The sequence below is a fragment of the Pomacea canaliculata genome, linkage group LG8, assembly GCF_003073045.1.
Source record: "Pomacea canaliculata isolate SZHN2017 linkage group LG8, ASM307304v1, whole genome shotgun sequence".
Classification (NCBI taxonomy): domain Eukaryota; kingdom Metazoa; phylum Mollusca; class Gastropoda; order Architaenioglossa; family Ampullariidae; genus Pomacea; species Pomacea canaliculata.
This window is the reverse complement of record NC_037597.1, coordinates 10,901,868-10,959,804: the sequence shown is the minus strand read 5'-3', so window position 1 is coordinate 10,959,804 and position 57,937 is coordinate 10,901,868. Positions and strand designations below refer to the sequence as shown.

The 57,937-nt window shown below is 40.5% G+C and overlaps 1 protein-coding gene and 1 long non-coding RNA gene across 3 annotated transcripts; both read right to left on the bottom strand.

The window, feature by feature from the left end:
- Nucleotides 1-2,747: 2,747 nt before the first annotated feature.
- Nucleotides 2,748-21,120, bottom strand: LOC112570253. Its single transcript, XR_003100611.1, has 2 exons — nucleotides 19,693-21,120; nucleotides 2,748-3,567 (listed from the first exon to the last, which is right to left on the bottom strand). It is a non-coding gene; the product is annotated as an uncharacterized LOC112570253 (long non-coding RNA).
- Nucleotides 21,121-29,668: 8,548 nt separating this feature from the next.
- On the bottom strand, nucleotides 29,669-57,688 carry LOC112570250. 2 transcript variants are annotated; one of them, XM_025248620.1, is made up of 10 exons: nucleotides 57,347-57,688; nucleotides 47,499-47,633; nucleotides 45,564-45,622; nucleotides 40,845-40,960; nucleotides 40,298-40,392; nucleotides 40,001-40,034; nucleotides 37,768-39,533; nucleotides 33,865-33,969; nucleotides 33,418-33,598; nucleotides 29,669-30,919 (listed from the first exon to the last, which is right to left on the bottom strand). In XM_025248620.1, exons 1-9 carry the CDS (start codon nucleotides 57,588-57,590, stop codon nucleotides 33,426-33,428), a joined length of 2,727 nt encoding a protein of 908 aa, XP_025104405.1. In that variant the 5' UTR covers nucleotides 57,591-57,688; the 3' UTR covers nucleotides 29,669-30,919; nucleotides 33,418-33,425. The 2 variants fall into 2 exon arrangements, with proteins under 2 accessions (XP_025104405.1, XP_025104406.1); XM_025248621.1 differs by lacking the exon at nucleotides 29,669-30,919 and having other exon boundaries at nucleotides 33,076-33,598; nucleotides 40,845-40,957.
- Nucleotides 57,689-57,937: the final 249 nt, after the last annotated feature.

The following is a 57,937-nucleotide window of genomic DNA, read 5'->3' as shown; positions in this document are numbered from 1 at the left end:
TTTCCCCGTGATTTTCCAAGAATAGGTCAATTGCAGTGATTTCCAATGTCTCTGCCCTTTTTGGTCGATGCAGCTTCATACACCGTTTTATTGATGCAGTTTCATACACTATTGTAGACTTCCATACTTAAAACTAAGGTGATCGGGAGTAGAAAAAAAAAATAGTGAACAGATGTAGTCAAAAATTAAAAAATATATATAATAATTGGAATCGAACTTTTTAGAAAGTTCTTTCCTGAATGGCTACAATTTGGGATGTTTTTGATAAACCTTTTTCTTCTCAACGGATAGCTTTACTAAGGCCATGCACTCAGTCACAGAAAGTTGAAACTTTGTAACCATCAGGAGGAAATTCCAACAATCTTCAAAAGGTATATAGATCTACAATCGTTACGATTTTCCCCGCGTATTTTCAAGAATATGCAATTGCAGTTATTTCCAATGTCCTCTCCCTTTTGGTTGATGCAGTTTATACACCGTTGTTGATTGATCAGTTTCATATACAATTGTAGACTTCCATAGTAAAACGCAGTGACCAAAGAAGTAAAAGAAAAAAAAAAAAATAGGTGAACAGTATGCAAAATTAAAAAAATTAATATATAAAAAATTGAATCAAACTTTCTAGAAAGTTCTTTCCTGATGCGTACAATTGATGGTTTTGAAAACATTTTTCTCTGAAGCGCTTAGTTTTACTAAGGTAGGCATCAGTCGCACAGAAAGTTAGAGAACTTTGTAGCCATCGTGAAGGAAGTTTCCACTAGCTTCAAAGATAATATAGACCTACAATCGCTACGATTTTTCCCGTGATATTTCAATTGAATTAGTCAATTGCAGTGATTTCCAAATGTCTCCCTTTTGGTTAACGCGAGTTTTCATACACCGTTTGTTTATTGATGCAGTTTCATACATACTTATTGTAGAACTTGCCATAGCTTAAACCCTTCAAGTGCTCAGGAGTAAAAAAAAAATTTTTTTTTTTATTTTAAAAGAAAAAAAGTGAACAGTACTCAGAAATTTAAAAAAATTTCTTCTGAACGCTTAGTTTTAAAAAAGGCAGGCACTCAGTCAAAGAAAAGTTGAAACTTGTAGCTCATGTGGAAGGAAATTTATACAAGCTTCAAAGATATATAAGCCCTACACTCGCAACGATTTTCCCCGTGATTTTCCAAGAATTAGTCAATTGGCGAACAACAGTGTATGAAACTGCACCATCCACAGGAAAAGGGAGAGAGTGGGAAATCACTGCAGATGTCTAGTACTTGCGAAAAATCACGGGAAAATGGTCGATATTATCTTTGAAAACTTGTGGAAATTTCCTTCACGATGGCTACAAAGTTTCAGCTTTTCTGTGCTGAGTGCCTGCCCTTAGTAAAACTAAGCGTTCAAAGAAAAAGGTTTTTCAAAAACATCCAATTGGGCTTTTTGAAAATCTTTTTTTTGTCTCTTGATTACTGAGTTCTATCAAACTCGGTGTTCAGGGGGAAAAAGCTTCCTCAAAACCTTCAAATTGTGGCCATTAAGATGGAAATTTCTAGAAAATGTGCTTGAATTTTGTTGGGTTTTTTTTTTATTTTTTTTAAATTTTTTTTTAAAATTTGTCTTTATCACTCCTGATTACTGTTCACTATGCAAGTCTTTAATAGTCAACCGCGAACCATTAACAGGTGTAAAAAGAGTCTTCCCTTCGCCCTTGCACCAGACCCTTTTTTTCTACATTGGTGCATCAAGACAAGGAAGACATTGGAAATCGCAGTAATTGACTAGTTTTTGGCGAACCCTGTATTAGGTAGGAAAGGCCGTATTTCCGTAACTTGAAAACTTCAGTCACAAAGAAGATTCTTCAGGACAGAGACAAAGTAAGCGTATGTTATCAATCTTTGAAACTTGTGGAAATTTCCTTCCTGATTGCTACAATTTGATTGTTTCGAAAACCTTTTTTTGTCTCCTGATTAATGACTTATACTATGGAAGTCTGTAGTCTACAATAGTATATCTACATCATCTGGACCAAAAAGCTGTAAATCGATTTGTGTTACATGTCCTGTTGGAAGTTTCTGTGACTGAGTGCCTGACTTAGTAAGACTCGGTGTTCAGGAGAGAAAGGTTTCTCAAAACATCCGAATTGTAGCCATTAGGAAGGAAATTTCCGGATAATGCATTTGAAAATTTTTTTTTTAATTTTTTTTTTTTTCCCTCGTGATTACTGTTCTACTATGGAAGTCAACAATAGTCTATGAAACTGCATATATCAAAAACGGTGATGGCTACAATTGGTGTGTTTTGAAAACCTTTTTTTGTCTCCTAATTACTGAGTTATACTCTATGGCAGTCAGTAGTCTACGAAACTGCATAAGCCAAGGAAATTTCCCCAATTTCTGGAAATTTCCTTCCGAATGGTTACAATTTGGATTTTTTGAAAAACCTTCTCGTGAACACTGGGTTTTACTAAGGGAGACAGTATGACTACATCATCTGCACAGAAAACTGTAAATTGAATTGTATTACACGTCCTGTGGAAATGCCGTTGTACGTTTCAAATTTCTGTGTGTTTTTTACCCTTTTTTTTTATGGCGATTTGCTTACTTCATGAGGTAAGAAGGGTCAATGCAAGAAAGCACAGTGTGTATTGCTTGCTGTTATCGTTTCAACTCTTCTTACGCGGGCTGGAGAATTTCAACTAAATCCTAGACCTAGTAATGTCGACATAATTCATGCTTTCCATTCAACTGATCAGACGATGACTGTGGTTGAATTGACACCTTTATCCCGGATATACCTCTACACCTAGTTGCAAACACTAACGAACATTACACCCATGCAATCACCCACATGCACTGCGGGGTGACAGTTTAGAAGTCCGTTGAAGGTGTCCACAGACGGCAGCGCACCCTTTGGCCTTGCTTGCCGCTCTAACGATGTACCCCCACCCCTCTATCTTCTCGTCCAGATGCGATGGTATGGGCCGGCAACTGGCCACGAAAGCTCCTGCTCGAAGTTTCCTGCTCTGGGTATTCAGTCCAAGGCCTTTCCGCACACTGGTGCAGCAGGGTCGCGAGTTCAGGCGCCGACGAGATGATGATGATGGTGCAGGGTGGACGCTCGACACGATGACGGACACGCTGACACGAAGAAGAAACAACAACAGGTGGAAGAGTGAAGAACAAAAAATAAGCCTGATAAAAACAATTCTCACAATCAACAGGCGCGTCCCGAAACTGCTCAATTTCTACCACAATATTTTCACACCGACACATATATCTGACCATCGGACTAATCATAAGATTCGCTCAAATTCTAATGTTGATCTTATACAAATCCGTACAGCGGGAAACGACAAACGGTAATCACGAACGTTAACCTAACAAAGTATGTCTTGCAATCAAACCTCGGACTATAGCTTTGAACATAAAAGGATTCTTTTGCTTCCACTTCCTTCTCCACCCAAAGCCCCAGACAAGAGTGGTGTAGAACCCGAAAGAATGGGTCTCTACTCACCCAAAACGGCTTGTGGCAGATCGTTCGATACAAAATAAAAAACTCTGGCTTCTCATGGCCACGGTCCAGCACCTTCTGTTTCTTGATGACGACTGCCCATGACGTAAAAAAAGGAAAAAGTAAATTGACGCGTCGAAGAAGCTGTGCGCGCGCGCGCAAGACGGCAAAAGCGTGAAGAAAACACCTAACGATGGGCCTGCTTAGTATGGGAGGCATACAAGGATGAAGCACAATCGCTGACCGCGACAACTACATTAGTCCGGCCCTTCTAAAACCACCCCAATTTCTTATGCGGCCCCTTGCGAAAATGAATTGTAAAATCATGGTGTGCTGAGGACATTGAGCGGGCCATCGACGGGAAATAGTCAACCGCCCCAGACCCATGATTGTACAATTTCACCGATGCTACTAAACGATAAGAATGTTAGGGACAAATTCGAACGGCATGCTAAATACCTGACGAGACTTCAGGTAACTAACATATCAAAAGCCCGTGGGGAAGGTAAGTTGGTCTTTCACAAAAATATACATGCATATTGCCCATCGTTTGAGAAAAGACACTAGAACTACTACAGCAAGCGTTGCCCGTTAACAGCGAGTTAAATTTAAATTTTTTTATTTATTAATTAATATTCAACGTCGGCCTGTCACTAGGAAGTTATTTCCAATTGTTGTTTGTAGGTCAGTTTGGAAGAGTTTTTTTTTTAATTTCTGACGAAACTATATAACCATCATTTAAAAACATGCATGCAAAGACGTGTCTTCTTGCTTTTACAGAGACTTGGCTGAGTGAGGCTGACCACAAGCAATGATTTATTCATCAGCGGGTTTGGTTATCCAATCCGTATGGACAGATCTCCCAGTATCACCAAGAAATCACCGGTGTAGGCGTGTGTTTCTATGTGAACGAGCGGGTATTGTAACACCATTGTGGTCAGGGAGAGAAAATGTACCACTGATCTAGAGCTTTTATCATCTCCCACCGTCCTACCTCCGAGGGAATTTCCTCAGCTGTTCTTCACACGTGTACATCCATCCCCGCGCCAGTGCCAAGTCTGCCGCTCACTTGATTACAGAGGTGTCACTCAAGTTAGCAGCCATATGCCCGGACGCTCCCCATTTTATCCTCGGTGACTTCAATCACTGCCGGTTGAGTGGGGTACTCAGAAATTATGAGCAATATGTGTCATGCTCGACCACGCGAAGCAGTTCCATGATCGACGTGCTACGGCTCTGTCTGGCGCTTATAAATCTCTGTGTTTGCCATCTCTTGGAGCGTCGTATCATAACAGCATTTTTCTGACACCGGTTTATAAGGCAGTGTGTAGGAAATTTAAGCCAGTGGTGAAGACAGTAAAGTGCAGGACAGAGGAGAGCAAGTTATGCCTGCAGGGGTGCTTTGACTGCACTGACTGGCAGGTTTTCTACGACTCCAGCGACCATATTTTATACTGGTTCTGCTCAAGATAGGAAACTAGTGAATAGGGAGGTACGGGATGCCATTAGGGAAGCTCGAAGAAAGTACATGGACAAAGAGCCACGCCAGCCCCGGCTTCGCGCAATGACCGTCGCGAGACGGACCGTTCGCCCATACCTGAGATCCAACTGCGAGCTTTTTAATCACAACAACTTTAATATACGCTATTGGGGATGGACTTACCGCGGCTGCTGGCACCAGACTTGCCCTCCAATAGATCCTCGTTAAAGGTTTTTACAGTGTACTTATTCAATTACGGAGCCTCAAAAGAATTCGCATTTGTTATTTTTCGTCACTACCTCTCCGCGCTGAGAGTGGGTAAGCTGCGCGCCTTGGATGTTGTAGCCGTTTCTCATGCTCCCTCTCCGGAATCTGATTCCCCATTCGCCCGTAGTAAACATCGGCCTATAACCTACCATCGATATTTGATAGGGCAGACATTTGAAGATGCGTCGCCGGCGCGAGGCCATGCGATCGGCACAAAGTTATCCAGAGTCACCAAAGAGACGGGGCCGAAACCACGACTGACGAGACTTCAGGCAAATAACATATCAAAAGCCCGCCTTTTTACAAAAATATACGGCCAAACAAGGGAGGGAGGAGGGACCAGTCTTAAATTTTAAGACGGAGACCGCTCGCTTAAGGAAATTAAGACGGCCCATGCAACGCGCTTTGTAGGCGCCTTAGGCTAAGACAGCGTGCTTGAGTTAATGCAACACAGCCCACTTACTCACTTCTGCGAGAGCCTGTGATATCCTTCGCCCACCGAGGGCGCCTATTAAAATGGCAGCTGCCAGCGAAGTAGAGAATATAATTTTTGTTGATGGGTTAGGGTTAGCGACAATCTCAATGACCTGGCTGATGTTGTTTCCTCGAATATCACCTTCTGTGTTGACACTGTCATACCCATTAAGGACACTGTCATCTTTCCTAACAAAAACCCTGGGTGACAAAAGAACTGAAATCGGTGTTACTTAATAAAAAACACATATTTTATACTGGTTCTGCTCAAGATAGGAAACTAGTGAATAGGGAGGTACGGATGCCATTAGGGAAGCTCGAAGAAAGTACAAGGACAAAGTCGAGTTGCAGTTCAGTAGCGGTGATGTCAGGGCTGCTTGGGGTGGTATTAAGACCATGTCGTCTGTTCATTGCATGGCAAGCGCTCGTAAACAACCTGTGCAACTTGTGGGCTCTGCTGACAGTGATGTTCCAATGTCCTCAATTCCTTTTATGCCCGCTTTGAGAAGTATGATTCTCTCACAGTTTCCACACTCAAACAGTCTCTTGTCCTCTGAGCATGGGTTGGCGATGCCCAGTCCTCTGTCACAGATCTGCTGAGGAGTGTCAATATCAACAAGGCTACCGGTCCAGATGGTATCTGTGAATTTAGCCCTCTTCAATAAACAGCAAATCCTTAGGACGGCATCCCGTATCCTAACTATTCCTAGTCGTGTGTTGGCGAGTGAGTTCTCACTTCTGCGGTCTGGTCGCAGATACGCTGTAACCGGTAAGTCAAACCAACCGTTACCGTAACTTGTTCATTCCGCGAGCCATCCACTTCTTAAATTCCACTAGCTGTGATGATGTGTCGTCTGAGGTGACTTGTGCGGGGTGCCCACTGAACTCCTGTTGCTGTGTTACTATATGAGTGGGTGTGTGTGCACATGTGTGTGTGTATGTCGCCAGAATCTATTCCCTTTCATTCTCACATCATTCTTCCCTCTAGTGTGCTGGCGTGTCATCATACCTCTAATTGCCCTTGTGGATGAATAAAGTTGTATTGAATTGAATTGAATTGAAAGAATGGCATTCGAGAAGCATGTCACATAAAAGTAGGGACTCTGTAATCAGACGCAACATGCTCTTTACATGAAGATTGTTGGTGGCAATGCTTTTAAAGGTTGTGAAGTTCATCTTAGTATTATTATCTGAGGAACCGTGTCTTTATACAAAAGGAAAAATTAACACGAGAGAACAAAATGTTCAGTAATATTGCCTTCATATACTTAACTACTATAGAATACTGCCTAATGTACTGTCAATGACTATTTCAACATTTGGGCAAGTTAATATGAAATGGTGGGATTTTATGTAACTCTGGCAGCAGAAGTGTGGTGTGATGGTTTTTGGTTAAAGATTTTGCTAGCAAATTATGCAGATTTATATCAGCCTATTTGTTATTGAAAAGCCACATGGCTTGATTGAAGTTGAAGTGTTTATACATTTGAAAAAGGTCTAATATCTTTGACATTAATAATCTTTCATGTGTAAATTAGAAACACCCATGCTTGTTATATACTTTGTTTACTTAGTGCTTGTGTGTATGGAAAAGTTTTACCAAACCTAGATTTATGATTTTATCAACCTGCAATGAATTCTTAGAGCAGTTTTAAGAAGATAAACCATTCTTGTAATGATACATTTGAGACTGATCTACCTGTGGACATACCTGAAACTAGCAATAACTATCTGAACACTGAAGTATCTGAGAGTGAGGTTGCCAATTGCCTAAAAAAGCTTAAAGAAAGCAAAGCTCATGAAAACGATAATATCATAAATCTTCTTCTTCTTCTTCTCGATCACTCGTGCGAGTGTCAGTGCGTTGTGCTGCCGTTAAAGGTTATGGGACGACCTTTACCTTTACCTTCTCGTAGAGAGACTTGCCGACCAAGGCTAACGACCATCCTCTGGCCGGGTGCAACATTTAGTCTGGCCTCTACCCTGACAGACCTGTTCGGCTTGGTTGGACCTGCCAGGAGCACAAGGCTCCCGCCGACATAGCTCTGTGGGTCGACGAGGCACACAAGCCACCACACCACGACAAGGTAAGTTGCACCAATTGGTGGTGGATATCATAAATGAATTTTTAAAATTCTCACAACCAAAGACCCTGACAGGTTGATCATGCCCTCACAGAATGCTTAGTGGCGCGTTTGCCACCGGTGGGCTCACAAACGGCTCTTTAGGCTTGCGCGTAGCCCACCTGTGGTACACGCATTGTTGTATTTTTTAAAGACACGCACAACTCGTAAATGAACGAATACACAAGGGAGAAAACACGGGAACCTTTAGGACTTGTTCCTCCAACGATTGCTTCCCTTTAAAGGCTGAAAAATTCAACCAATCAGGTGTTACCTCGCAAATGTTCACCGGTGTTTTAAAAAAATTATATGTGTTAAACTACACAAACGACAAATATATGCGATACGCCGTTTAAAAGAGCTTCTTAAAAACATTTGCGTGGTGTTAAATTCAAGAATTATAGGTTCTGATTTCTTGTAGTAAGCTCACATCAAAGAAAGTAACTGTATTGGGCAGATTTTACCAAACGTATCGGAAGGTAACACAAGACAGAAATTAAGAAATTTCTTTTACATAATATATACAAGCATAAAGTACCAACCAAGATCATATTTTATTTGAATATACATTAGAATTTAAATATTACTTACTGTTTACTTCTCATTTTCTGTTGAGTACAAATCCACGTCCAATCGAGTGACCCCCCAACGAATGTAATATGGCGCCTAGTAAACGAAACATCAGAGTGGAATTTACACGAGGTAACACACGATTGGTTGACCTTTTCACCCTTTAAAGGGAAGTAATCCCTGGAGGAACAAGTCCTAAAGGTTCCGTGTTTTTCTCCTTATTTATTCGTTCATTTACGCGCATGGTTGCGAATTGTACTGTGACACCATAGCATCCATCCTATGCGATGGCCGCGTATTACCAGATAGAAGCCGTTTTGGCGACGCCGGTGATGGACACGTAAGCTATGTGAAGACCTCGGGACATTGGTCTTTTGCATGTGACGGTTGGGGTATTGAGTGATGACACATTGGAGCTGTAACTGTATCGGACCGAGAACTCACAAAATGGGGCCGTAGGTCAAAAGTTCGACAATCAGAAAAAAATATTTATAAAATATATACACACACAAAGCACAAAACAGGCATATATTTAATGAGAATATACCTTTGAATTTTAATATTACTTACTGTTTTTTCTTCTCATTTTCGGTTGTTTGAGTACAAATCACGTCGAATTGAGTACCTGCTACGAATGTCAAAATGGCGCTGAAGTAAACAAACCTTCGCGTGGTTTTAACATGGAGAAAATACCTGATTGGTTGATTTTTTCAGACTTTAAAGGGAAGTAATCGAAAGAACAATTCCTTACGGTTCCCGTATTTTCTCCCCTTATGTATTCGTTCATTTACGCACAGAACTAAACACTCGACAGACTCTACTGTGGTACAACAGTGCGTCGTAGAGATACAGGCGACGCTGTCTACGTACTACTATGAGTTAACCGTTGGTCGGTCTTTTTTGTATGAAAAAAGACGAAGAGTGCGGCGAGCGTGTTTCTACATGTAGATGCTATATACACGTTCGCATACATATGTAACGCACCCTCCACAAAACGTTACAGCCCACGACACGACATCTGGGGGTAAAGAAGATGCGGGACAGAATGTGGTGTGAGTTTTACTGGCCGGGCATTTGTAAAGACGTCCGACGTACAGTCTTGCGACACGTGCCAGCGCACAACGCCCAAGGGATGCGTAAGAAAAGTGCCAGTAGGCAGGATGCCATTCTCGATCAGCCGTTCAAGAAGGTGGGAGTCGACCTTCTAGGGCCGATCCACCCCGCTTCTGACAAGGGTAACCGATACGTCATGGTTGTAGTCGATTTTGCTACCCGCTACCTCGAAGCTGTTCCGCTGAAGAAGATCGACAGCGTTCATGTGGGCAACGCGCTATGGGAAGTGTGGACCAGAGTGGGAATTCCAGAGGAAATCCTCACAATGTAGCCCAATTCACCAGCGATGTCATGAAGCAGGTGCATGAACTGTTAGCCGTCAAGGGGGTTGAAAGATTTAACGGCACGCTGAAAGCAATGCTACGCCGTTTATGCCAAGATCAGCCCAAGGAATGGGATATGTACAACCCTGCGCTCATGTTCGCATATCGTGAAGTTCCACAAGAATCCACCAGGTTCTCTCCGTTTGAGCTGCTATACGGCTGCACGATCAGGGGGCCGATGTAGATCCTGAGACAAGTGTGGACGAAAGAATCTACCACCATGGAAACGCGAACGACGGCGGATTACGTGATGAACTTGCGCAACAAGATGGAGACTATGTGCAAGCTGGCACATCAGAACCTGGGAAAGGGGGCGCGGAGCTATGCCGACTATTTCAACACCAAAGCACATGATCGCCAATTCCAGCCAGGTGACAAGGTGTTGCTGCTGCTGCCGAACAAGGCCAACAAGAAAGAGGTGGCTTGGAAGGGCCCTTACGTAGTCCTGAAGAAGGTCGGGGCATGTGATTATAAAATTCAGATGGGCAGTAAAAAGATCCTCCATGCAAATCTGTTGAAACGCTATGTGGAGAGACAGACGGATGGCAACAGTTGTCGTGATCGTTGAAGAGGAGCGGGAGGCTGCTCAGGAAAAAATTGGAAGGTGCAAATTCGACGCTCCTTGGAGAAAAATGTTGCAGAATTTAACCACATCATCAAGGTGAAAAGGAAGGCTGAAGAAAAAGCCCTATATGAGAGGTCGGCTGCTGAACGGGATCAGATTGAAAGGAAAGTAGGGGAAAAAAAAACCAAAGATCTTAAACTTGACCTGTAACCCTGATGAGTTTCAAGAGCAGGTAGATCAGCTGGAGCGTGTTCGTCAGCATGTGCATCGGCGGGCTGAGCAGCAGGCATCGCACGTATGGTCTAATGTTGCAGTGCTCCATCCTGGGGGGTGGGGGGGATTAGTCGCGTGTTGCATGCTGGCTCAGCCCGAGTCGGGGTTCTAGAGGGGAGCAGGGGGTTGATACTTCACTGTTATCTGACGAGTGGACACCAGGGGGAAGAGCGGAGAAAGGAATGTTTTGAAAACATTTAAGTGACAGTATCCTTATTTGAGTCCATTGCAAGAAAGGAACGACGTTCATCTGGCAAGTATCTGTTTGAAAACATTTAAGTGACATTATCCGTATGAGAGTTGTTGTGAGAAGGAACAGCGCGTGGTTGATGTAGGTGTCCCCTTCTGTCCTCAACCCATTGTTTTTTCTTGTGTTTCCTCCCTTGTTCCTTCCATTTCATTAGTTTTTTGTTGTTTTTTATTAAACGTATACGTGTAGCGTTTTCACGTGTGCGTGTCGTTTGTTCTGCACTGGAGAGCAATTGGATTCGCTATTACACGCGACAATCACCTAGTCCTCGTTGGGGATATGGCTTCATAAGGTGTTCCTTCAATGGGAATGCCTCATCTCCCACAAGTACAAAAGGCATCTTATAATGTGAATGAGCAAGTTCCCTTGGTGCAAGAACTTGAAGGGTCTTTACTTTCAACTGCCTTGGAAAGTGTAGTGCAAGCAAATATTTCAGCATCATTGTTTCTTCCGTTTTCCCCTGCATCATACCAAATAAACTGACAAATGCACCTACCACGGCCAGCAAAACAACTGAATGAAAGTCTTTTTAATTAAAGTACATTTAACCACTTCTCAGTGGGGGCCTTTATAGTGAAACAGTATGAAAGTAAATTAATGCATTTAAGAACAGGAAAGAACCTATTACACAACCATTATAACAATTATTTGGTATTGCATTGTAGGAAACACAAGTGGTGAATCGCCAACAGCAAGGCTGAGACGATTATTTCTAGCAGTGCCAGACAGAAAAGGAATTCACTGAAACTCCAGTACTTGCGGGTCAAGAAGTCATTACTCAGATGCAGGCAAAAGGCAAGAAAAAAGATCAGTGGGATGATCTAAGTGCATCAAAGATCATTACAGAAATAAAAATAGACCAAAAGAGGGCCCTGAACTCATGTGGGCAAAATTTCTTGCTAACAAAATTTCAGAATTACCAGATATTACACAAAGGAAGCTTATAAAACTAGATATTGACGACCTAGCAAAGAACGACTAGAACTTCTACGCTTAAAGGAATTAATTTTTTTTTTCTAGGCGCCTATGCGTCTATGACCTTGACTTAAATAAAAACATTTGCAATGTATGCTGTTTGTAATGTTTCACAATTTTCTCATTGTGTCTGATTGAATGTATCACTGATGTGCAAGTGTAGTATACTGAGAATGGTTCAAAACAAAAATAGAACCCCCCCCCCCCCAAAAAAAAGCCATAGAAACTGACATCCTACAAACACACCTATCATAAGATTAAATAATATGCACACAAAAAACCAAACTTTCATAATGAAGTTATTCCTATATTTTATTTAGAATTAAGTACATATTAGTTCCATGGATGGAACTACTGGGAAACTAACTTTAAATTTAATAAAGAAGTTTCAACTTTTTAAACAAGCAAAACCATCACCTACCTTCAACTGCTGTTATTTCAGAGCAACAGTAATTGCTCTACGTGTGTCTGGAATGATTTCACCAATAGTACTTCTCCCCAGACAAAATCAAGGACTGGTCTCCTGAAACAAATTGTTTTGACATGTGATGTGATTCCTTTTCTTCCTTCCCAAAATATTTGTATATATTGTAGTACTTAGCTGTGCAATACAGCCATGAGCAATCTGATATTTGAAAAGATGCCATTGAAATTGCAAAAAAATACTGAATGTAATAGGACACTGACCCTTTAAATTCAAATATCAAGGACAAAGCATTCTGCACAAACAGGGTCATTATTCACAAATGTGAGAAACATCGAAAAGGCTCCGCAGGGTGACTTGCACATACTGCATACAGTATTGCAACAGCATCTTGGTTTCTTTGTAATAGAAAGACTTAATTTTAGCCCAAAGTAGTAGTGTTTGTAGTCCTTATAAAGACACTTTTTTTAAACTGACTGATAAAAGAAAAAATCTCACCTGTGGCTACAAATCTCAGCAACACAGCAAGCCTTTAGCCAGGTGAGATACACTCGTGCATATTTGCTGTCAGCTTTGCGATGTACGGCTCTGTGATGCGGGTCCATTCTCACAAAGTCTGAATCCTCAGCACTCAGCTCCCGCATCTGAGAATTGTGGGCGCCTTGCTGAGCTCTTCTTTTAAACCATGGTCTTATCCACCACCTTCACTTTGTCTTATTTTTTCTTTTAAAACATGAAGTGCTGCTGCAAGCATCAACATCTCGTCGTCTGCCCAGTCCGCCATTGCAGAAATCAAGGGACGCTACTGTCGCGCACTTTTTTAACGTTTTCGGAACAAGTGTGGCATCGCAAGCGGGGAAACAGTTTCCATGAACCATTTTCCTTGCGTTCGGGAAACTGATACTTCAAGAAAACCTACGCGTGGTTTTAAATCTTTTAAGACGAAAAAAATTACCTGATTGGTTGATTTTTTTTAAGCCTCTAAAGGGAAGCAATCGAAAGAGGAACGTATCCTAAAGGTTCCCGTGTTTTCTTCCTTATGTATTCGTTCATTTACGCACAGGGTTACAAATTAAGACACTACACTGGTTACAGAAGTTAACAGCAGCTAATGACTTATAAAAATTAGAGATCAAAATCAATCTTGGAAGTAAGTTTTTTTGAGTCTTCTTAAATGTGAAAAAAAAAAAATGCAGTCAAACATATTCATCAGAAATTTTATTTCAATATTTAGGTTACTCCACTCCATCAATCTTCCTTGAAATATGAAAATATGAGAAAACATGAAAAAACTTTCAAGCACCTACATTAGCTAACATGACTTACCATTATTTTCATATGAAAGCTTTGCACCATTTTATCATAGGCATTTCCTTATATTTGTGAAACATTTTAGGATCCCAACCCCAAAGAGAAAGCTAAGCAAGCTCATGTCAGATGATGGATTTTTTTTTTTAATGAAACAGATGTTGAAAAAAATCATCATATATAGAGTTTTTAGTAGATTATTTAGTCTCAAAATTATTCTTGAAACAAAGTCATTTCTTGGAAAAACATGCACTAGGGAAACATGCTATTCTTCAGTATTTTGCTTGAAAATTTATTGAAGAGCAATATACAATAAGGCCTTCAAAGCTTCTGTAAAATGTTTTCAACCAAACTGCATTGTACAAATATGAAAAAAAGAATGAATGTATTCTAACCTTAAAAAATTAGAAATTTGGCTATATAAATAATTTTCTCTGTGACATCATTAATAATTAATGCCTGAATTTCTTTATTTTAATATTCTCTATAAAGTATAAACCCATTTTTTTGGTGAATACAATTTTTTCTAAGAATTTATAAACAACTTAAAGCTTTCAGACATATTCTGATCAAGGACTGCAAAATAAGACTCACTGAAGGGTTTGCCACTCTGCTGTCCGCCCTCCACCCAAAGTCCAGAAAAGGGGGGGGCAACATTTTAAAATTTCAAACCACATAATGGATTAGCCTACTGTAAATTCATGTTTAAGCATTGGCCTTTACATTTAATTTTCTTCCTTTTGTATGTGCATATTAGTGTGTGTGTGCACGCATACATGCGTGGGGAGGTATGTATTAATACAACATTTATGCAAGCTCAACATAGTCATAGTTTGTCTCAATGTACAAAACAGCAAATACTCAACATTTTTAAATACAATTGATTTCATAATCCAGAGGCTGCTTAAATTCTGTAATTTTAGAAATATTTGCAAACATGATTTTCATGCTATTTGGCAATAAAAATGATATTATAAATAATTGAAATTATGTGCCATTAAGTTTTTTATGAAAAAAGGAAGGTGGTTTTATGAGTGAAAGTTCTTCATTTACTTACAAACAACAGACTGTAGTAATTAAGTAGCGTTAAGTGACAAACAGCAATAATAGAAGTTTGTTTTCATTTGTATGGTCTTTGCACATGTCAACTGAAAATATAAAGCAATTTTTTCATTAGAAAGAAAGCTTTTCATGATAACCTATTTCTAACCTCACATCTCTCCCATGTAACATTTCAAAGTATATCAGAATGACTTTTTTAATGTGTTTTTCATGCATTTTCTTGGCACATATACAAATCACAAATGTATATCTCAAACAATAGAGGGAGTGGAATAATACTGTCATTCACATCTTAATGTGTTTGTGCAATGTTAATGTAGTCAATGAACAATAATAATCAAATTTTTTAGAGTGCATTTTCCTTTTTGGAGCTGAGCTTAATCTGCATGAAGACTTAAAAAAAACACTGACAGTCAATTATACAATGAAGAAACACAGGCATCAACAAACAGATAATGGTTTAGCAAACACAAACCGCATGAACAAAGAACTGAGGAGTTCACTTAATTAAGAGATACTAATTAAAAGAGGAGGGTTTTGAGGCTGGAGCTTTGAATAGAGACACAGTTCAAAGAAAAAGGGGAAAATAAATCTAGGCAGTTGGGCCTGAGAAGAAGAAGTAGCATCAGCCAAATTTCTCTTATCTGATGTGTGGCGCAGACAGGAAGTAAGCACAAGTAGACTAAAGAGATGGACTCAGTAAAGTGTCAGTAGCTTATACATATATGCTGGTGTGAGGCTGTAAAGACAACAATAGCCCATTGTGGTGATCTTGTAAGCAATGCAAGCTCAAGTGGCAGCCAACACAAAAGCAGATACATTTTTGGCAAGGTTAAAATCCCAAGATTGGTAGATTGTTGTGTTAGTAATGACTTCAATTTAAATGCGCAAAAGCAAAGATACCAGGAATTTATTTTAGGTGACGGAAAGTTCCACTTCTGCCTCTTGTCATCAATGGCACATATGCTGAAAAGCTCACCTTCAAATTGTTTACAACAGCAACCCTAAATGACATGAGCTAGAATGTGAACACATTATTGTGAAGAAATGTCAGCAGTAACAGCACTTTGAGAAGTTTGGCATGCTTAAGAAGCTCATGGCGCAGTTCTATCATTGCTGTAATTGAAATCCTTTATTTCTCCCTAATTGTCTACTGCTGTTGTTAAGGAAAAAGTGTTTCTGCCTAAAGGTCAAAAGCAATATGAAAGGGCCTTTACGTGGAAGCACCTTTCCCTTCCAAAAACAGCAAAAAAAAAAATACCAGCTCAAACATACTGTTAAGTTAGCCTCCAGGATTGCTGGCTGATTTTGAGTTCTTTCTCATATGCATCAAACAGAAGGCTCATTAGATCATCCAAGATTCTTTTCACCCAACCATTTATCTTCTGCTTTCAGGAAAACTTTACAAGGCACCTATGAGGACACGATGGCTTTGCTCCAGCTCCTTACCCGAGGCAGTTCTGTCCGTAAACCACAGAACTTGACTCAGCACCAACTACTCCAGTCCATGTGTACAAGCATATTTTATGGGGTAATATGATGTATGTTTTTGTCACACCAAGACACAATCCTTGTTTCACTTGGATAGCAAATTATCTTATTTTTATCTTTTATTTTCAGTTTGTTGAACATCCAAGGTTTCATAGAATCTACTATTTGTGGTGCGGACCATTTGGAGCTGATAAGCAAGGCAAGATGCTTGCAGCTGTGTATAATCACCACTAACATTGTATAGTTTGCAGCAAGCCAGATAATATTTTTGCAGAATAATAATACTGTTTTATAAAGCACCCATTCCTGTTATGGCAATTCACAGCATACACATAAAAGAATTTATAAATACAAGTATATATATGCATGTATACACACACAATGGAAGGAGAAAAAAAGTTTTAAGAGATGTTCTACAGGGAAAGAAAGGTTTCTAGTGAATATGGAGTGGCAATTTATTCCAGTAAGACAATCAGAGACAAAATAGGCACACGCAATAAATGTAAGAAATCTGGTCCAAAGGGTAAGCCAATCAGAAGCAAAGGCAATGAGGTGATGTGTAGATATGAAGAGAGCTGGACAGGTAGGTGGGAGCAGAGCCATTAAGATATCTAACAGAGGATGTTGACTTTATAAGTTTAGCAACAATTTGAAACACTTATTAGAGGTGTGCAGGCAGAAAGTTTTTTTTTTTTACCTTAAGTTCAATTACTATTAGTATAAAGGACACAGCAATGAATGAGAGTAGTCCCTGGGTAAATGAGTGCAAGTGTTCATCTGAAAGGAAATTGTGTTGGAAAGGTTGAGTGAGACAATTAGTTTTGTTTCACTTGTTTTGTGGATGACAATTTTTTACAGCTTTAAAGGGTAACATCACAATTAAAAAACACAAAACAAAGCAGGAAATCAAAGTAGATTGTTACATGAAATCGCTGTTCCATATTTTCGAAAAACCAACCTAATTTTCAATGAGACACAAAATCTGATGTTTCAAGAAAAGGAGTTGTAAGAATGTCCACTTTTTTTTTAAAAAAGCATAGTAAGCTTGATGTTGCTTTTGGGTACCATGCTATATAAGCTCACTGATTATTATTACCATCAACATTACTGTTGGGCAGCAGGCCTTGCGTTAGACCATTTCTTTCTCATAAGAGCAGCCTGTCGTTTTTTCTCTATCTCCTCCTGTGAACACTTCCTGCTGGAGAAAGATGCCTGACCATTTTCTTGTGACTGACTTTGCAGGCTGCCCGGTAAACCATTTTGCTGGTTCGCTTGAGCTGTTGAACAACCATTTGTTATAAGAGTTAGTTTTATTTGAAATGGCTACTAAAAAAAGCTGCTTAAGCCATATTTAACAACAGGATTTCAAAGACATGATCACAGATAAGTTAAAATCCCCGAAGAAAAGTAACCCTCATGTAAAGGGTAAAAATTACAAATGCAATGACATTGTTCTCCCCCTGCACAGGAAATGCAGTGTTCTTTAACCTTTTCTGCAGTTTTTCCATTCACGTAGCTGAGTAAGAAAATTTAGTCCACTTACATTCCACTTCATCCAGTAGAGCCAGTATCTGTGATTCAAAGAGGGCTTCATCTGCAAACTCCATCATGTCATCATTACAGCTTGTGTATTCTCTTACAGGTGCCTCTATAATAAAAAAAAATTTTTTTAAATAAATAAAACCTATGCTAAACCAATTACTTTTTTGTTAGGGGAGGATGGGTTAACATTTAATGTTGCAAGAAAAACTGTCATTAACTGTCTACAGTTCACTAGAAAATACATAGCTGAAAAAACTTTTTCACTCTGTGGCCGAACAAGAAATCCTGCACTATCAAGAAATAAGAAATGCACATATCCAGACTCTTGTGCGCATGAACTTTCCTCCACAAAGTTTGAGAGGAAAATTTATCTGCCATCCATGTATACATTAAGCAGGGCTTCTGCTTACGCAAAAAATTGCGTACAGTACGCATTAAAAGTTTGGAGGACCCCTTCAATTTTCGTCAATGGGGTCCCATTCAAATTTGGGCGAAGAACAGGGACCCTTTAAAAATCTGAAGAAGGGGTCCCTGGGACCCCAAAGAATTTAGCCTTAGCAGAAGCCCTGCATTAAGTGCTGAATTTTCTATAAAATTCCTACACCTTTCCTTCATTTAAAGCCTTAAGAATGTTTGTGCTGCCTGCAAGTTGCCAAATGCAAAAACTGTTGTTGAATTTTTTTCTTTCCTTTTCCTTTTATTATAAGGTCATACAATTTATTTATTCCATTCATGGTTCTTTGGAGGATAGCATGAGTAGAACTGAAACCCTGGTGGCATAGCCACACTGGTTATGCTTCTTTTTGTCAGGCCCTTCCAAGATTCACTGAAATCTATTTGGGGTTTTTTCCCTGGTGGTTTTAATCAAAATGCCAACGAAGTTGTGAACTCCATCATATGGATTTTACCTTGCTTTAAAGATTGACCTTAAAAGCATTCACAGCAATATAAAAAGATTTAGACCTTGGACTAAGAACCAAGCCCTTCCCACCAGGTTACACTCTTTATTTCCAACTCCAAAAGTGTGAAATCACAACTAGATGGAAGAACTGTATTATATGACAGTTTCAGGAGCTCAGCACTTTTCAACTACCAAAAAAGCAAGCTGTTTCCCATGAACGTGGGTGCTCGCCAAAGAAACACTCTATCTCCAGTGCTGTTTAACATCTTCCTGGAGAAAATCATGCATGATACACTCATGGATCATCGCACCTCCATGTCCATCGGAGTCTGTTGGAGGGCTTGCAGAAATCATTTTAGACTGAATTGATGAACTGTTTTAATGGGATTCAAATTAGCTATAATGCCTCATACTTCAGCAGCAACAATTTTAAAAATGCATCTAAGAAGTGTTCACCTATGGATCAAAGCAACCTCAGTATTTCAACCAATCCCTTTTTTGCCATTTTGTTTAAAGTATGTGAGAAAGACAATCAGATACTAAGACACTGTAGCAGTAGTAGCTCAGGTCAGAGATAATTGAAATTGACATCACAGGGAGAATGACATCAGCAGGTACTGAGGTATGTGAAAAAAAGGTTGCTGAAAAAGCAAATGTTAAAAAGATGGAAGCCAGATCAGAATAAAGAGGCTTACTCTTACATGGAATCAGAAATGTGGATTTACTCAACCCACCAGAACCATTGCAACTACAAAGTAATGTTGCCGACAATGGGAATCGCTTTAAGCAAGCGTTTCAAATTTATCAAGCAACAAGTGGCCTAGACACTTAAAGCAGTAAGGTACAGAGCATGACATTGCTTCACATTGCTGGGGGGGGGGGGGAAAAATTGGTGTTTTACGCCGTGCCAGCAACTAAGGCTATATTACGGCAAGCAGCCAGCCCTGTAAACAGATGCCACGTGCAGAGAAAGAACAGCGTGCCCGAGACGAGAAATGAACTCTGGGCAGCCAACCTTCACTGTACTGGTGACAGGCGCTAACCGTTGCGCCACGGGACCTTCTGTTTCTTGATGACGACTGCCCATGACGTAAAAAAAGGAAAAAGTAAATTGACGCGTCGAAGAAGCTGTGCGCGCGCGCGCAAGACGGCAAAAGCGTGAAGAAAACACCTAACGATGGGCCTGCTTAGTATGGGAGGCATACAAGGATGACAGCACAATCGCTGACACGCGACAACTACATTAGTCCGGCCCTCTAAAACCACCCCAATTTCTTATGCGGCCCCTTGCGAAAATGAATTGTAAAATCATGGTGTGCTGAGGACATTGAGCGGGCCCATCGACTTGGGAAATAGTCAACCGCCCCAGACCCATGATTGTACAATTTCACCGATGCTACTAAACGATAAGAATGTTAAGGACAAATTCGAACGGCATGCTAAATACCTGACGAGACTTCAGGTAACTAACATATCAAAAGCCCGCGGGGAAGGTAAGTTGGTCTTTCACAAAAATATACATGCATATTGCCCATCGTTTGAGAAAAGACACTAGAACTACTACAGCAAGCGTTGCCCGTTAACAGCGAGTTAAATTTAAATTTTTTTATTTATTAATTAATATTCAACGTCGGCCTGTCACCTAGGAAAGTTTATTTCCAATTGTTGTTTGTAGGTCAGTTTGGAAGAGTTTTTTTTTAATTTCTGACGAACTATATAACCATCATTTAAAAACATGCATGCAAAGACGTGTCTCCTTGCTTTTACAGAGACTTGGCTGAGTGAGGCTGACCACAGCAATGATTTATTCATCAGCGGGTTTGGTTATCCAATCCGTATGGACAGATCTCCCAGTATCACCAAGAAATCCACCGGTGGAGGCGTGTGTTTCTATGTGAACGAGCGGTATTGTAACACCATTGTGGTCAGGGAGAGAAAATGTACCACTGATCTAGAGCTTTTATCCATCTCCCACCGTCCTACCTCCCGAGGGAATTTCCTCAGCTGTTCTTCACACGTGTACATCCATCCCCGCGCCAGTGCCAAGTCTGCCGCTCACTTGATTACAGAGGTGTCACTCAAGTTAGCAGCCATATGCCCGGACGCTCCCCATTTTATCCTCGGTGACTTCAATCACTGCCGGTTGAGTGGGGTACTCAGAAATTATGAGCAATATGTGTCATGCTCGACCACGCGAAGCAGTTCCATGATCGACTTGTGCTACGGCTCTGTCTGGCGCTTATAAATCTCTGTGTTTGCCATCTCTTGGAGCGTCGTATCATAACAGCATTTTTCTGACACCGGTTTATAAGGCAGTGTGTAGGAAATTTAAGCCAGTGGTGAAGACAGTAAAGTGGAGGACAGAGGAGAGCAAGTTATGCCTGCAGGGATGCTTTGACTGCACTGACTGGCAGGTTTTCTACGACTCCAGCGACCATATTTTATACTGGTTCTGCTCAAGATAGGAAACTAGTGAATAGGGAGGTACGGGATGCCATTAGGGAAGCTCGAAGAAAGTACATGGACAAAGAGCCACGCCAGCCCCGGCTTCACGCAGACCGTCGCGAGACGGACCGTTCGCCCATACCTGAGATCCAACTGCGAGCTTTTTAATCACAACAACTTTAATATACGCTATTGGGGATGGACTTACCGCGGCTGCTGGCACCAGACTTGCCCTCCAATAGATCCTCGTTAAAGGTTTTACAGTGTACTTATTCCAATTACGGAGCCTCAAAAGAATTCCGCATTTGTTATTTTTCGTCACTACCTCTCCGCGCTGAGAGTGGGTAAGCTGCGCGCCTTGGATGTTGTAGCCGTTTCTCATGCTCCCTCTCCGGAATCTGATTCCCCATTCCCCGTAGTAAACATCGGCCTATAACCTACCATCGATATTTGATAGGGCAGACATTTGAAAGATGCGTCGCCGGCGCGAGGCCATGCGATCGGCACAAAGTTATCCAGAGTCACCAAAGAGACGGGGCCGAAACCACGACTGACGAGACTTCAGGCAAATAACATATCAAAAGCCCGCCTTTTACAAAAATATACGGCCAAACAAGGGAGGGAGGAGGGACCAGTCTTAAATTTTAAGACGGAGACCGCTCGCTTAAGGAATTAAGACGGCCCATGCAACGCGCTTTGTAGGCGCCTTAGGCTAAGACAGCGTGCTTGAGTTAATGCAACACAGCCCACTTACTCACTTCTGCGAGAGCCTGTGATATCCTTCGCCCACCGAGGGCGCCTATTAAAATGGCAGCTGCCAGCGAAGTAGAGAATATAATTTTGTTGATGGGTTAGGGTTAGCGACAATCTCAATGACCTGGCTGATGTTGTTTCCTCGAATATCACCTTCTGTGTTGACACTGTCATACCCATTAAGGACACTGTCATCTTTCCTAACAACAAACCCTGGGTGACAAAAGAACTGAAATCGGTGTTACTTAATAAAAAACACATATTTTATACTGGTTCTGCTCAAGATAGGAAACTAGTGAATAGGGAGGTACGGGATGCCATTAGGGAAGCTCGAAGAAAGTACAAGGACAAAGTCGAGTTGCAGTTCAGTAGCGGTGATGTCAGGGCTGCTTGGGGTGGTATTAAGACCATGTCGTCTGTTCATTGCATGGCAAGCGCTCGTAAACAACCTGTGCAACTTGTGGGCTCTGCTGACAGTGATGTTCCCAATGTCCTCAATTCCTTTTATGCCCGCTTTGAGAAGTATGACTTCTCTCACAGTTTCCACACTCAAACAGTCTCTAGTCTCTGAGCATGGGTTGGCGATGCCCAGTCCTCTGTCACAGATCTGCTGAGGAGTGTCAATATCAACAAGGCTACCGGTCCAGATGGTATCTGTGAATTTAGCCCTCTTCAATAAACAGCAAATCCTTAGGACGGCATCCCGTATCCTAACTATTCCTAGTCGTGTGTTGGCGAGTGAGTTCTCACTTCTGCGGTCTGGTCGCAGATACGCTGTACCGGTAAGTCAAACCAACCGTTACCGTAACTTGTTCATTCCGCGAGCCATCCACTTCTTAAATTCCACTAGCTGTGATGATGTGTCCGTCTGAGGTGACCTTGTGCGGGGTGCCCACTGAACCTCCTGTTGCTGTGTTACTATATGAGTGGGTGTGTGTGCACATGTGTGTGTGTATGTCGCCAGAATCTATTCCCTTTCATCTCTCACATCATTCTTCCCTCTAGTGTGCTGGCGTGTCATCATACCTCTAATTGCCCTTGTGGATGAATAAAGTTGTATTGAATTGAATTGAATTGAAAGAATGGCATTCGAGAAGCATGTCACATAAAAGTAGGGACTCTGTAATCAGACGCAACATGCTCTTTACATGAAGATTGTTGGTGGCAATGCTTTTAAAGGTTGTGAAGTTCATCTTAGTATTATTATCTGAGGAACCGTGTCTCTTATACAAAAGGAAAAATTAACACGAGAGAACAAAATGTTCAGTAATATTGCCTTCATATACTTAACTACTATAGAATACTGCCTAATGTACTGTCAATGAACTATTTCAACATTTGGGCAAGTTAATATGAAATGGTGGGATTTTATGTACTCTGGCAGCAGAAGTGTGGTGTGATGGTTTTTGGTTAAAGATTTTGCTAGCAAATTATGCAGATATTATATCAGCCTATTTGTTATTGAAAAGCCACATGGCTTGATTGAAGTTGAAGTGTTATACATTTGAAAAGGTCTAATATCTTTGACATTAAATAATCTTTCATGTGTAAATTAGAAACACCCATGCTTGTTATATACTTTGTTTACTTAGTGCTTGTGTGTATGGAAAAGTTTTACCAAACCTAGATTTATGATTTTATCAACCTGCAATGAATTCTTAGAGCAGTTTAAGAAGATAAACCATTCTTGTAATGATACATTTGAGACTGATCTACCTGTGGACATACCTGAAACTAGCAATAACTATCTGAACACTGAAGTATCTGAGAGTGAGGTTGCCAATTGCCTAAAAAAGCTTAAAGAAAGCAAAGCTCATGAAAACGATAATATCATAAATCTTCTTCTTCTTCTTCTCGATCACTCGTGCGAGTGTCAGTGCGTTGTGCTGCCGTTAAAGGTTATGGGACGACCTTTACCTTTACCTTCTCGTAGAGAGACTTGCCGACCAAGGCTAACGACCATCCTCTGGCCGGGTGCAACATTTTAGTCTGGCCTCTACCCTGACAGACCTGTTCGGCTTGGTTGGACCTGCCAGGAGCACAAGGCTCCCGCCGACATAGCTCTGTGGGTCGACGAGGCACACAAGCCACCACACCACGACAAGGTAAGTTGCACCAATTGGTGGTGGATATCATAAATGAATTTTTAAAATTCTCACAACCAAAGACCCTGACAGGTTGATCATGCCCTCACAGAATGCTTAGTGCGCGTTTGCCACCGGTGGGCTCACAAACGGCTCTTTAGGCTTGCGCGTAGCCCACCTGTGGTACACGCATTGTTGTATTTTTTAAAGACACGCACAACTCGTAAATGAACGAATACACAAGGGAGAAAACACGGGAACCTTTAGGACTTGTTCCTCCAACGATTGCTTCCCTTTAAAGGCTGAAAAATTCAACCAATCAGGTGTTACCTCGCAAATGTTCACCGGTGTTTTAAAAAAATTATATGTGTTAAACTACACAAACGACAAATATATGCGATACGCCGTTTAAAAGAGCTTCTTAAAAACATTTGCGTGGTGTTAAATTCAAGAATTATAGGTTCTGATTTCTTGTAGTAAGCTCACATCAAAGAAAGTAACTGTATTGGGCAGATTTTACCAAACGTATCGGAAGGTAACACAAGACAGAAATTAAGAAAATTTCTTTTACATAATATATACAAGCATAAAGTACCAACCAAGATCATATTTTATTTGAATATACATTAGAATTTAAATATTACTTACTGTTTACTTCTCATTTTCTGTTGAGTACAAATCCACGTCCAATCGAGTGACCCCCCCAACGAATGTAATATGGCGCCCTAGTAAACGAAACATCAGAGTGGAATTTACACGAGGTAACACACGATTGGTTGACCTTTTCACCCTTTAAAGGGAAGTAATCCCTGGAGGAACAAGTCCTAAAGGTTCCCGTGTTTTCTCCCTTATTTATTCGTTCATTTACGCGCATGGTTGCGAATTGTACTGTGACACCATAGCATCCATCCTATGCGATGGCCGCGTATTACCAGATAGAAGCCGTTTTGGCGACGCCGGTGATGGACACGTAAGCTATGTGAAGACCTCGGGACATTGGTCTTTTGCATGTGACGGTTGGGGTATTGAGTGATGACACATTGGAGCTGTAACTGTATCGGACCGAGAACTCACAAAATGGGGCCGTAGGTCAAAAGTTCGACAATCAGAAAAAAATATTTATAAAATATATACACACACAAAAGCACAAAACAGGCATATATTTAATGAGAATATACCTTTGAATTTTAATATTACTTACTGTTTTCTTCTCATTTTCGGTTGTTTGAGTACAAATCCACGTCGAATTGAGTAACCTGCTACGAATGTCAAAATGGCGCTGAAGTAAACAAACCTTCGCGTGGTTTTAACATGGAGAAAATACCTGATTGGTTGATTTTTTCAGACTTTAAAGGGAAGTAATCGAAAGAACAATTCCTTACGGTTCCCGTATTTTCTCCCCTTATGTATTCGTTCATTTACGCACAGAACTAAACACTCGACAGACTCTACTGTGGTACAACAGTGCGTCGTAGAGATACAGGCGACGCTGTCTACGTACTACTATGAGTTAACCGTTGGTCGGTCTTTTTTGTATGAAAAAAGACGAAGAGTGCGGCGAGCGTGTTTCTACATGTAGATGCTATACACGTTCGCATACATATGTAACGCACCCTCCACAAAACGTTACAGCCCACGACACGACATCTGGGGGTAAAGAAGATGCGGGACAGAATGTGGTGTGAGTTTTACTGGCCGGGCATTTGTAAAGACGTCCGACGTACAGTCTTGCGACACGTGCCAGCGCACAACGCCCAAGGGATGCGTAAGAAAAGTGCCAGTAGGCAGGATGCCATTCTCGATCAGCCGTTCAAGAAGGTGGGAGTCGACCTTCTAGGGCCGATCCACCCCGCTTCTGACAAGGGTAACCGATACGTCATGGTTGTAGTCGATTTTGCTACCCGCTACCTCGAAGCTGTTCCGCTGAAGAAGATCGACAGCGTTCATGTGGGCAACGCGCTATGGGAAGTGTGGACCAGAGTGGGAATTCCAGAGGAAATCCTCACAATGTAGCCCAATTCACCAGCGATGTCATGAAGCAGGTGCATGAACTGTTAGCCGTCAAGGGGGTTGAAAGATTTAACGGCACGCTGAAAGCAATGCTACGCCGTTTATGCCAAGATCAGCCCAAGGAATGGGATATGTACAACCCTGCGCTCATGTTCGCATATCGTGAAGTTCCACAAGAATCCACCAGGTTCTCTCCGTTTGAGCTGCTATACGGCTGCACGATCAGGGGGCCGATGTAGATCCTGAGACAAGTGTGGACGAAAGAATCTACCACCATGGAAACGCGAACGACGGCGGATTACGTGATGAACTTGCGCAACAAGATGGAGACTATGTGCAAGCTGGCACATCAGAACCTGGGAAAGGGGGCGCGGAGCTATGCCGACTATTTCAACACCAAAGCACATGATCGCCAATTCCAGCCAGGTGACAAGGTGTTGCTGCTGCTGCCGAACAAGGCCAACAAGAAAGAGGTGGCTTGGAAGGGCCCTTACGTAGTCCTGAAGAAGGTCGGGGCATGTGATTATAAAATTCAGATGGGCAGTAAAAAGATCCTCCATGCAAATCTGTTGAAACGCTATGTGGAGAGACAGACGGATGGCACAGTTGTCGTGATCGTTGAAGAGGAGCGGGAGGCTGCTCAGGAAAAATTGGAAGGTGCAAATTCGACGCTCCTTGGAGAAAAATGTTGCAGAATTTAACCACATCATCAAGGTGAAAAGGAAGGCTGAAGAAAAAGCCCTATATGAGAGGTCGGCTGCTGAACGGGATCAGATTGAAAAGGAAAGTAGGGGAAAAAAAAAACCAAAGATCTTAAACTTGACCTGTAACCCTGATGAGTTTCAAGAGCAGGTAGATCAGCTGGAGCGTGTTCGTCAGCATGTGCATCGGCGGGCTGAGCAGCAGGCATCGCACGTATGGTCTAATGTTGCAGTGCTCCATCCTGGGGGTGGGGGGGATTAGTCGCGTGTTGCATGCTGGCTCAGCCCGAGTCGGGGTTCTAGAGGGGAGCAGGGGGTTGATACTTCACTGTTATCTGACGAGTGGACACCAGGGGGAAGAGCGGAGAAAGGAATGTTTTGAAAACATTTAAGTGACAGTATCCTTATTTGAGTCCATTGCAAGAAAGGAACGACGTTCATCTGGCAAGTATCTGTTTGAAAACATTTAAGTGACATTATCCGTATGAGAGTTGTTGTGAGAAGGAACAGCGCGTGGTTGATGTAGGTGTCCCCTTCTGTCCTCAACCCATTGTTTTTTCTTGTGTTTCCTCCCTTGTTCCTTCCATTTCATTAGTTTTTTGTTGTTTTTTATTAAACGTATACGTGTAGCGTTTTCACGTGTGCGTGTCGTTTGTTCTGCACTGGAGAGCAATTGGATTCGCTATTACACGCGACAATCACCTAGTCCTCGTTGGGGATATGGCTTCATAAGGTGTTCCTTCAATGGGAATGCCTCATCTCCCACAAGTACAAAAGGCATCTTATAATGTGAATGAGCAAGTTCCCTTGGTGCAAGAACTTGAAGGGTCTTACTTTCAACTGCCTTGGAAAGTGTAGTGCAAGCAAATATTTCAGCATCATTGTTTCTTCCGTTTTCCCCTGCATCATACCAAATAAACTGACAAAATGCACCTACCACGGCCAGCAAAACAACTGAATGAAAGTCTTTTTAATTAAAGTACATTTAACCACTTCTCAGTGGGGGCCTTTATAGTGAAACAGTATGAAGTAAATTAATGCATTTAAGAACAGGAAAGAACCTATTACACAACCATTATAACAAATTATTTGGTATTGCATTGTAGGAAACACAAGTGGTGAATCGCCAACAGCAAGGCTGAGACGATTATTTCTAGCAGTGCCAGACAGAAAAGGAATTCACTGAAACTCCAGTACTTGCGGGTCAAGAAGTCATTACTCAGATGCAGGCAAAAGGCAAGAAAAAAGATCAGTGGGATGATCTAAGTGCATCAAAGATCATTACAGAAATAAAAATAGACCAAAAGAGGGCCCTGAACTCATGTGGGCAAAATTTCTTGCTAACAAAATTTCAGAATTACCAGATATTACACAAAGGAAGCTTATAAAACTAGATATTGACGACCTAGCAAAGAACGACTAGAACTTCTACGCTTAAAGGAATTAATTTTTTTTTTCTAGGCGCCTATGCGTCTATGACCTTGACTTAAATAAAAACATTTGCAATGTATGCTGTTTGTAATGTTTCACAATTTTCTCATTGTGTCTGATTGAATGTATCACTGATGTGCAAGTGTAGTATACTGAGAATGGTTCAAAACAAAAATAGAACCCCCCCCCCCCCCAAAAAAAAAGCCATAGAAACTGACATCCTACAAACACACCTATCATAAGATTAAATAAATATGCACACAAAAAACCAAACTTTCATAATGAAGTTATTCCTATATTTTATTTAGAATTAAGTACATATTAGTTCCATGGATGGAACTACTGGGAAAACTAACTTTAAATTTAATAAAGAAGTTTCAACTTTTAAACAAGCAAAACCATCACCTACCTTCAACTGCTGTTATTTCAGAGCAACAGTAATTGCTCTACGTGTGTCTGGAATGATTTCACCAATAGTACTTCTCCCCAGACAAAATCAAGGACTGGTCTCCTGAAACAAATTGTTTTGACATGTGATGTGATTCCTTTTCTTCCTTCCCAAAAATATTTGTATATATTGTAGTACTTAGCTGTGCAATACAGCCATGAGCAATCTGATATTTGAAAAGATGCCATTGAAATTGCAAAAAAATACTGAATGTAATAGGACACTGACCCTTTAAATTCAAATATCAAGGACAAAGCATTCTGCACAAACAGGTCATTATTCACAAATGTGAGAAACATCGAAAAGGCTCCGCAGGGTGACTTGCACATACTGCATACAGTATTGCAACAGCATCTTGGTTTCTTTGTAATAGAAGACTTAATTTTAGCCCAAAGTAGTAGTGTTTGTAGTCCTTATAAAGACACTTTTTTAAACTGACTGATAAAAAGAAAAAATCTCACCTGTGGCTACAAATCTCAGCAACACAGCAAGCCTTTAGCCAGGTGAGATACACTCGTGCATATTTGCTGTCAGCTTTGCGATGTACGGCTCTGTGATGCGGGTCCATTCTCACAAAGTCTGAATCCTCAGCACTCAGCTCCCGCATCTGAGAATTGTGGGCGCCTTGCTGAGCTCTTCTTTTAAACCATGGTCTTATCCACCACCTTCACTTTGTCTTATTTTTCTTTTAAAACATGAAGTGCTGCTGCAAGCATCAACATCTCGTCGTCTGCCCAGTCCGCCATTGCAGAAATCAAGGGACGCTACTGTCGCGCACTTTTTAACGTTTTCGGAAACAAGTGTGGCATCGCAAGCGGGGAAACAGTTTCCATGAACCCATTTTCCTTGCGTTCGGGAAACTGATACTTCAAGAAAACCTACGCGTGGTTTTAAATCTTTTTAAGACGAAAAAATTACCTGATTGGTTGATTTTTTTAAGCCTCTAAAGGGAAGCAATCGAAAGAGGAACGTATCCTAAAGGTTCCCGTGTTTTCTTCCTTATGTATTCGTTCATTTACGCACAGGGTTACAAATTAAGACACTACACTGGTTACAGAAGTTAACAGCAGCTAATGACTTATAAAAATTAGAGATCAAAATCAATCTTGGAAGTAAGTTTTTTTGAGTCTTCTTAAATGTGAAAAAAAAAAAATGCAGTCAAACATATTCATCAGAAATTTTATTTCAATATTTAGGTACTCCACTCCATCAATCTTCCTTGAAATATGAAAATATGAGAAAACATGAAAAAACTTTCAAGCACCTACATTAGCTAACATGACTTACCATTATTTTCATATGAAAGCTTTGCACCATTTTATCATAGGCATTTCCTTATATTTGTGAAACATTTTAGGATCCCAACCCCAAAGAGAAAGCTAAGCAAGCTCATGTCAGATGATGGATTTTTTTTTTTAATGAAACAGATGTTGAAAAAATCATCATATATAGAGTTTTAGTAGATTATTTAGTCTCAAAATTATTCTTGAAACAAAGTCATTTCTTGGAAAAACATGCACTAGGGAAACATGCTATTCTTCAGTATTTTGCTTGAAAATTTATTGAAGAGCAATATACAATAAGGCCTTCAAAGCTTCTGTAAAATGTTTTCAACCAAACTGCATTGTACAAATATGAAAAAAAGAATGAATGTATTCTAACCTTAAAAAATTAGAAATTTGGCTATATAAATAATTTTCTCTGTGACATCATTAATAATTAATGCCTGAATTTCTTTATTTTAATATTCTCTATAAAGTATAAACCCATTTTTTTGGTGAATACAATTTTTTCTAAGAATTTATAAACAACTTAAAGCTTTCAGACATATTCTGATCAAGGACTGCAAAATAAGACTCACTGAAGGGTTTGCCACTCTGCTGTCCGCCCTCCACCCAAAGTCCAGAAAAGGGGGGGCAACATTTTAAAATTTCAAACCACATAATGGATTAGCCTACTGTAAATTCATGTTTAAGCATTGGCCTTTACATTTAATTTTCTTCCTTTTGTATGTGCATATTAGTGTGTGTGTGCACGCATACATGCGTGGGGAGGTATGTATTAATACAACATTTATGCAAGCTCAACATAGTCATAGTTTGTCTCAATGTACAAAACAGCAAATACTCAACATTTTTAAATACAATTGATTTCATAATCCAGAGGCTGCTTAAATTCTGTAATTTTAGAAATATTTGCAAACATGATTTTCATGCTATTTGGCAATAAAAATGATATTATAAATAATTGAAATTATGTGCCATTAAGTTTTTTATGAAAAAAGGAAGGTGGTTTTATGAGTGAAAGTTCTTCATTTACTTACAAACAACAGACTGTAGTAATTAAGTAGCGTTAAGTGACAAACAGCAATAATAGAAGTTTGTTTTCATTTGTATGGTCTTTGCACATGTCAACTGAAAATATAAAGCAATTTTTTCATTAGAAAGAAAGCTTTTCATGATAACCTATTTCTAACCTCACATCTCTCCCCATGTAACATTTCAAAGTATATCAGAATGACTTTTTTAATGTGTTTTTCATGCATTTCTTGGCACATATACAAATCACAAATGTATATCTCAAACAATAGAGGGAGTGGAATAATACTGTCATTCACATCTTAATGTGTTTGTGCAATGTTAATGTAGTCAATGAACAATAATAATCAAATTTTTAGAGTGCATTTTCCTTTTTGGAGCTGAGCTTAATCTGCATGAAGACTTAAAAAAACACTGACAGTCAATTATACAATGAAGAAACACAGGCATCAACAAACAGATAATGGTTTAGCAAACACAAACCGCATGAACAAAGAACTGAGGAGTTCACTTAATTAAGAGATACTAATTAAAAGAGGAGGGTTTTGAGGCTGGAGCTTTGAATAGAGACACAGTTCAAAGAAAAAGGGGAAAATAAATCTAGGCAGTTGGGCCTGAGAAGAAGAAGTAGCATCAGCCAAATTTCTCTTATCTGATGTGTGGCGCAGACAGGAAGTAAGCACAAGTAGACTAAAGAGATGGACTCAGTAAAGTGTCAGTAGCTTATACATATATGCTGGTGTGAGGCTGTAAAGACAACAATAGCCCATTGTGGTGATCTTGTAAGCAATGCAAGCTCAAGTGGCAGCCAACACAAAAGCAGATACATTTTTGGCAAGGTTAAAATCCCAAGATTGGTAGATTGTTGTGTTAGTAATGACTTCAATTTAAATGCGCAAAAGCAAAGATACCAGGAATTTATTTTAGGTGACGGAAAGTTCCACTTCTGCCTCTTGTCATCAATGGCACATATGCTGAAAAGCTCACCTTCAAATTGTTTACAACAGCAACCCTAAATGACATGAGCTAGAATGTGAACACATTATTGTGAAGAAATGTCAGCAGTAACAGCACTTTGAGAAGTTTGGCATGCTTAAGAAGCTCATGGCGCAGTTCTATCATTGCTGTAATTGAAATCCTTTATTTCTCCCTAATTGTCTACTGCTGTTGTTAAGGAAAAAGTGTTTCTGCCTAAAGGTCAAAAGCAATATGAAAGGGCCTTTACGTGGAAGCACCTTTCCCTTCCAAAAACAGCAAAAAAAAAATACCAGCTCAAACATACTGTTAAGTTAGCCTCCAGGATTGCTGGCTGATTTTTGAGTTCTTTCTCATATGCATCAAACAGAAGGCTCATTAGATCATCCAAGATTCTTTTCACCCAACCATTTATCTTCTGCTTTCAGGAAAACTTTACAAGGCACCTATGAGGACACGATGGCTTTGCTCCAGCTCCTTACCCGAGGCAGTTCTGTCCGTAAACCACAGAACTTGACTCAGCACCAACTACTCCAGTCCATGTGTACAAGCATATTTTATGGGGTAATATGATGTATGTTTTTGTCACACCAAGACACAATCCTTGTTTCACTTGGATAGCAAATTATCTTATTTTTATCTTTTATTTTCAGTTTGTTGAACATCCAAGGTTTCATAGAATCTACTATTTGTGGTGCGGACCATTTGGAGCTGATAAGCAAGGCAAGATGCTTGCAGCTGTGTATAATCACCACTAACATTGTATAGTTTGCAGCAAGCCAGATAATATTTTTGCAGAATAATAATACTGTATTTATAAAGCACCCATTCCTGTTATGGCAATTCACAGCATACACATAAAAGAATTTATAAATACAAGTATATATATGCATGTATACACACACAATGGAAGGAGAAAAAAAGTTTTAAGAGATGTTCTACAGGGAAAGAAAGGTTTCTAGTGAATATGGAGTGGCAATTTATTCCAGTAAGACAATCAGAGACAAAATAGGCACACGCAATAAATGTAAGAAATCTGGTCCAAAGGGTAAGCCAATCAGAAGCAAAGGCAATGAGGTGATGTGTAGATATGAAGAGAGCTGGACAGGTAGGTGGGAGCAGAGCCATTAAGATATCTAACAGAGGATGTTGACTTTATAAGTTTAGCAACAATTTGAAACACTTATTAGAGGTGTGCAGGCAGAAAGTTTTTTTTTTTTTACCTTAAGTTCAATTACTATTAGTATAAAGGACACAGCAATGAATGAGAGTAGTCCTGGTAAATGAGTGCAAGTGTTCATCTGAAAGGAAATTGTGTTGGAAAGGTTGAGTGAGACAATTAGTTTTGTTTCACTTGTTTTGTGGATGACAATTTTTTACAGCTTTAAAGGGTAACATCACAATTAAAAAACACAAAACAAAGCAGGAAATCAAAGTAGATTGTTACATGAAATCGCTGTTCCATATTTTCGAAAAACCAACCTAATTTTCAATGAGACACAAAATCTGATGTTTCAAGAAAAGGAGTTGTAAGAATGTCCACTTTTTTTTTAAAAAAGCATAGTAAGCTTGATGTTGCTTTGGGTACCATGCTATATAAGCTCACTGATTATTATTACCATCAACATTACTGTTGGGCAGCAGGCCTTGCGTTAGACCATTTCTTTCTCATAAGAGCAGCCTGTCGTTTTTTCTCTATCTCCTCCTGTGAACACTTCCTGCTGGAGAAAGATGCCTGACCATTTTCTTGTGACTGACTTTGCAGGCTGCCCGGTAAACCATTTTGCTGGTTCGCTTGAGCTGTTGAACAACCATTTGTTATAAGAGTTAGTTTTATTTGAAATGGCTACTAAAAAAAGCTGCTTAAGCCATATTTAACAACAGGATTTCAAAGACATGATCACAGATAAGTTAAAATCCCCGAAGAAAAGTAACCCTCATGTAAAGGGTAAAAATTACAAATGCAATGACATTGTTTCTCCCCTGCACAGGAAATGCAGTGTTCTTTAACCTTTTCTGCAGTTTTTCCATTCACGTAGCTGAGTAAGAAAATTTAGTCCACTTACATTCCACTTCATCCAGTAGAGCCAGTATCTGTGATTCAAAGAGGGCTTCATCTGCAAACTCCATCATGTCATCATTACAGCTTGTGTATTCTCTTACAGGTGCCTCTATAATAAAAAAAAATTTTTTTAAATAAATAAAACCTATGCTAAACCAATTACTTTTTTGTTAGGGGAGGATGGGTTAACATTTAATGTTGCAAGAAAAACTGTCATTAACTGTCTACAGTTCACTAGAAAATACATAGCTGAAAAAACTTTTTCACTCTGTGGCCGAACAAGAAATCCTGCACTATCAAGAAATAAGAAATGCACATATCCAGACTCTTGTGCGCATGAACTTTCCTCCACAAAGTTTGAGAGGAAAATTTATCTGCCATCCATGTATACATTAAGCAGGGCTTCTGCTTACGCAAAAAATTGCGTACAGTACGCATTAAAAGTTTGGAGGACCCTTCAATTTTCGTCAATGGGGTCCCATTCAAATTTGGGCGAAGAACAGGGACCCTTTAAAAATCTGAAGAAGGGGTCCCTGGGACCCAAAGAATTTAGCCTTAGCAGAAGCCCTGCATTAAGTGCTGAATTTTCTATAAAATTCCTACACCTTTCCTTCATTTAAAGCCTTAAGAATGTTTGTGCTGCCTGCAAGTTGCCAAATGCAAAAACTGTTGTTGAATTTTTTTCTTTCCTTTTCCTTTTATTATAAGGTCATACAATTTATTTATTCCATTCATGGTTCTTTGGAGGATAGCATGAGTAGAACTGAAACCCTGGTGGCATAGCCACACTGGTTATGCTTCTTTTTGTCAGGCCCTTCCAAGATTCACTGAAATCTATTTGGGGTTTTTCCCTGGTGGTTTTAATCAAAATGCCAACGAAGTTGTGAACTCCATCATATGGATTTTACCTTGCTTTAAAGATTGACCTTAAAAGCATTCACAGCAATATAAAAAGATTTAGACCTTGGACTAAGAACCAAGCCCTTCCCACCAGGTTACACTCTTTATTTCCAACTCCAAAAGTGTGAAATCACAACTAGATGGAAGAACTGTATTATATGACAGTTTCAGGAGCTCAGCACTTTTCAACTACCAAAAAAGCAAGCTGTTTCCCATGAACGTGGGTGCTCGCCAAAGAAACACTCTATCTCCAGTGCTGTTTAACATCTTCCTGGAGAAAATCATGCATGATACACTCATGGATCATCGCACCTCCATGTCCATCGGAGTCTGTTGGAGGGCTTGCAGAAATCATTTTAGACTGAATTGATGAACTGTTTTAATGGGATTCAAATTAGCTATAATGCCTCATACTTCAGCAGCAACAATTTTAAAAATGCATCTAAGAAGTGTTCACCTATGGATCAAAGCAACCTCAGTATTTCAACCAATCCCTTTTTTGCCATTTTGTTTAAAGTATGTGAGAAAGACAATCAGATACTAAGACACTGTAGCAGTAGTAGCTCAGGTCAGAGATAATTGAAATTGACATCACAGGGAGAATGACATCAGCAGGTACTGAGGTATGTGAAAAAAAGGTTGCTGAAAAAGCAAATGTTAAAAAGATGGAAGCCAGATCAGAATAAAGAGGCTTACTCTTACATGGAATCAGAAATGTGGATTTACTCAACCCACCAGAACCATTGCAACTACAAAGTAATGTTGCCGACAATGGGAATCGCTTTAAGCAAGCGTTTCAAATTTATCAAGCAACAAGTGGCCTAGACACTTAAAGCAGTAAGGTACAGAGCATGACATTGCTTCACATTGCTGGGGGGGGGGGGGGGGGAAAAATTGGTGTTTTACGCCGTGCCAGCAACTAAGGCTATATTACGGCAAGCAGCCAGCCCTGTAAACAGATGCCACGTGCAGAGAAAGAACAGCGTGCCCGAGACGAGAAATGAACTCTGGGCAGCCAACCTTCACTGTACTGGTGACAGGCGCTAACCGTTGCGCCACGGGACCGCTTTCACATTGCTGGGCCAGAAGCAATAGACATATATAATATGTTTCAATGGCTAGCAGATCAGTGCAAGGACCACTGCGATGCAGCAACTGACTTTCATATTGTTGACTGCATTCTCAGTAAATCTCAACAATACTTTGCCCCAAGAAAGAATGTCACCATCAAGAGACGTGTTTTCTTCTAAAAAAATCAAAATGAAGGTGAAATGTTTGATAGTTTTCTAACAGACTTGAAAATTAAAGCTAGAACATGTGAATTTAGAATGCTGAAAGACTCTCCGATTAATGACAGAGTTGTGGAAGGCATCAAGAGTGACCATGAGCAAGATTACTACGAGAAGCTGATCTCTTGCTCCAGAAAGCTGAGGACATATACCAAATATCAGAAGCGACAGAGATGCAAGTCAGACTCATGAAGGAAGATCCACAAACTGTTAGCACCATCAAGAAGAAAGAAATGGAGAAGAAAGAAAAGACAGACCATACAACAAGCACTGACAAAGTATGCATCTACTGTGGCAAACGAGACCAGCCCTGCAAGTGTCCAGCATATGGACAGACCTGCAAGAGTAGCGGGAAAATGAATATATGCAATAGCCATGTTATGTATGTGTGATAGTGTTAGGCCCTAGAAAATTGCATTACAATCCTCTCATTCTAAAAAATACACATGCTAGCGCCGAACCAACTGTAACTTCAGATGTAACCAGCGCTGAAGCAACATGTGACCCAGCACCTGACAGGCAGGAGGGGGGGGATTGGTGTTTTACGCCGTGTCAGCAACTAAGGCTATATTACGGCAAGCAGCCAGCCCTGTAAACAGATGCCACGTGCAGAGAAAGAACAGCGTGCCCGAGACGAGAAATGAACTCAGGGCAGCCAACCTTCACTGGATTGGTGACAGGCGCTAACCGTTGCGCCACCGGACCGCTCTAGCACCTGACAGGCAGGCTCAGCCTGTAGTAACCACACACTATGGCAGGCAAAGCTGACCTCCAGTGCGATCTCCAAATACATTGCAATCTTGACAGACCATCTTGCATTTAACATTGAATAGTTAATGATAATTATTTATTTTATTTTTTATGTCATAAGGTCATATTAATGTTGTTGTTGTTAAGAAGAAATATGTAGCAGTAATACCTCAGGTCAGAGTTAATTGAAATTGACTTGTGGAGGGGGGGGGGGGGAAATGATGTCAGCAGGTATAGGCGTATGGAAAAAAGGATGTTGAAAAATCAGACGCTAACAAGATGGAAGCTAGATCAGAATAAAGAAGCTTACTCTTACAACATTTGTACATATTAGAGGTGACCTGGTTGTCATACAACCATTTCCCATTTCTCTTGAGCAGATAAAAAAAAAAAAAAAATTCCGAAATACAGCTATATTAGATTTATCTAAGTTAACTCGTAAACCTAAATTATAATTATTAGATGCATGTGTTAAGACATTTAGTTGATTCTAAAGACCCCTGATGGTATCAGAGATGAACAAAAAGTTTAGGTGTGCATAGGTTTGCAACTAGTGAATGTGGACAATAATTTATATTGATCTATTGTTGTCAGTGTGTCAGTTTGAAATGCTAAACTGCACTTTAAAAAAAATGTTCTAGTAAATGCATGGCATTAAAATACACATATTAATTTCTTGTGTGACAACAAGCTGTATTGCATCATATGAAATGCTTATTCTGCCTGTGGTGAAAGCTTTCTTTCAATGACCTGGTGATGAAAAATTAGATGTTAACCCTCCATGTACTACTACGGGCACATACAAGTGTCATATCTTCTATTCCAAAACTTAGAGTCCAACCACTGACAGAAGTCTTTCAAATAACAAATTAAGGTGATGTGCAGATTGCAAATACATTTCCATAAGTCATTCGTAAGATATGACAAATAATTTCTATATTACGGTGGTTACATGATCCACATCTCACCTGTATGCAAAGCTAACCTATTTGTAATGGCCACAGGCTTTCCAGCCAGTAAACTAGTGCTTTGCACAATATTGACAGGTTTCAGAACAGTCATTCTTCCTGCCACTGCATCTACTTCTAGCATTGCATTGCCCTTCACCAAAGTGGTGAGAGGTCCTCCTCGTGGGCCACTTTCATGCCAGTTTTGCTGAAAATTACCAGTCTTTCTCAGAGCATTATCACTTTCTTCATCCCCATTAGTTATCTGTATGCAGTCTCTAAAGGGCTTAGAATTTTGCTTGTACAATGCACTATTATGGAGTTCACTCATGCTTCCTTTAAAGGCAATATCTCCTTTGAAAACCAAGGAGGATCTTTTGCTTCCATGCTTGACCTGAGATGCTGAACACACACCTTTATGAGTGTGTCCGAGACAAAGTTTTGGCTGCTTACAATCATTTTGACCACAAGGTCCACTGGGTAGTACAGCTGAATTCTCTATTTCTGTAAAATCATCCTCTATACTGTCTTCAGGAATATGTACAACATATTGTTTATTGTTTTCAACTCGTCTACCTTTCTGAGACAAACCTTCAAAGGACTCAAACTGACTGATGGATTCTAGACCCTCACAATAAGAATCATCAAACTCATCAACATCATAGTCAGCAGCTGGAGCTGTAGGTCTGGCCAAGGTTTCTGGCATCAGTGGCCAAGTGAGCAGTGGCGTAGGATATTCTTCAATGACTTGTGAATCAAGCACATCATCTATTTTTATGATCTGCTGCAGCACGTTTTCTGGGAGGTTTTGGTTGCTGCATTTTCTTACAGAATTTTTATCTGCATCTAAAGGGCATTTACTGCTGCTGTTATTCCATGGAGAATATCCACTTGTGGACTCTGCTTCCATCTGACAGCACTGGAGTTTATCATTGGAATTGTGTCCAGAAACCTGTTTCCCATGAAGAGTTGACCTGATGTTCTCTGCTGTATAAAATTTGTTTGTCATTCCAATTGGGTTCCTGAAGCCCTGTGTGGCACTTTCAGAGTGATTTGCCACACAAGGATATGCCTTTATGCAGTCTTGCTGCACAGAGGCAACATCTTTCCTACTATTAGCCTGCGGCACCTGTGTGCCAGGCCCAATACCGTGGCTGAAGAGTTGTGCAACACAAGAAACTGAAGGATCAAAGTCCAGCATCTGTGCATGAATATGTGTCCCCATCACCTGCTGGCTCAGGTCCAGCTTGTAGTCCACTCTTTGCCCAAGTTTTCCAAGACATTTAGTTTTTGCTGCAAACCTGGATTTGGGAGACTCAGCAAGATCCCCTGATGAGGCCCCACATAAAATCTGAAAATCACTATGACTGATTCTAGGTGCAGAGATGGTCTTTTCTGTTACAGTCTTCTCAGCACCAATGTTCACATTTTCTTCATAGCTGGTACCAGAAACAGTGAAGTGTTCTGTTTTTGTCTCAGTCAAGGAGGGAGAAGTTGTAATAATTTTGTCAGCATCACTTGTGCCACAATAAAGCTCAAGTGTCTGGCTCAAAAGTTGGGTTTCTTTGGCAATGATTGCAGTCTGTTTGCCATGTGCTGAAGTGGAATGAGCAAGTTTATTGATAAGGAGTTCAGAATTTTGTGTAGCTTGAATGATAAAAGAGTCTTCTTCAAAAAGTGAATCATCATCCCATGTATCTTCTACATCATTTTTTCCTTCACCATCTGTGGAATTAATGACTGAATGTAGTCCACATTCATTACTTGGCTCTACAGAAATACCAGCACTGAAAATTCAAGAAGCATTACATGAGTTTACATAAATTCAAGAAGCTCAATGAAAGATTTGTTTCTAGAGATAGAGGATCCAATGACAAAATAATCCAAACTACACTGTTGTTATGACCCAAGATTATCATTTAAGCATATGCTGTTAATACATAGGTTCCAGAAAATGAATCATTTAAAAATTAAATAAAATATAATATTATTATCAATAAATTTAATTATTACAAAATACTACTTACATTTAGAACTATAACAATGTGTGTGTCTAGAATTTTGCAAAATAACCATTTTCTCTCCCCCCCCCCACAACTTTTAAAAAAAAAAAAAAAAAAAAAAAAGCTGAAAATCATTAATAGTACAGACCCCTTTATGCATAAACATAAGTATGTATAATTTGAACTGTTTTGCATAAATTTCTATTTGTTAAATACAAGAGCATGTTAGCAAAATAAGTAAAAAAAAATACCATTTGTGAACTTGTTGAAGAACACCTTCAAAACCTGGAAAGATTTTTATTTTTAATTAAAATGGCATTTAAAGCTTTCACTAAATCTTACCAACTTCACACTTGAATTTAAAAAGTGTCTGATGGTAAACAAAATGTAAAATAGTGAAAAAAATGTCACAAAACCAGGATTTGACTAAGCTGCAGAGCTTCAGTTCAGGACCGGGCACCAAAATGGCTCAAACTGCTTGACATGTGACCCTTAGCAAGTAAAAACTATGACGTACTGAATAGGATCACAAAAGGAAACTTATTTACATTGTTTTTTCTCAACTGCTGATAAAATCTTTCCCAGAAGAACTGGTGCATCCTGTCGTACTTGCTCTGCTTTGCTCACACGCCTGCGCTCCATTCTGCAATTGAAAGCAAGGCAGCATTCACTGTTGATCCCATGTCAAACTGTCAAGCACTACTGAAAGATGTCCAATGTTTTCTATGTTTCAAAAACTAAATTAGAAAAGCGTCTAAATTAATCACAACATTCTTCTGATGTTTAGACTACATTTACATGACCTACTGTTAAAGTATAGAAGGGTCCATCTCTAACGTATGGACCCACGCACATCAGCAACTCTATCCCGGTCATCTTAACAATGTTGCAAACTCTTATCATTTTAAAATTAGATGCCACTTAAAAACTATGGATTGTCATTTCAACAAAACAGTAAAAGAATGCAAGCTAAAGATTGGATGAGAAACCATGAACTGTGTGTCTTCACATTTAAAAAAAAAAAAAAAGATTTAAGACTAGAATATTTTTCACAAGCATGAGCACATTATATGTTCGCAAAATATGCATCCCTACCTCTCTTGTCTTGAAATGTGGTTATGTTGTTGGGGTTGTTTCTGGATGTGCAGACTTCTTGACTCCAGTATCATGCTGAGAAGTGGTGGTGTGGGAGGTGCCTTTGCAGATTGCTGCTACATAGATTTTCATTTCATTAATTCATAATAACATTTTAAGAGCATTAAACAATAAAAGAAAGCTGACAAGAATTTAAGAAAAGAAATATAACAAGCCACAAAAATGAATAAGTCTGCCAGGAGCTAATTGCTAACGTGACACAGACTTGATTCTGTCACCGGATGTGCAAAAATTTATTCTGGGCGACTTAAATGACTGTGATCTGACAAAGATTTTAAAAATGGATGACCATCCTGTGACTTGCACAACAACCCAGAAACATACCGAAATGGATTTATGTCACAACACAATCCCTGTGGCACACAAAGCCAAGCCTATGTCATCTTTTGGGGCTTCTTCTTACCATCATAGCCTGTTTCGGGCACCCGTGTACAGGCCTGTGTGTTAATGTATGAAGCCTGTTGTTGAGTTAGTGAAGCTTTGGACAGATGAGAGTACTGAATGTTTGTGAGGTTATTTTGATTGTATGATGTGGGCTTTTTTCTATGACTCGTGTGATTGCCTAAATGAACTGACAGATATTGTTTTTTTCTTATATTTCTTTCTGTGTTGATTCTATGATACCTCGTAAAATTATTGTAATATTTCCAATAACAAACTGTGGGTAACCAGAAGCTTAAAGAATATACAGTGGAACCTCGGTTAACGAACTTAATCCGTTCTGGAAAGTTGTTCGTTATCCGAAATGTTCGCTATCCGAAACAATTTTTTCCATAAGAAATAAGGGAAATAGATTTAATTGGTTCCCAGCCCCTGTTGACTTGCTAAAATTTGAAAGTTACAGGCTATAAAGGTATGTTTTAGCGAGAACAGTTATAATGCAATATAAATGGAGTTCAATAAACATAAAAACATTAACGAAAGCATTTAAACATCAGAAAACTTGCGTTTTGACGGCGTGGGTGGATGGAGGTGTGGGGAGGAAGGGGTGGAATTACTGCTTGGATTCCCCCCCTCCATGAGCACACGTGACATTATAAAATCGGGGGTGACTTCCTTTTGAGGTTCAAGGAAAAAACTTGTCCAGTGTCTGTTCCTTCTGCCTTTCTTGTAAAACTCTTCGGTAATACGACATCACATATCCGACAGACGCATGCCACCTTCATACTTTGAAATCATTTCCTTTTTCCATTCATTTGTTGGCCGCTTCCATGTCATTACCTCACTACTATTAATTGGTCTTAATCTTCTTTGGAGCCATGATTGAGGATTATCTTACTAAAATAAAGCACAACAATCACTAAATAAGAAGGATGCGCACAGATAAGGAACGACCGATCGTAATTGTGTCTCGAGCGCGAATGATGACACGCTAGTCGGTCACGTGTGGTTCACGTGGCTGTTCGTTATCCGAAATTTTGTTCGCTATCCAAGACAAACTTTTAGCGAAATTTTTGTTCGTTAACCGAAATATTCGCTATCCGAGGCGTTCGCTAACCGAGGTTCCACTGTACAGTGGTACCTCGACATACGAGTTTAATTCGTTCCATAACCTTGCTCGTATGTCAAATTGCTCGTATCTCAAAGCAATTTTCCCCATTGAAATTCATTGAAATGCCATTAATCCGTTCCAGCTCCCAAAACACCACCTCAGTTGTTTTTCTTAAGTGTTTTTGAATAAGAAAAAGTGTATTTACAAGAAGAAACATTTTTTTATGAATAACAAATACATATTCTATAAAAACATATTAAATTCTTTGTTTGTGGAAGTGTGTGGGATCTGCTTCAGCAAATCACCGTAAATTGCTCGTGCCTTCTCACACATGATGCTTTGTGTTAAGGTTCCTCCTTGAAGCTGCTTCTCTGTCACCCACACAGTCAATAGTTTCTCCATCTTTTCATGGAGAGAAGTCCGGAGCTTAGAAATTATTGTAACGCCCCTAGCTGGCGTTGTACCCTTTATCAACTCCTGTTTAAGCTCAGAATATATCATTGATGTGCTACACCCGTACATCCTTGCCAAGTCAATTACTCGCACACCTTGCTCGTGTTTTTCTACGATTTTGCCCTTTAATTCAATAGACATCATCTTCTTCTTCGGACCCATGGTTACAAAAATAAATGGGATAATGTTTTGTAAATGTACAAAAAGCAAAACAACGCGAACCCAACTTATCAAAAATGCTTCGAAAACGAGGGAAACAAGCACACAGACTGAGGTCTAGTCTGAGGTGGGAGAAACTGTTAGACACTGCACACGACCCCAACATCCGCCCCGCATGTTGGGGTCGTGTGCAGCGGTGTAGTGTGCGATTCCTCGTATCTCAAATCTTGCTCTTATCTCGAAGCAAAATATCGCTCGCTCGGCGGCTCGTATCTCAAAACACTCGTATGTCAGGGCACTCGTATGTCGAGGTACCACTGTACTAAATAAGAAAAAAATTTTTGCAGTAGCCAAAAAGATCTGTGAATAGAGATGTAAGGGAAGCAAGAGAGCAAAAAAGAGTACAAAGACAAGATAGAGTTATGCTACTGTGCCGGCGGTTATGCCTGGCAAGGGATTAAAGGTCCAGTGACAGATCGCTTCACATGCAAAATCATCTTGTACTTGGTACTAACAGTGAACTACACACAATAGTCAATGTCATTATAAACCATTTACTTGCCATATACAGACCAGTTATTACATGATTGTCACTAGAAGTACGTTTTATGTGCTAAAACCAAGTTGAATTGGTACTTTTCTATGTGTGGAGAGGACGCCATGGAAAAACGCGAGTCATGCGCCACTTCCTGACTGGATGTATTTCTCATGACATCATCCTCAGGATGACTTTAGTGTTTACTTGCATTCTTTCATATCTTTCATACAGCAATATGGCTCAGCCCTATGAAGAAGAGCCCTTAGCTTCAAACTACGATCTAGGAATGTGGTCGGAATCTTGCAATGAAGACAATTGTCTATTGCAAGAAGAAACAAAGGTGACCGACGACACACCATCAATGACAGAAATGGAAAGGTAAAGAAAAAGGCCAATAAAAAAAAAATTTGATTTTTACATCTTTATCCGAAACTTTCTTTCTTGAAACTAATACTCTTAAAAACTGTTAAAATTTCTGTTCCTCAGGCTAAAAACAGTTATTTTTGATTTTGTTTTTATATATGCAATAGCCCATGTTATGTATGTGTGATAGTGTTAGACCCTAGAAAATTATATTACAATCCTCACTTTTAAAAAATACACATATGCTCTCCTTTTTCTATTTAGCAAATTCACATGCTGTGAAGAGTTTGTTAATTTGTGTGTGTGTGCGCGCGCAGTTGTGGCCTGTTTGTGTGGCCTAACAGGTGGTTGCATGTCCTAAATAGGCTCCTACTCGATGAACAAGTACTGATATGAGCATGGAGGAATTCAGCTTTGGAATTTTTGGCAGCATTTAGCATATGTTTATGGACAGTCAACCCAGACCTACACCACAACCCCTCAAATCGCCAATGCTTTGCCTTAGTTCTCCGCAGCTTATCGCCAATGCTGGGGTACCATGGCAAGTTTGTCGGGGTGAACTTGGGTATGAACAGCAGGGGCATGGGCTTCCAGCACCATGCGGAGAATGCTGTAGGCCTGTCAGCAGAGTTTGAGGGGCAGAGGGCCAGTTTGGTTCCCAAATCATCATGAAACATCAGCACGTCTATGCTAGACTACTTTTTGCACATTTTAGTTTTGCATTCAATACAGTGCAGCCATAGCTTCTAGCTTTGAGACTGATTTCTGATTCTGATCTTCCACATCAAATAGATTTGTGGATAGTGGATTTTTGCCTAGCAGACAGCAGAGGGTTTATGTAAACAGTCATTATTATGATGTTGTTACAACCAGGTCCACACAAGGCTGTTCTCTATCACTCCTGTATTGTTTAATGTGGTCAGCAAAAATGTATCTTCTGCATAAGCTAAACAGTTTTTCAGTCAGCAAAGCTGTTTCTATCAGTCATTTATTGAGAGTCTTCTATTTTTTTCCTTTGCATGCTGGTTCCACAGTCTGACTGTCCATTACAGGAATAGTATGAACAGTATTGTCTACATCTGTTCTAGGATAATTGGTATAAAGCAGAGGTAGTTAGCTTCTTTCTGTGATCAATAAATAGGAAAACTTTCCGCATTTTGTCAATACCTAAACAGGTGCTAAAGGGAGAATTTGTAATATTAAGCTCAGGTAAATGTTATGCTATGGTGGTATATAGAAGCAATAGGCACCTTCAATTGTTTGTACCATCTGCAGTCCAGCTGCTCAATCACAGATAAATTTTCAGTGGTATGTGTGTTGTTATAGCTGTGCACATGAATGGTCTACATGTAAGATTTATTTCCTTTTAGATTGTGTCCCTTGCTAATATTTTTCACTCATATTTTTCCCCTTGATATATAGTAACTAAGCACTTTTCCAATGTTTAAATTGCGCATTGGGACGAATAAAGCTGGTCATTGTCATTGATTAAGTGACCTCTAGCAACAGATCTTATGCCTAGAAATCTATCATCTCATGATCCAATTTTGTATCAAAAAATACTGCATAATCTAGACAAAACTGTATCAAACATTTGTCATATCTATCATATCACAGACACTGCAAAACAAAAACATTTCGTCTGTCAACTTACATTGTCTTTAACATGCCTCACAATCTCCTTCACAGGGTTGCTACCATTCTTCTGCATTTCTGAAATAAAAAGCAGAAAAAAAAGCTTTTGAACATGTGTAATTTGAATGGAAGTATATTTCAAGGAGAACACTGTTACCAGGTCAATGCTGTACCTCAAAAATTCATCTCCTTTGCCTACCTTTAATAGTTATTATCACAGGACTATTCTGACAAGAAGCTCATCAAATCATGTCCTTTTATTTTTTCTTAAGATGAAATGCCACCTGAGTTTGCATTTTCCCAAAAAGCTCTCAAAGTCAGGTCAGGCACATCTGTAGTTTTAATTGTGTGATTGACATGCAGGATGCAGCCCCATTTAGCATTTTTCAAGAACTCACCAGGTGCCTTAGCTTTAAAGCAGGGGAAGCCACTGCCCTAGGGCAATGTCAGGGAACGGTGGTTTTATTCTCACTTTCACTCACTACACGCACGCGTCCCCTTGCGTGTTCTTTCAATCATATATATCACAAAGAGTTGTCGTGGGAATCAAATAAAACTTTAAATCAATCAACATTAATTGTAATACAAGATTTTCAAGCAAATCAATTTAAACCATACCACCCAAGATCACTCATGTCTGTTCTAAATCATAAGATATACGTCAAATATTATTCAATACCGAAACTAGTACAGCACACAGGCTGCTCCAACAGTTCTCTTAATGTCACCAAGACGACATACACATGTCCGTTTCAATCCACACCTAACGATACGTCTCTCCGAGCACTTTTCTAGCCACCAGCAATGTCCGTGTGCTCATTAATGTTCATCACATACATACACACAGTCCGTGTAAACCGTCTTACTCTCCCTCTAACGTTGACGGTGGAGATTAACAATGGGGGGTACGACCTTCCCCTCTCTCTCTCTACAGGTAAACTCAAAAGGCAAAAGTCTTACTTTCCGTTGTCGGCATCAGCGGACAATCAAATCGTCAGTGTCCTCGACACTCCACTGCACGAATTTAGGGGATCAACACATGACCCAAAGCTGGCACCACAAATATACTCCTGGGGATCAACACATGATCCAAGGCTGGCACCACAAATATACTCCTGGGGATCAACACATGATCCAAGGCTGGCACCACAAATATACTCCTGGGGATCAACACATGATCCAAAGCTGGCACCACTCATAAATCCGCAGGGATCGACACACACAATATCCGAAGCGAACACCACACACACTTTCTGTCCGCCTCTCTTCCCTGCTCAAAGCCGTCTGCTTTCTTCCAAATAATTTTCACCTTACGTCCCTCTCAAATTGCGTCATAAAATGACGTCGGGTTCTGACGCGAAACCACGACGCAACCAACACACTCATAAATGTAAGGTAAGGGCAATAATCTTTGAAAAAAACAAAAGACAGGGGCAACAACCCCCTGTTCCTAATAGACTAGTCTGTGACAGGCAAAATAGGGAAATCCAGGACAAGTGTCTTATTTTGGTAGTTATGAAGCCGTAACAAGGCCCAATCCAATGTAAAAATTGGAGGCAAGTTCCTCCTATGAAACAGGTGGAGTAGCTTCTATGCCCCAGAGCAAAAGAGAGAAGAAAATGGCAGTGCATGTTTTTGAATATAGAAGTTCCTTCCCTGAATAGGTCTTTATCAAGTAAAATATTTTAACATTCCTATAAACAAGCCAATTTCAACATTCCTATAAACAAGCCACAGATAACATCAATTATTGTTCATCTTTATAGAACTGGCTTTTCTGACATTATGATTGAAATTAAGCAAAAAGTCAACACTCAATCAGCAATGCAAAGTAATGATGAAAACAAATATGTATGGAACTGTAAAAAACACACAGAAACTGAAAAAAAGATTATTGCAGAAATATTTATAATTTCTACAAAAAAATGGTACAGTATAATGTTTATCAAATTACTTCGTAAGTGTTTGACTGCATCTGGACTTGAACAATCCCACATAACATCACATCTGATGCCATCCATCTGAGAGAAGTCTGGCATTAGCAGGCTCCATTTGCTTGGTGTTGGGGGCTGCGTCATGAACCCCATGTCTGAAAAAAGCATCTTTGTTGTTGATCAATAAAATATGGTACACTTGGCTGAGTGTTAAAATATTTAATTAAGATGTTCAACATTATATTTTCCCATCTAAAAGCTTAAAATTCATTAATGCAGGGACAGGGAAGCATCAGAAAAGATACATGTGTGTGTGAAAGATGTTTCGATTCAAAAAATATCTTTCAAATCTTTAAAATATAGTTAATACTATGTTTTGTTTATCTTAAAGGTTAGGGTTTATAATATCTATCTCATAATAATAACAATAAAGAACAAACAAGCATTTCTAGGGCACATTTCCTCCTTACAGCAAGCTTAATTGTTAAGCAATCAGCTCACACACACGCATACTTGAAATCAGTTGTACCAGCAGTCCAGCTGCTTATCTATAGACAAAAATTGTTAGCTGTGTGTGATGTTGCATACGTGCCTTACGATTGCATGTTTTTATATTGCTATAATGTCTTATCCTTATCTTGTAACTAGCACTCTTTCTTTTTTCTGTAGTTAACAGAAACTTTGTAACTGACCACACTTCCCAAGTTAATAAGCTGGTCATTTGTCATACACCCACACCATACACAAAAAAGTGTGAAAAAAATGCCTAAGAGGAGTGGAAGGAATGAATCTATCTAATCCTCTTGGTGCATCAGGTTGCACATAAGGCCTCAACCAGAGTCTGCCACCGATGTCAATCAGCTGAAACCCGATCTAGGCGATCCCATGTCCAGCCCTTTCCTTTCATCTCCCTTTCCACTGTTCTTCTCCAAGTTTCTTTTGGGCGGCCTCGTTTTCTTCGGCCATCTTGAGTCCATCGTAGGGCGACTCTGGAGAGGTCTGCTAACTGCTGGCGGAGCACATGTCCAATCCATGGCCAACACCTTTGTTGAACGTGCGTGGTGATTGGGGGGCATTGGTGTTTTACACCGTGTCAGCAACTAAGGCTATATTACGGCAAGCAGCCAGCTCTGTAAACAGATGCCACGTGCAGAGAAAGAACAGCGTGCCCGAGACGAGAAATGAACTCAGGGCAGCCAACCTTCACTGTATTGGTGACAGGCGCTAACCGTTGCGCCACCGGGCCGCTGCGTGGTGATGGACTCGGTTTCAGTTCTTTAGTGGAGTTCTTCGTTGGTGATGGTATTTAGCCAAAAGATGTTAAATTTGCGCCTGAGACATCTGTTTTGGAAGATATCAAGTCTGTTACTGATGGTTTTGGTCATCTTACTTGATTCTGATCCATAAAGGAGGGTGCTGATCACATTTGACTTGATGATTCTCAGCTTGATCTTCTGACTGATGTTTTTTGCCTTCCATGTGCTCCTGAGTGAGGCCAGTCGAGCTCGAATCTCCACCTCCACATCCCTGGTGTTTGACATTTGGACCCAAGGTAGGTGAAACTGTCAACTTCCTCAATCTCTTCTCCGTTTAGTTTGATGCTGTCTTGGACTCTGGTGTTCACTCTCATACTGTTCGTTTTTTTTGTGCTGACCTTCAAGCCAAGGTTTCCAGCTGATTCTGAGAAGGCATTTGTTTTTTCCTGTATGTCTAATTGGCGGTGTGACCGCAGGGCAATGTCATCAGCAAAGTCCAAGTCTTCCAGCGTTATTGTTGCTGTCATAGACATGGTCCATCTGATCCCTCTCCTCTCACTGTTGGTGGAAGTCTTCATGCTCCATTCCATGGCCAGGATGAAGAGGAACAGCGACAGAATGCAGCTCTGCTTCACTCCAGTACTAACGTTAAAGGGGTCTGTGAGCTCCGTGTCATAGACAACCTGGGATTTGAAATCGCTGTACAGCATTGCAATGACCTGAACAAGTTTTGCAGGGACTTTGAAATGCCTCAGGCTCTTTTATTAGGACTCACGGTGGATGCTGTTAAAGCCTTCTCCAGGTCAATGAAACTGATCTAGATCGGTATCTTCCACTTGTTGCTCTGCACCAGAATCTGTCACAAAATGATGTGTTCAGAGCAGGATCACCCAGGGCGAAATCCTGCTTGCTGTGGTCGGAGGTCTTTCTCAAGGGTTGCCGTCAGTCTTGACAGAACAATCTTGCTAAAGACCTTGCTGGTGAGGGAAAGAAGTGTTATGCCCCTCCAATTGTTGCAGTCTCCAAGATCTCCTTTCTTGGGTAACTTGAAGATGAGCCCTGTCTTCCACGCAGCCGGGAGCTGCCCTGATTCCCAAACTTGCCTGAAGATTTCAGTCAGCTTTGGAGCTATCACATTCACATCTGCTTTCAACATTTCTGCTGTTATTCCATCTGCCCCTGGTGCTTTGCCGCTCTTCATTGTCCTAACTGCTGCTGTCACTTCTTCCAGGCTTGGCGGGTCTGAGCAGATGTCAAGGTCTATAACTGCTGGCTGGATGTCTGCAAGCTGAGGGGGGGATGGGGTGGGTCTGGTCCGTTCAGAACTGACTCAAAATGCTCCCTTCAGTGCTGTAGTTTTCCTGCCTCTCCCTCTACATTACCATTTATGTCTTTCACTGGCACATCACTGTTCTTAAACCCGTTGTTTACCTGTTTATCTTGTACAGTGTCTTCAGGTCATTTTTTTTTTTTTTTTGCTGCTTTTTCAGCTTCACCTGCCAGTTTGTCTATGTAGTCTCTTTGTCTGTTTTTGTCATCCTCTTTACCTCTTTCTTTAGTATATCTTTGTCTGTGTTGTTCCTTCAGGCGTTCAGATCTAGTGCTGTTGATTTTTTTGTTTCGCTGACTTTCTCTCGTCTATCTTCTTCCATGTCTCTTCTCTGATCCACCGTTCTTTCTTTTTTTCGTTGGATGCCCAGTATTTTCTCTCCTGTTTCCTGTAAGACTCGATTGAAGTCGTCTAAGGTCTCCTAGTGCCTGGAACCTGTTCTTTACTTCCACAGCAAAGGCCCTTTTGGTGGCTGGATCTTTCAGTTTGCCGGAGTCCACTCTCTCCTGACGTGCTTGTTTTCTTCGCGATCGACATAGCTTAAGAGAAACTGGGGCCATCACAAGAGTGTGGTCACTGGCAACGTCTGCTCCTCTGTAGGCTCTGACACCTTGAAGTCAGCTCCTCCATCTTCGGTTGATAATGACATGTTCTATCTGGTTCTTTGTGATCCCATCTGGTGATGTCCATGTTGACTTGTGGATTTCTTTGTGTTGGAAGAGTGTGGCTCCAATCAGTAGGTTTTCTTCACAAAAGTCTGCCAGTCTCTCTCCATTGTCATTGATGGTTCCAATTCCATGCTTGTCCATGACATGCTCCCTGCAGGTGTTGTCACTTCCCACCTTGGCATTGGGATCGCTGATGATGAGCAGCATATCGTGGGCTCCAGCGCTCTCCGAGGCTGTCTGATTGCGGAGTCTTCTGTTGGTGCATAGCAAGCTAGGACTGTCAGCTTGGTGTTCTTTGAATGGAATCTTGCTCTCAAAAGCCTGGGTCCATAAGGCTTCCATTCCAACAGCGCCTTTTCAGTTTTCCTATTGAGGAGTAGTGCTACTCCTTCAGAGTGCTGAATGTCTGATCTTCCTGAGAACAAGATGGTATGTCCCGACACTAATCTCTTTCCCGTGCCAGTCCATCTGACCTCACTGACTCCCAGGATGTTCAAGTTGTAGTTGTCAAACTCCTTGACTAGCTGGAGCATCCTGCCAGTCTGGTATAAGGTCTGGACGTTCCAGCACCCCACCCTCAACTTTTGCTTCGGCTTGAGTAAATCCACTGTTGGGGCTCCAGCTCCCTTTCAGGTTTGGCTGTCGTCCATCATGTCCAGTCTCTTGGTGTGTTTCATTATCTCTACCATCCGTGATGGATACTCTGATGTTGGTTTCTGTAACGGGCCTTTTTTACATGGTGAGGTTGTTAGCCCTACCACAATCTACTTTACCTCAGTAGTGTGTCAATGATCACACCAAGATATTTCATCATCTTGGGGAGTGGGGTATGAACACCAGAGAATGTCAGAGTGGTATAAGGTAGTGTTATTTTAAGATTAATGTTTAAGGTGTTTAGAAGAAATCTGTTTTGTCTTCATTCAGGTGTAATTTCTTCCTGTTCACCCACTCCTTCATTGAGTTCACAGTCTTTTAAAGTTTTATAAAGCTTAAAAATGTGATCAAAGAAGTGTTGGTTGTAAGCCTGTTTTTCTGCACAGTGAACAATGCCAAATACTGGCTATAAAGTGACACTGAAATTTACCTGCATTTTAATTAAAGGACCTTTTGTTTGTAATTGTGGTGTAGCTAAACATACTCACTGCATAGCTGGACTTAATCCATTGCTTTTCAAAGTTTACAAATACCATGTTGATATAATCTTCCTGGTTTCTGTCTAAAAGAACATACACAGAAGGAATTTATCTCAAATATTTCTCTTTGATTTTCACTCTTCCAAAAGGAACGAATGCACTACTTGGTGGCATACCACACAGCCAGTTTTTCCACCTGGGCCTTACTCTGAGCCCAATAGGAGCTTTCTTTCAAACCATAGCAGGCTTATGTCAAGGATGTCTCCTATCACCAGTGCTGTTTAATATTTTCTTGGAGAAAATCAGGCCTAAAGCCCTTCACAATCATCATACGTCCATCTCAATTGGTGGAAGTCTGATCTGCAGCCTACGCTTTGCAGACAACATAGATCTGTTATCAGGCACTAACAAAGAACTGCAAGGCCTTGCCAACAGACTGATAGTTCAAATCATATGAAATGGAGACCAGCACTCAAAAGAGCAAAAGTTTTGGTCCATGGCAATGGCAAAGCAGAGATCTATATGAATAGGGTACAGCTGAAAGAGGTTAGCAACTTCAAATACTTAGGAGCCACCCTCTCCAAGGATGGCAGCTCCACACCATACATCTGCATCAGGATTGCAACAGCCAAAGCGGGAATGGCTAGACTGGATAGGATCTGGCATAGTCATAAGCTAAGGTTCACTACCAAGCACAAGCTGTACAAATCCCTGGTAGTGCCAATTCTGCTCTACCGATGTGGCACATGGACTCTGCTCACCAAGAGGGAAAAAGAGAATCCAGACATTCAAGAAGTGCCTGAGGAGGCTACTCCAGATTTCATACAAAAAACATAGAACTAACGATTTTGTACAAAACAAGATTGCCACACTTGTAGGACACCAGGAACCTCTAGTAAGTCTAGTTTCAACAGGCAAGCGATGTAAGCTGGTCTTCTTTGGCGATGTGACTCAGCATGACACCTTGTCGAAGACTGTCCTCCAAGGCACCTTGAAGGGTAACCGACGCAGTGGTGGCCAGAGAAAGAAATGGCTTATGAATGGCAGGAATGGCAGGAAAACTACAGCGCTGAAGGGAGCATTTTGAGTCAGTTCTGAACGGACCAGATCCCCCTCAGCTTGCAGACATCCAGCCAGCAGCTATAGACCTTGACATCTGCACAGACCCGCCAAGCCTGGAAGAAGTGACAGCAGCAGTTAGGACAATGAAGAGCGGCAAAGCACCAGGGGCAGATGGAATAACAGCAGAAATGTTGAAAGCAGATGTGAATGTGATAGCTCCAAAGCTGACTGAAATCTTCAGGCAAGTTTGGGAATCAGGGCAGCTCCCGGCTGCGTGGAAGACAGGGCTCATCTTCAAGTTACCCAAGAAAGGAGATCTTGGAGACTGCAACAATTGGAGGGGCATAACACTTCTTTCCCTCACCAGCAAGGTCTTTAGCAAGATTGTTCTGTCAAGACTGACGGCAACCCTTGAGAAAGACCTCCGACCACAGCAAGCAGGATTTCGTCCTGGGCGATCCTGCTCTGACCACATCTTCATTCTGCCACAAATTCTGGAGCAGAGCAACGAATGGAACACACCGCTGTACATCAATTTCATCGACCTGGAGAAGGCTTTTGACAGCATTAACACGAGTCCTTATGGAAGATCCTGAGGCATTACGGAGTCCCTGCAAAACTTGTTCAGGTCATTGCAATGCTGTACAGCGATTTCAAATCCCAGGTTGTCTATGACACGGAGCTCACAGACCCCTTTAACGTCAGTACTGGGGTGAAGCAGGACTGCATTCTGTCGCCGTTCCTCTTCATCCTAGCCATGGACTGGATCATGAAGACTTCCACCGACAGTGAGAGGAGAGGGGGGAATTGGTGTTTTAAGCCGTGTCAGCAGCTAAGGCTATATTACGGCAAGCAGCCAGCCCTGTAAACAGATGCCACGTGCAGAGAAAGATCAGCGTGCCCGAGACGAGAAATGAACTCAGAGCAGCCAACCTTCACTGTATTGGTGACAGGCGCTAACAGCGCTAACCGTTGCGCCACCGGACCACGTGAGAGGAAAGGGATCAGATGGACCATGACTATGACAGCAACAACAACGCTGGAAGACTTGGACTTTGCTGATGACATTGCCCTGCGGTCACACCGCCACCAAGACATGCAGGAAAAAACAAATGCCTTCTCAGAATCAGCTGGAAACCTTGGCTTGAAGGTCAGCACACAAAAAAAACGAACAGTATGAGAGTGAACGCCAGAGTCCAAGACAGCATCAAACTAAACGGAGAAGAGATTGAGGAAGTTGACAGTTTCACCTACCTTGGGTCCAAATGTCAAACACCAGGGATGCGGAGGTGGAGATTCGAGCCCGACTGGCGAAAGCCAGCCAGGCCTTTGCCTCACTCAGGAGCACATGGAAGGCAAAAAGCATCAGTCAGAAGATCAAGCTGAGAATCTTCAAGTCAAATGTCATCAGCACCCTCCTTTACAGATCAGAATCATGGAAGATGACCAAAACCATCAGTAACAAGCTTGATGTCTTCCAAAACAGATGCCTCAGGTGCATACTTAACATCTTTTGGCCAAATACCATCACCAACGAAGAACACCACCAAAGAACTGAAACCGAGTCCATCACCAAGCAGGTTCAAGAAAGGCGTTGGCCATGGATTGAACATGTGCTCCGCCAGCAGATAGCAGACCTCTCCAGAGTCGCCCTACGATGGACTCCAGACGGCCGAAGAAAACGAGGCCGCCCAAAGGAAACTTGGAGAAGAACAGTGGAAAGGGAGATGAAAGGAAAGGGCTGGACATGGGGTCACCTAGAGCGGGTTTCAGCCGATCGACATCGGTGGCGGACTCTGGTTGAGGCCTTATGTGCAACCTGATGCACAAAGAAGAATAGATAGATGAATGTCAAAGACTGAACTGGTCATAACCTGCTATCGCCCACAATAGACAAGAGTGGCATCTATGAGTTCCCTCCTTCGACAGGTGCTGGTCAAGGGATGACTGATTCACTGATTGTGTTGGGCAAAAGAACAAGAGAAAAAAAAAAATCAAATTAACTAGTCCTACAATCTGGTTTGAGTGAACCTATCACAAAACAAATTTCATCTAACTTTCTGTTGCTGGACATTGCAAAAAAAAAAAAAAGTTAAAAAATTGTGGAGCAGGAGGCATTGCTGTGAAAATCACAAGATGTGCTATCCTAACCCTGAACCCAACCTCTAAAACTAACCCTAAACAACTAAATCATCCAAATATCATGTGATCTAATCTCATTGGATAGTTTCTTTAAGCTCCACAATTTTGTAATGGCTGGTAGCAGTAGTAAGTAAATTTGTGGCCATATTACGGCATGTAACTCAATCCATTCACTACCCACTGCTTACCTTCTCACTACTCTGTTCAATCTCTCCCCCATAGTATAAATTAAATCAAGGTGGAAGCACTTGTGGAAGCACTTTCTCACAAATCCAACCCACTTTTAGGGTTATTTGTTTTACGTATTTCGCATTTTAGGAATATTGCACAAGATCCAAGAAATGCAAATGGCTTTAAATTCTCAGCCTCTAAAACCCAGGCAATAATATTTTTAAAAAATCAAACCAGAAGACAGAATATTCTAAACTAATGCTAAACTAAACAACCCTTAAGTACCATTTTTAGGAGTAATTTTCTTAGAAAAACAAACTGGACCCCATATATAAAAATAATAACTAATTTTGCTAAAAAAATAATAATCTAATGATAGTGGTTACTGGAAACAACTGTGGCCCATGTACTATATCACAGACCTTAACAAATATAGCAAAAAACACTAAAACCAAATCACTTCAGAAACAAGGCTCACACTAAGCACCCCCTACAAAAAACTGTTCTGATAAATACTGATAGATCTCAATACCCAAAGACACTAGCAACTTTACTGAGAGAGCTAATCCAGCTCCACCAGACACCCAAGTCATCATTGTTTTTCCTGCTCACAGAGTAGCTTGCAAAACACTTCTCGGGGAAAAAAAACCATAATAATATCCGATGAGCACACAAGCCAGGGAAGCAGTGCAAAAATCGGCTCTTTTTTTTTTGACAAGAGCACCAAATCAACAATAGTCACAAATGGTAAATGGAGGGCTGTTCACAGATTTTGTAGTGCAGGTCTACAAAGTCATCAGAAATGTGTGATTAAAGCAGATCAATTTAGACTTAGAAATACTCTTGTATCTAGATGAAAATGAGATTACTAAGATAAACATGATGGTGAAGCAGAGAGGATAGAGTGCACTTCACTAACTGTGTGACCTTTTAACCGGAAAATGGTAAAAAAGAAACCGCTATGGCAACCTTAATCTACCCAGAGATGTGGCATATTAAAATATCATTAGTAGTAACAATGATGGCAAGCCATCCCAAGGCTAGATTTATAAGGTAAGGGTAAAAGTCATCCTTTTCAGGTCAGGGTTAGATTTAGTGAGTTGTTAGAGGTGAGTTGTTAGAGACCTCACTTTTCTCGGGGCCAGCTTTACGTGAGGGCAGTGCCCATCTCCTCTCCCTCCTGCCTTACCAACCCTCTATGGAGTCAGGTGTCAGGTACCCATTCCTGCCAGCTGGGTCAACTGGGAAAGTTTACTGCGCTAATCAGGAACTGAACTAACGTGCTCACAGTTCGGACAGCGGCACTTTAACCCCTTGTCTATCTGCTTCCCCAAAGCTAGATTCATATAACAGGCAAAAAACAAAAAATTGGATAATATACCCCTCAAATTGTAACAAAAATTGAAAAAAAAAACCCTATAAACATTGCTATAAATAAATTAATAAGTGCTGGCCTATTTAACAACCAACTATTTAACTTAAAATATCCTTGAAGTAAATTAAACCATAAGAAATATGACCTTCCTTCTATCATCCAAACCAAAACAAAAGGTCCTTTATGTAATAAACAGCAGAAAAAATATAGAGTACCTAAAATAAACAGAAGTCTAGAATCTAGGGATAGGGCAACATAAAGGTTAGGGTTAACCCAGTGAAGTACACCACCTCTGTGGATTTGGCAGGCCTCCTGGACACTTAAGAGCAAGGAACAATTGAAAGAGTAAACAACACCTTCAGCATCATAGAGCTGCAGCCCTCTCCCACACCTACCCTAACCCCTTCCCTTCCTCACCCCTTCCATCCTCTATTCCCCTTTATTCTCTCCCCCAAACCCAACAGTGTGAAATCGCCTTTAGGTTGATGAACTTTTCCCTTCCAAACACGGAACGTGCCTCTGTTCAATGGGATCTTACTCAAAGATTATATTACTGCCATATGCATTGTCGAAAGAACTTACTGCTACAGCTTTACTAATACCGTTTTATTTTTATTTTATTTTTTTATTTTTTTATTTTTTTTTTGTTCTAGCAACAATTTGTGTGACTTTAGAACTGAACAATAAAACCAGATTTGCATATTTCAATGCAATAAACGTTTCATGCGCACCTTGTGTATTACTTGTAAAGGTTCTTTTGGGGGTGCTTGATCTTGTAGTTGTGGCCTCGGACACAGATGAACAGTGGCGGTTTTTTGTGACTCTGCCGGTAGACTGGCTGCAAGTGTCGGAAAATGAGAAAATGCTTGCTCCTGTAAGCGGGTTGGCTGTCGAAACATTCGGTCGAAGTTCTTTTTCATCCTTTGTAGAAAAGAGAACCCTTGGTCTATTTCTCAAGGAATATTTCCTGCTCATAGTCTCCACACACAAAAATTCATTACATATAAGAAAATCTCGAAGTATATTTTACACGCACAAATAAAACAATTTCCAAATTCCCACCACAAGGGATTTAGGAATATTTCATTTTCGGAATATTATTTTTATAAGAATTTAATCTATGGTCCGAAAACCAAAGTTATTACGAGTAGTGATCGAATAGTTGATATTATATATTTAAATATATAAATATTGTTATGAATAATGGTGTAAATTATCTTATGTCAGTACACAGGGAAGAAAACGCAAACAGGTTTGCTATTAAAATTAAGTCCATATTAGGTTGTTCGGGCAGGGTTGTTATTTCCCTTGCAAGGGCGACG

Coding starts and splice junctions, on each gene's coding strand:
- LOC112570250 (XM_025248620.1), bottom strand. CDS start 57,590: ATGAGCAGGAAATATTCCTTGAGAAATAGACCAAGGGTTCTCTTTTCT. Junction 40,961..45,563: donor TGAGGCATGTTAAAGACAAT/GTAAGTTGACAG, acceptor AAATCTATGTAG/CAGCAATCTGCAAAGGCACC. Junction 39,534..40,000: donor CTTCAACAAGTTCACAAATG/GTATTTTTTTTT, acceptor TTGAATTTTCAG/TGCTGGTATTTCTGTAGAGC.